The sequence below is a fragment of the Garra rufa genome, chromosome 19 (genome assembly GCF_049309525.1).
Source record: "Garra rufa chromosome 19, GarRuf1.0, whole genome shotgun sequence".
Lineage (NCBI taxonomy): Eukaryota > Metazoa > Chordata > Actinopteri > Cypriniformes > Cyprinidae > Garra > Garra rufa.
In genome coordinates this window covers 32,780,832-32,850,797 of record NC_133379.1, presented here as the reverse complement: position 1 = coordinate 32,850,797, position 69,966 = coordinate 32,780,832, and the positions used below count along the sequence as shown (strand labels likewise).

At 36.1% G+C, this 69,966-nt stretch overlaps 4 protein-coding genes across 8 annotated transcripts in view; all 4 read left to right on the top strand.

Annotated features, from left to right (window-relative positions):
- Positions 1–9,347: 9,347 nt before the first annotated feature.
- On the top strand, positions 9,348–41,353 carry LOC141292915 (glutamate receptor ionotropic, NMDA 1-like). 5 transcript variants are annotated; one of them, XM_073824964.1, is made up of 23 exons: positions 9,348–9,985; positions 12,620–12,754; positions 15,178–15,354; positions 19,355–19,417; positions 20,164–20,261; positions 22,362–22,483; positions 23,516–23,690; positions 25,100–25,244; positions 26,304–26,390; positions 26,480–26,615; positions 27,323–27,450; positions 28,702–28,866; positions 28,980–29,098; positions 29,505–29,617; positions 30,148–30,296; positions 30,374–30,531; positions 30,978–31,139; positions 31,403–31,512; positions 31,844–31,989; positions 32,241–32,297; positions 34,256–34,282; positions 34,719–34,829; positions 39,427–41,353. In XM_073824964.1, the coding sequence occupies exons 1-23, from the start codon at positions 9,737–9,739 to the stop codon at positions 39,493–39,495; spliced, it is 2,901 nt and encodes a 966-aa protein (XP_073681065.1). In that variant the 5' UTR covers positions 9,348–9,736; the 3' UTR covers positions 39,496–41,353. The 5 variants fall into 5 exon arrangements, with proteins under 5 accessions (XP_073681065.1, XP_073681067.1, XP_073681066.1 ...); XM_073824966.1 differs by lacking the exon at positions 19,355–19,417; XM_073824965.1 differs by lacking the exon at positions 32,241–32,297.
- A 4,827-nt stretch (positions 41,354–46,180) lies between these two features.
- LOC141292425 (ectonucleoside triphosphate diphosphohydrolase 2-like) lies at positions 46,181–52,800 on the top strand. Its single transcript, XM_073824441.1, has 9 exons — positions 46,181–46,330; positions 47,139–47,256; positions 47,465–47,615; positions 49,029–49,188; positions 49,364–49,591; positions 50,095–50,364; positions 50,443–50,562; positions 50,639–50,773; positions 50,912–52,800. Exons 1-9 carry the CDS (start codon positions 46,214–46,216, stop codon positions 51,119–51,121), a joined length of 1,509 nt encoding a protein of 502 aa, XP_073680542.1. The 5' UTR covers positions 46,181–46,213; the 3' UTR covers positions 51,122–52,800.
- A 259-nt stretch (positions 52,801–53,059) lies between these two features.
- On the top strand, positions 53,060–59,656 carry LOC141292611 (uncharacterized). The gene is made up of 7 exons (XM_073824645.1): positions 53,060–53,275; positions 54,670–54,776; positions 54,853–54,942; positions 55,013–55,145; positions 55,233–55,496; positions 55,702–55,792; positions 56,976–59,656. Exons 1-7 carry the CDS (start codon positions 53,146–53,148, stop codon positions 57,928–57,930), a joined length of 1,770 nt encoding a protein of 589 aa, XP_073680746.1. The 5' UTR covers positions 53,060–53,145; the 3' UTR covers positions 57,931–59,656.
- Positions 59,657–65,826: 6,170 nt separating this feature from the next.
- The window catches only part of LOC141293139 (uncharacterized), a 4,505-nt gene continuing 365 nt past the window's right edge, over positions 65,827–69,966 (top strand). The window contains exons 1-6 of the mRNA XM_073825190.1: positions 65,827–65,925; positions 67,054–67,404; positions 68,289–68,375; positions 68,458–68,544; positions 69,196–69,229; positions 69,594–69,643. Coding sequence (XP_073681291.1) covers positions 65,880–65,925; positions 67,054–67,404; positions 68,289–68,375; positions 68,458–68,544; positions 69,196–69,229; positions 69,594–69,612 — 624 coding nt within the window. The 5' untranslated portion in view covers positions 65,827–65,879 and the 3' untranslated portion in view covers positions 69,613–69,643. The remainder of the gene's footprint in view (positions 65,926–67,053; positions 67,405–68,288; positions 68,376–68,457; positions 68,545–69,195; positions 69,230–69,593; positions 69,644–69,966) is intronic.

Below are 69,966 nucleotides of genomic sequence, written 5' to 3'. Positions count from 1 at the left end.
AGATCAAAGACTGTCTGTTAGATTTATCTAAAACTAATTATATCTCATGTTCAACCACTATAGACACATCAGCCAGCTGCAAATTCCAGAAGAACTAGCCGAGTTAAGTCTGCTCTCAGCGGTGAATGGCCGCTAATGCCCTGGAGCTCACATCTCCGAAAATTTTCAAATAGACGTTATCTTTATTAACAAACCAGTCCAAGTCTAAACAAGTACATTTTCGTCTAAAACTTCTTCGTTTTAAAAGTACATTCCATGAAACAAAAACATTATTATTTATAAAATTATAGTTGATTTGGTTGTCCGCTCTGACACTATGAGAGTGATACAAACGGTGAAACGGTTGTTGGAGTTCTGTTATCACTCTAATATCGCACTTATATCAGCCAATCAGATTCGAGAACCAGAAAGAACTGTTGTATAAATATGCTTATTGCATTGCCAATGCCTTTAAGTTCGCATTATGTGTCTGACCATGTGAAACAATGCATATTATTATATGCATATGCAATTAAGTTCTTGAATGTGAATGAATAAAATGCATATTGTATTATAAAATAACACCATGTTGGACAACACCAAAATTGAAACTGACAATTTGGTTTCAGTGGAGAATCCATAGCAGTTAAACTGATGTATCATTTAGACCAATAAAATGTAAATTAGACAAGATGTGACATGTGTTTCAGGAGAACCGATCATGCATATTATTTTTATCATTTTATTAGCTAGAGATGTAATATTCATAGATTTTAAACTGGACTGCACAGCTCATAGAGTTTTCACATAAAGCAGAGCAGCAGTAATACAATTTCACTCTTTGTTTCGTTATAGTCTACATGAGGATATCTCAGGTGCATTGCACAACTTAAGTGGTTTTTAACTTCAGGCAGTGTCTGTGATGTTGCTTCGAATCACATACACTTTAGAAGTGGGACAAGTTTTTTAGAGCACCTCTGACGTGAGTGCAGCTTCTGACCTTGAGACTGCTGATCTGGCAATAAAGAAGCTAAAGATACACTCACCTAACATCTAATTTAATATCACCTTTATCTATGGTCCAAACACTGGCAGATGGTCCTGATGGGGATTCTGAAAGAATGACAAAATAATTCTGTTACCTCTAAATAACCTTCACAATAAAGCAAAAGATAAAAAGAACACTAAAGAGTTTGATGGCGAATCTCCAGTGATCTTGAACACAGGTGCAATGGAGGTTTGATGTAATCAGATTTCAACTTCTTTTATTGAACATTTTAATGAACAGATTCCACAGGGAATTCCGTGCATGGAGCCAGAACCAATTCCAACAGATGGAACGATCAGCATGACATATAGAGGAATGAGCCAGGATTCTGATAACTCGAGACCACCATGTGTGGACAGTATGGCCAGCCTAGGCTCCAACTCCATGGATTGCCCAATTTGCAATCGTACAGCTCTACGGGCGAGCAGAGCGTGGAATTCCTGAACTGCGACCATATAAGTGCCAACTCTGTTTGATCAACATGCTGAGACTCCAGCCGTGTCAAATGCCTCCTATGTCGCCAGAAAACCCCTTTTTTTTCTCTGGGAGACACGGAGATAACTTTTATTTTTTAATCTCATCACAGACGGTGCAGTTGTTTCGGAGTCCCTTGCAAGCGTGTGCAAACTGCCGAATGAGATTCAGCAATGCTAAATAATGCAATTTAACATAGCTGTTGTCCTGGCCGTTCTGGCATTCGCTCTGCTGTTTGCTCTGCAAACTAGCCGCAGGCCGAGAACTCCAACGGTGAACTAATTTATTGAACTTGACAACAGATGCCACTAAAAATTTTTTGAAAGAAATGTGGACGATGCTTGCCCATCCAAAATCCACTGCCAAAATGCTAGGGTGTTCTGGGTAGTTTCCAGGGATCAATATCAGTCCATATTATTTTATTGTATTTTATTAAACACATTAGAAATAAACTAAACATGTAATATAATATAATACATATAACATACACTACCAGTCAAACGTTTTTGAACAGTAATAAGTCTCTTCTGCTCACCAAGCCTGAATTTATTTGATTCAACGTACAGCAAAAACAGTAAAATTTTGAAATATTTTTACTTTTTAAAATAAATATTTTTTATTTGAATATGTTTTAAAATGTATTTTATTCCTTTGATCAAAGCTAAATTTTCAGCATCATTGCTCCAGTCTTCAGTGTGACATGATCGTCTAGAAATCATTTTAATATTCTGATTTGCTGTTCAAGAAACATATATTATTATTAATATTAATAAGTATATTATATAATAAGTATATAAATAAGATTATACACTATACAATTTAAAAGCTTGGTCCGTTTGAAATGCTAGAAATTAATACTTTTATTTAACAAGGATGCTTTAAATTGATCAAAAGTGATGATAAAGACGTTTAAATTTTACAAAAGATTTCAATTTCAGATAAATGCTGTTCTTCCGAACTTTCTATTCATCAAAGAAATCCGAAAAAAAACTACTCTGCTGTTTTCAACATACTGTAATAATAATAATAATAAATGTTTTTTGAGCAGCAAATCAGAATGTTAGAATGATTTCTAAAGGATCATGTGACTGGAGTAATGATGCTAAAAATTCAACTTTGAAATCACAGGAATAAATCACATTTCAAAATACATTCAAATAGAAACTGTTATTTTAAACAGTAAAAATATTTTACAATATTACAGTTTTTTGCAGGCTTGACTCTATCTATATAATCTATATAATACATAACATTTTCAGAGTAAATAAAGATAGACTAAGCTGTCATACATTACTGTGCACAGCCTTGAAACACCATAAAATGTTCCCTATTTGCTGTCATCAATAATTAGGACACGCATGCATACAGAAAATGGGTTTAAAGTAATAAAAAGTCTAAAATTCACTGACGAAGCCACATATATCACTGTCTAGATCCTGACAGAATTCTTCTGATGTGGATTAAACAGCAAAAATAGAGCAGCTATACTGTGCGTCAGTTTAGGAACAGACAGTCCTCTTTTTCGTTTTAAATAGCATATTTTTGGTGCAACATTTGGCTGGTCTAAAGTTCTCTTCTTGGTCTGCGTCCTAGTTTTCTGAAGAAGAGATTGGACATCATTTATAACCATAGCAACCCTGTGAGGTTGGTGCAATGCCACAGTACTTCTGTTTGCATACTTTATCCTAAAATGTTTGTTGTCTTGGATTTTATTATTTTACCCAATCTGGCCTAAAAACATACAGTTTACAGGTTGTAGGCAGAGGTGGTCAATATCACCATGTTTTTAGACATTACTGCTATGTACACTCTATATTGATGTGAAATATTTATGTAAGGGACGTATTCTTGCATTTAGGCAGCGCGTACAATTTGCAGTGCTAGACCAAGTCACTATTTATGGTGATAGAAAAATGACAGAGATGGAAGGGTCAGTCATCAATTATAGATTGACTTACCACATACATAAGAAACACATCATGTAGGTCTGCACGGTCCTCGGGTGGCATCTAGGACAAGCAAGAACAGCGGTGAAACGTTTCTTCTTAACCCATTACCAGCCTGAAAACACACACAGATGATACAAGTTTTTAAAGCAATAAACTTAAAAAAAATGCAATGCTGTCATTATTAACTTTATCCAACACCTACATATATATCTGTTTATTAAACTGTACATTCAGCAAAGAATCCTGAAAGAAGTATCATGGTTTCCACAAATATATAAAGCAGCAAAAACACTGATAGTCATAAAAAAATTAATAATTGAGCACCATATTTAATACCATATATCAGCGGTGTGTGGTGGTGTTCTAAAAAGACAAAGGTTTTTTTTGTAAGGAATAATTGACGACGGGTCGTTGAATTCTTAGAAATTATTTTCGTAGAATTCAACGGACCGAAGTCAATTATTCCGCTTATACTATGGCTACACACCTCAAGACATCGATCAGATGAAATATTTCAAGACATTTGTCCGGTTTTTGTCCTTAAACCGCTATTGTAAGTAGGATTCATTTCCTACGCAGCTCATCCAATGCCTTCGTTGCTAGTTCCAAAACGTCATTTTAGACCTAGTAATGACACTTGAGCTGTTGATAGCAAACTAATGCAGATAATAATGAAGTTTAGACAGACCTCTCAAGTCTGTGCTTCTCTCAGAAGTGATTAGCAGCATCGTCTCTACTGATAGTAAAACTAAGTTCATTTTCTTCAAGACCACGCTGTTTTGTGAAAAATGTCACATAATTTTTAAGTTGTTAGTCGTCAGAGCAGCGCTAACAACATTAGCGCGTATGCTAACGTGTGTGCAAATGGTATGTGAGGGAGAGAGAGGGAGAAATAGAGTATGTGCTTTCCGTACATAATAAAACATAATATTGTGGCAAAAACATGGAAAAATCTGTCGTTTTTATCTTATTGTTTACTGTATTTATTTGTTTGGCCAGTGTGGTTGTGGGTTTTGGTTATTTTGCTGTTTTGGGCTGTAAGGACCTTTGAAATAACTGAAATCGTGCTGCGAAGTGATACAGACATGTAATGCGGTCAAGACCTGCCTGGAACTACATTCGCCGTGCGTTTCCCTCAAAATAATGCACACCATTAGAACGTTCATCAGCCAATCAGGTTCAAGCATTCAACAGCCCCATAGTATAATTATCATTATACTACAGGGCCATTGAATGCTTGAATCTGATTGGCTGACGAACGTTCTAATGTACAAAACAGCTGGTTTTGCTGCTTGATATTAAAAATTGGTCTGTTTTACCATATTATTTTAATGTATTATGTTAATTTTGAACACACTGGTTTGTAGTCCAAACAGTTTTACTGTTTACTGTTGTTATTCTTCTCGTTATTTCCCTATAGTACATAATCAACTATTCTTGCCCATAGGCTTATATCCGCGTCGAAGAAAAAGGTAGATAACCCCCCACCAAACTCATGGCACACTTGGCAGGTGTCTGTTAAAACATAATGGGCTCAGGGAAGGCGAGAGAGACCTAAATTTACCTGCTGGCGTCACTGTTGGACAGTTTTACTTTAGAAAAAGAATCTTTTGCTCTGTGTGACCCTGGACCACAAAACATTGCATAAGCAGTGTTGGTATCTGTGTTACTTTTTCAAATAAGTAACGCCAGTTACTCCTCCCCCCATTTATTGATTAAAAGCTCTCCTGCCCCCATGTTGAGAGAAATTGTGAGTAAGATGTTACTTTAGTTCTAGAATAAATGTGAACATGCATTAATTTATCTCACTCACTAAAAACATACAGTATTCCTCAAAATGAATAAAAACAGTGAAATTCAATGCAAACATGCAATAATTAAATATGTTAAATAATACAAATACCCTTTATGTATTTAATCCCATTTGATTAACCAATTTCTTTGCTGCCAACCTTCGATGATCCAATTCATCCATACTAATAAGCAAAAATTAGTGACTCTTGGTGTAAAAAGACTTTTACATTTGCCAAAAATAGAACTTTTTATATTAAAAACAAACAAGCAAGCCCTGACCAGATTAAGTAACGTAATTGTTTTCTTTTTTAAGGAGTAACTCAATATTGCAATGCAATACTTTTAAAAGTAACTTTCCCTAACACTGGGGAAAAGTTTATTATCTAAAAGCTTTCCATTGATGTATGGTTTGTTAGACAATATTTGGCCGAGATACAACTATTTGAAATTCTGGAATCTAAAAGTTGCAAAAAAAAAAATTAAGTATTGAGAGAAAGCCTTTAAAGTTGTCCAAATGAAGTTCTTAGCAATGCATTTTACTAATCGAACATTCAGTTTTGATATATTTACGGTAGGAAATTTACAAAAGATCTTCATGGAACATGAACACTTAATATCCTAATGATTTTTAGCATAAAAGAAATATCAATAATTTTGACCCATACAATGTATTGCTGGCTATTGCTACAAATATACCCATGCTACTTAAGACTGTTTTTTGTGTGTGTTGTGACCCTGGGTTGTGTGCCAATTAATATTTGTTTAATATCAATAACAAATCAATCATTTCTAAAGACATTAATATATCCCAACATACATTTAAAAAACATTCATTTGGCTTCAGTTGGCTCATCTCACACTTTAACACTTAAACATATTTTGTCATAGATATTCAAAATCTTACAAAACCCCCTTATCAAACCGGACCTCTTCTTATCTTCTTTCTGCTTCTACTGCCACACACACACATATTAGAGGTGTGTCATCTCTTAATTAGTCCTGACTATTCTTTCTATGAGCGTGCGTGTGTGTGTGTGTGTGTGTGTGTGTGTGTGTGTGTGTGTGTGTGTGTTGGCAGGAGCGTCATTATATAACGGCTGCAGTGCAGGCTAGCCCAGCTGTATTGATGTGCAGAGATGTGGGAGTTGGGGGGGGGGGGCTGAACACGACCGAGGCCAGTGAGAACCTTGTCGCTTGGTCAGCCTTTTGTGTGGCTCCCAGCAAGCGAGAGACATCTGAGTATTACAACACCTCAGACAGCGGTAGCACACGCCACTGCCAGTGCATTCACAACTAAACTCACTTATATGCCATGTAAAAACATAAACGGAATGCTTATAACTCATTTTTGAGATAATAGCATCCATAATTAAATCAGCTGATTCTTATGTGCAACAGACTATACTTAATATACTGACTTTATAATACAAATGCATAAAAGTAAATAAAACCCTGCAGCTATTTAAAGACGCCCCACTTGAGGCGTGTGATACATTATTTAAAGTCGACAGCATAACTAGATCAATAGTGACCTAATTTACAAATCCCCTCTTCATATCAGACCGTGACATTCACATGTAGAGGGATTATTTCCCACAGATAATGAAATATTAATAGGGCTTCGATTGCAGGTTCTCTAACACGGGGAAATTAAATCAAATCACAATGAGCAGAGTCTGACAAAATCAAAGCCAAATGCGTATGTCTGCAATCTGCATATTAACATGCCGACTTTAACCATTCAAGGGGTTTTGCGTGTTTTGTGGTCCGTGTTTATAAGACACGCTACTGTCACTTCGTCTCATTAACACCCTGCGTTGCCAGCGCATACAAAATGCCTACATGTGAATACTTTGAAACTTCACACTTCAGGAGAGAGGCTTGTTTCCTTGGTAACCATTTTTCCCCTTTTGTCCTTATGTGCCTACCAGTGCATAATGCTGCTCAGCACATGCACCTGCATAGAAAGCGCTACCCTTTTTTTCCTACAAGCGAGTGGTACACTTTTTTTTTTTCAAAGCACTGCTCTTGTCTAGAGCTTTGGCATGCATCTTTGAAAATAAAGCAAAAATGAATGGTTTTGCACAGCTGCCATTTGAACACACAGCCAAGGAGGAGATGCTCAGAGAAGCAGGAAAACCTCTCAGACGTGCCACTTTAAGTAATTACTTTTGAAGTCTAGGTTTGGAAAACGGAGCAAGTGATTTTATGATTGAAAATGCTGAAATATAGATATCATGCTTGAATAATTGAACATCAGTCCTTAAAATACAACTTTGAGCATTGGTGGTAACATCTAGCTGTCTTAAGTCAGTCTTTTTATATTTTATATTAGTTGTTTGACCTTGAATAACCTATATTTTTTATCTATACACTATCAGTCAAAAGTTTTTGAACAGTACGATTTTTATTTGTTTTTTAAAGAAGCCTTTTTTTCTCACCAAGCCAGCATTTATTTGATTCAAAATACAGCAAAAGCAGTAATATTGTGAAATATTTTTACTATTTAAAATAACTGCTTTCTATTTGGATATATTTTAAAATGTAATTTATTCCTGTGATCAAAGCTAAATTTTTAGCATCATTATTCCTGTCTTCAGTGTTGCATGAACCTTCAGAAATCATTCTAATATGCTGATTTGCTGTTTAAGAAACATTTGTTGTTATTATTATTATTGTCAATATTTAAAACAATTGAGTACATTTTTAGGATTTTTTGATGAATAGAAAGATCAGTGCTTATTTCAAGCTTTACATTATACACTACCACTCAAAAGCTTCTTTTTTGGGAATGAAATTACAGAAATTAATACTTTTATTTAGCAAGGATACTATGAATTGATCAAAACTGGTGATAAAGACATTTATAATGGTACAAAAAAATTATATTTCAGATAAATGTTGTTCTTCTTAACTTTCTATTCATCAAAGAAACCAGTTTTCAACATAATAATAATAATAATAATAATAATAATAATAAATGTGTTTTGAGAAGCAAATCATAATATTAGAATGATTTCTGAAGGATCATGTGACTGGAGTAATGCTGCTAAAAATTCAGCTTTGAAATCACAGGAATAAAAGAAATTTTAAAATATATTCAAATAGAAAGCAGTTATTTTAAATAGCTAAATTATTTCAGAATTTTAATGTTTGTGCTGTACTTTGGCACAAATAAATGCTGGTTTGGTGAGCAGAAGATAATTTAAAAAATCTTACTTTTTTTTCAAACACTTTTGACTGCTAGCGTACGTTATTTGCCTTAAACACTGAATTTGGAAAGAATTTAAGGAAATATCTCAATTTCACCATGCTTTAACCATTTATACATGTTTCTTCATGCATTTAATTACACAAAGCATTAAGCATTAAGAATTTTGAATGAATTTTACTTCTTGGAAAGAACAAAGATGTAAGTAATGATTCAAAGTAATGAAATTATGTGTTTTATTGAGGGTCAAAGTTGCTACTGATAGAAAACCCGAGGCAAAAATGCTCAATTATACCCAATAGGTTGCATAGTAACATAATATAATCCATTTTGTCTCATTTAATAGAGCACTTTGAGACCTACAGTTTTATAATGTGAATAAATCACTTATTCAAAATGGGCCTTTAATTCACAAATTTGATTAATGGCAGGCTTAGCTACATTGGGACCAATTTTACCATTTTGTGTAATTTTACTATATTGATAATAGACCCTTTAAATAGGACCAAATATCATCTCCAGCAGGGTAAAACAACTCTGTTCGTGTAAAAATATTTAGGCTACACGAATTCAATCATTTACAGTTGAAAACTATCTGTACATTAGCTCTCACAAGACTAAAACAAAATTAATAAAATGGGATTAAATGCGTTTGAAACACTGGAATGTGTCGACAAATTGTCGACACCTGACTGTCAAAACCGTAAGCTTTTTTCTACCCCTTTATATAAAAAAAATCTCTGCAAATGGAAAAACAATTCTAGCTTTTTTTAATTTCACGCTTGGATTGTTTGTGACATCGGAGCGTTTTAATTCTAGCGGAACGCCAACGCGAAAAACTGGAGGAGGAGCGGGGGCGCGCGTAAAAGAGCGCGCACAGCTGTCAGCACCAAGGACAGCGCTCAGCCGCAGAACAACAGCCGACGCGCAGAGAGACGGACGATACAAGACGCATCACTGATTTCTGCTGCCAGGCTTCATGTAGTATGCGACTTTCTCGCTCTGCCTGTCTGCAGCCTGACTTAACAGGGGGAATTCGGAGAAAGACTGCAGTGAATGCCGGTTCTCTCAGATGCCATCGCCTAAATGAACCGGGAACCATGAACAACAGATCACCGCATTGTGTGTGAATTTCGCACCTGGGATTTTCCAAAGTCTAAAATCGCCACACTGGACATTGCTTTCATTCTTCACAAGCGAATAGCTCAAACACGAGGCTCCGGCAGCAATAAGAAGGGAGGACATTGGAGCTCTCCGTGCGCTCTACTGGCCCTCCACACGATGCGTCTGCTTCTGCTGGCCGCGTTATTCTCCTGCTCCTGCGTGCGGGGCGGCTGCGAGCCCAAGATTGTGAACATCGGAGCCGTCCTGAGCCAGAAAAGATACGAGCAGGTGTTCAAGGATGCGGTCACTCAGGCGAACCAGGTATACGGACGGGATAAATTCAAGTTGACCGCCATCTCTGTCACTCACAAAGCCAACGCGATTCAGATGGCGCTGTCTGTCTGTGAGGATCTCATTTCCAGTCAGGTGGGATTTTTGTATCAGCTTTGTGCCATGTGTCAAAAAATGCAGTATTAAATAACATGGCTTAAAAGTTGCCTGAGGGGTAAACATGTCCATGCAATATGCACCATTCAGATTGAATTAATTTTTTAGCTGTCATAAGACAGTGTTTTGAAATGCATGATATCCATTACAAGTACCATCGCAAAGTGTGGCATTAAATATGCACATATATTCATTAGAAAGAGCTACGAATGTACTGATGCAACCTAATAATTTTTAAACATTTACTGCATTGTAAAACTGCAAAAATTCTCTATATCTATCGTTTAAAATGACTTTTGTTTGCATATTCAGTTGATTTAGTCATATTAAATCGTATTTTTGACTTGAGTACAATTATTTGAAATGCATACAGACACACACACACACACACACACACACACACACACACACACACACACACACACACACACACACACACACATACATACACATACATACATACATACATACATACACTACCATTCAAAAGTTTTTGGACAGTAAGATTTTTTATGTTTTTTTAATAATCTGCTTACCAAGCCTGCATTTATTTGATTCAATACTGCAAATTGTGCAAAAGCAGTAATATGGTGAAATATTTTATTCTATTTAAAATAACTGCTTTCTATTTGAATATATTTTAAAATGTAATTTATTCCTGTGATCAAAGCTGACATTTTTAGCATCATTACTCCAGTCTTCACATCATCCTTCAGAAATCATTCTAATATGCTGATTTACTGTTCAAGAAACTTTTTTTTATTATTATTTTCAATATTTAAAACAGTTGAGTACATTTTGCTCAGGATTCTTTGATAAATAGAAAGATCCAAAGATCAGAATTGATCTGAAATAAAAACCTTTTGTAACATTAAAAGTGATAATAAAAACATTTAAAATTCAAAAGATTTAAATTTTAAATAAATGCTGTTCTTCTGAACTTCAAAGATTCATCAAAGAAACCTGAAAAAAATCTACTCAACAGTTTTCAACAATAATAATAATAAATGTTTTTTGGGCAGCAAATCAGAGTATTAGAATGATTTCTGAAGGATCATGTGACTGGAGTGATGATGCTAAAAATTCAGCTTTGAAATGATAGGAATAAATTACATTTTATTAACATATTCAAATAGAAACCAGTTATTTTAAATAGTAAAAATATTCACAATTTTGGATCAAATAAATGCAGGCTTGGTAAGCAGAAATGATTTCTTTTTAAAACATGCATTTATATTAATAGATCGGTTGATAAATAGATATTTAATAATATTCAATAATATTTTGGACTTAAATAAAACCTGTTACTCAGATGTTTCCACATGAAGTACGTTTTTCAAGTGTAGGCACTGACCTGTGGAGACGTACTTGGACAGCACAACTTGGTTTGGATTGTGGCAGTAGATTGAAGCTGCATAATTTGTTTAGATGTCTAAACTGGACAGCCTGTCAGTTGATGATCCAAGCAGGTCGATGGACTCACGGTGGGAGGAAAGGTTAACGTACTGTAGCTGACCCCACACAGCTTTGATGGCAGGAATGAGTGAGATGACGATGCTGGTCGAGGGCAGCAGCTGCAAAAACTAGGTGATGCATGAAAAATCAATGATTTTCAATGCAAGCAGTTTCTGCTTTCACAGAGTATTACTGATAAAAATAAAGATGGAGGTGGAGGGGTCAGCATGGCATCAGTATCTGCAAACTGCAAAATGTCTTTTAGAATGCTATTGAATTTGGAAAATGCTTGAAACATACAGCTAATAGATAGATAGATAGATAGATAGATAGGTATAGATCTGCAGTAGCAATGCCCTAAATGAAGTGTAAATGAGAGACATTTTCACTACTGTCATACTCGTGGGAGTAATTTTGCCTGATGCGTTGTTTCATTAAAAGCCCGCACACACAAAATCACATTAAGCGGTTCCGCTTTAAGTGCTCTCTGGGCCGGTGATGTCATTACAAAAGTGCTGAGGTAGGAGTCTATCTCAGTCCTGGATACTGCACTGAACAAAAACTAGGCTGAACATGAATCTCTCTCCTGTCCTGTTCATGGCACTTCTTTGTTTGTTCTCTCACTAACATTCACACCAACCTCTCTGGTCAACCTAATGGGTGTCTAGTGCTTAATCATGTGCATACCTTCAACAAATTTGGGCCGTAAGGTTGTGTTAATTGCTGAATTAATTTCTTGGTTATGTGAGATTCTTCCATGCAAAACTACTGTATCGCTCAGCTTTAGCGCCTTTGGCTCAGTGATGTCTCTGCCCACTCTGTAGACGCTCTGTGACAGATGGAGCCGATGCCGGAGGGTCTCTCTGGAAACACATAATGTTATTCTCCATTGTTGTTTTCTTCCTCAATACAGCATATTTTTTGAAAAACAAAAACATGTTTATATTTTATAGACAGATTCCTCTTTGTCTCTCTTGCTCCCTTGAGTCCAACCAATCATCATCAATCAATCAAACTGTCAGTCTGTCTGATTGTGATGTGATTTATAGATTTAGTCACAGAACGAGGCCACATTCATGAGTCACAGCAGTCCCTCTGCTGTGATCCAGTCTTGACCGTCAGTTTGTATTTAATCCAGTTCTGTGATCTCATTTGCAGGTGTATGCCATTCTGGTGAGCCATCCACCTCAGTCCAACGACCATCTGACGCCTACTCCGGTCTCCTACACTGCAGGGTTCTACCGCATACCTGTAGTCGGGCTCACCACCAGGATGTCCATTTACTCAGATAAGGTGGGCTGTGTTGAGAGAGAGAAATTTAAAGAGATAGTTTACCCAAAAATAAAAATTCTGTCATTAATTACTCACCATCATGTCGTTCCAAACTCGTAAGACCTTCGTTCATCTTTACAGGACAAATTAAGATATTTTTGATGAAATCCGAGAGCTTTTTGACCCTGCATAGACAGCTACGCAACTAACACGTTCAAGGCCCAGAAAGGTAGTAAGGACATCATTAAAATAATCCATGTGACATCAGTGGTTCCTCAATTTTATGAAGCTATATTTTATGAGAATACTTTTTGTGTGCAAAGAAAACAGAATTTTTTTTTTGTTGCACGGACTATTTCTATACATTTCTGATCCTTGAATATGTCAGCTGTGTTGCTGTCTATGTCTAAGCTCTCAGATTGAATCAAAAACATCTTTATTTGTATTCCAAAGATGAAAAAACGTCTTACGGGTTTGGAATGTTGAAAGTTGAGTAATTAATTACAGTATTTTCATTTTTGGGTGAACTGTCCTTTTAATTATTCAGTTTCAATAAGAATAATTTTGGGTATTATTGAGTGATTTTTAAACTATGGGGACTTTTGTTCCCTAAAGGCTTTTAGAAAATTAATGACCAGTTTAATTTGCCTGTTAATATAAAAATGACAGAAGTGCAGCTTGATTAAAATTGGGATTTTTAGTTACTTTATCTGCAGGTTCAGTTGTTATGCCAGTGGGTGGCAACAAGTGACTCTATTTATGACTGATTCAGTGAATCGTTAATTTAGCTGATTCGTTTAAAACATTGATTAATACAGGCATTACACTAGTGGCTGTCTTTATTAGTGAGTCACTGAATCATTCATTCAAATGATACAATTACATCTTTGATTCATTCAGGAATAAAATAAGTGTCTGTCTTCATGCAGCCAATTTGTTCAGAAGTGGTGATATTAATACATATATTTTATTTTTTGTTAATTTTCACATTGAAATAGATGATCTTAGTTGTGATCTTTTTATGATGCAATTTAATAAATACAAAACAATGAAATCTATAAAATAGAACTGAACAATCTTTTTTTAATAAATAACAGCAAAAAAAAGAAAAAACGGAAACGATGAAAGACATCGTTCTGACTTATTTTTCTTTTGAGAATGGCAAGATATTGCAGAGAATTGCAAAAAAATAAAAATAAATAAACATTTAACTTAACTTGCAGTTGTAAGTTCAGGAGTTTCTTGTGATTCTAATTTTATATCTTGCAATTCTTTTCTTTTTTTTTTGGCGACAAAAAGGTCTAAATTGTGAGATAAAGTGATACAACCTTTTTAATTTAATTACATTTTTTTATTTTTACCCTTTTATTATTGACTGAAATAAAATATTTTTAAAACGATGTGTCCCACCTTTCCTCTTTTTCTTTCTACCCTTCCACCAGTAGCCAAAAGACAATAAAAAAGATATAATAAAATAATATGAAAATAAGAAAAAAGTTAAATAACAAAGTGAAAATGGTAACACTTTACGAGCTTTCATTTGTTATCATTAGTTAATGTATTTAGTAACATGAACGAGCAATGAACAATACATTTGTTACACTATTCATTAATCTTTGTTAATGTTAAAAAATAGTTAATTGTTTGTTCATGTTAGTTCACAGTGCTTTAATTAATGTTAACTAAGATTGATAAATGCTGTAGAGGTATTGTTCATTTTTAGCTTATTTTAACTAAGGTACTCAACCAATGAACCTTATTGTGAAGTGTTACCATCTTTATAAAAAAAAATAAAATAAATAAATAATTCTAAAACTAACTATTGATTCTGCCACAGAGTAATTCATAGTTCAGATTTTTTTCTTTTGAGAAGTGCAAGATACAAACAAGATAAAAAAAATTGTGAGATGTGAACTTGCATTTGTTACAGTTTCTTCATTCTAAGTTTATATCTCAAAATTCAGATTTTTTTTCTGAAAATTGTGACAAAAAAGTCTAAATTGTATGGAAGCCCATTTCCATATTTTTTTGTTTATATCGTTTATATCTCACAATTCTGAGAAAAAAGTCAGAATTGAGAGTTTATATCACACAAGTGGGAGAAAAAATGTCAGAATTGTGAGAATAACCGTCGCAATAACCTTTTTTATTATTATTGAGTGGCGGAAACAGGCTTCCATAAAATTCTGAAATGAAGTGATGCAATTATCTTTTTATACTTTTATTATGTCACTAAAATAAAAAAGACTTTTTTCATTTTTAAACATTGTGTCCTACTTTTATTATTTTTATAAAATAAATAATTAATACAATAATGAGAAATAAATAAGAAAAGTTATTTTTAATATATATATATATATATTTTTTTTTTTTATTATTTAACAAAAATAAAAAGATTAAGTTTAAACATCTTCCTACCTTTTTTCTCTCTACCCTTCTTCCAGAGCATCCATCTCTCGTTCCTCCGCACAGTGCCTCCCTATTCCCACCAGGCACATGTGTGGTTTGACATGATGCGGGAGTTCCGCTGGAATCACATCATTCTAATTGTCAGCGACGACCACGAAGGCAGAGCGGCACAGAAAAGACTTGAAACTCTTCTGGAGGAGAGAGAGACCAAGGTAAGCCATTACCAGTTCCAGGATTCCCAGTGCGTGCTTGTATGCAAGCGTGTGTGTATCAATCGCAAAAGTCTTCTATGTACGTAACTGTTTTACTTTTTTGTCATGTGATCACATCTCTCACACCATGTTGTAAATGTTGGCTAACATTCTAAAACCAAAGGCGTCAGCCATGTCTAATGTGGTCTGATTTGACTTAACGTGCGTTATTTGCTCATTCCATGTTGCTTTCTACCATAGTCAAAAACTCCTGTGTCTTTCCACAACAGGAGCAAAATGAAAACCTTAACCTGGGGCCTTGCAAAGCATCAGTGACTTTTTGAAAACATTGTTTATACACTATATAAGCTGGTATTTTTGTAGCTTTGAGTGACAGTTATGAATCTTGCAATTGGCGAGTCCATCGTCAGTGTCTCATGAGGTGCTTTAGAGCTGTGATTGCTTCATAAATACAGTGGTGCATTGTGGGAATTTTGCTCTCGCAGAGGTTCTGCTCAGTTTCCTTGGGGATGAAAGCTAAATCACCAGCCCACATCCCCCCTGCTCAGCACTGAGGTAATTATTGTTGCCCTCATTGCTGCGAGAGATTATTAACAGTGAAACTATTTAGGTATGGTGCGAATTGAGCTACATACCCACAGAGACGTTTCCAGTGCTGGAAGACTGTTGAAATCCCAAATAGATGCTTCATTTTCATTTTTCATTTTCTTCTCCCTATTATTTTTGAAGAGGTCACCAGTTCTAGCTTCCTCTGTGTCCTATAGGAGATAAGACACGATTAAAGAAAAAGATACACTTATTTAAAGCATTCATTGAAACTGAGATTTATACATCATCAGAAAGTGGAATAAATAAGCTTTCCATTGATGTATGGTTTGTTAGGATAGAATTTGAAAATCTGGAATCTGAGGGTGCAAAAAAATCAAAATATTGAGAAAATTGGCTTTAAAGTTGTCCAAATGAAGTTCTTAGCAATGCATAGTATATGCATAAAAGAGAAATTAATTATAAGTTTGACCCATACACTGTATTTTTGGCTATTGCTACAAATATACCAGTGCAACTTAAGACTGTTTTTGTGGTCCAGGGTCACATATATGCATAACTTCTCTATTTACCTATGATAAAACCACATTTATGCATAAGTATTTGTATATATGTATTAAAAAAATTATCCGTGCAATGTGTGACTTATAGGACCATGTGAATATATGGTATAAATTCACATGGTCCTATGGGGTCACATATATATATATATGTGACCCTGGACCATAAAACCAGTCATAAGGTTAAATTTGACAAAACTGAGATATATACATCATATGAAAGCACAATAAATAAGCTTTCTACTGATATATGGTTTGTTAGGATAGGGCAATATTTGGCTTAGATACATCTATTTGAAAATCTAGAATCTGAGGGTGCAAAAAAATCAAAATACTGAGAAAATCACCTTTAAAGTAGTCTAAATTATGTTCTTAACAATGCATATTACTGATCAAAAATTACATTTTGATATATTTATAGTAGGAATTTTACAAAAAATCTTCATGGAACATGATCTTTACTTAATTTCCTAATGATTTTTGACATAAAAGAAAAATCAATAATTTTGACCCATGCAATGTATTTTTGGCTATTGCTACAAATATACCCCAGCACCTTAAGACTGGTTTTGTGGTCCAGGGTCACATATATATATAAAGGGATAGTTCCCCAAAAATGAAAATTCTCCTTCATTAATTACTCACCCTCATGTCGTTCCAAAACCGTAAGACCTGTGTTCATCTGCAGATCACAAATTAAGATATTTTTGATGAAATCCAAGAGCTTTCAGACCCTTTCTGGCGCATGCATTGTGGTATTCGACATGAGGGTGAGTAATTAAAGACAGAATTTTCATTTTTGAGTGAACTATCACTTTAAATGACTTTATTATGCCCATGTGCACTCTTAAAAAAAGGTTCTTCAAGCGATGCCATAGAAGAACCATTCAGTCAAAGGTTCTTTAAACGACCATCTCTTACCTTGTTATAATCTGAAGAACCTTCTTTTGCCACAAAGAACCTTTTGTGAAACAGAAAGGTTCTTCCTAAGTTAAAGGTTATTAATGGAACTATTTAGACAAAAAAGGTTCTTCTACGGGATCATGAAGCACCTTCATTTTTAAGAGTGTAAAGCACAGATGTGCTAAATAAATAAACGTTCCTTTTCTTGTCTAGGTCACGTTTTGTAGTTGAATCATTAGTACGAATGAGTCATTGCTATTTATTACGCATAACACTTGTGCTTTCTGATTTTGTGAATTTAAAATCTTAGTAAAATCACATAACATTTGTATTTTGTACATTTCTGTCATACTGACAAGCTTTAGTTAGTGGCTACAAGGGTGGCAGTACACACTGGAATGAATTAAAATTTTTAAAAGACTCAAAAAAGCCAACCCAGTGTTTCCAGGAAAACATTACTCGGAATTTTCAGAATTTCTCAGAATTGTTTGCACAAAACTATTTATTTACTTTTATGCTTCTGCAAGCAGAAAAAAGCTTTATTTGGCTTTTTATGCAGCGCTATTGAAGTTTTAAATTACCTCCTGAATTAATAGACCAGGCAGCCATTTTGTGGTGCGTGTGTAATATGCATTTCAATCAGGCTCTCTATTTTGTAATTTCAAGTGCAGCTATAATTTAGAAGTCAGAACATCATGCTCTGTACACTTTCAGACAAAAATGACCAAAAATTGGGGCAAAGCACTTTGTCACTGGGAACATACCCTAAAAGAAACATCTTTATACCTGGCACCTTTTTAAGAGAAAAAAAAGGCACAAAGGTGTATCTTTGATCCTAGAGACAGGCTAAAAGTGTACTTTTATCTTGTCTGATTATTTATAATTTGTTAGAAAATAGCTAGTATTTTGTTGACAATTTTTTTTCATTTGTTCTCGTAATCTTTATTGAAAATGTAATAACTTGTTCTGAAATGACTGCCGTTATGCTTTTGTCACTCACACAGCATGCGTTGCCGAATAACCAAATAGTAATCATATTTAATAGCAATAGAGAAATGAAAGCAAGATCAACATATCTTAAACGTCTGATATATAAATAATGCATATTTATAAATGCACATAACTAAGACAGGAAAGAAATGTCACATTATTTTATATTCCAATGCAGATCGGATTCACTGTCTATTTTTATGCACTATGCGCCAAGGATCATTTTCATATTCCTTCTACTATCAGTTTACAAGAGTGTCAGATATAATGAGCTATTTCCAGCGAATGCACAGCAGGGTTCATGGCGGCCGCATGAGTTGGGTTTAAGAGCTGCTCAGGAAAGGCCAGTGTGTATTCACCTTTTTAATTTCCTTTGAGGTGGCGTAATGAGCAAATGCCACGACACGCATATAGGTCACGCATAATTTCAGAAGCTCGTAACGAGATTCGTATGAAAGCGCGTCTAGTCTATCACAGTATTAGGGCAGTGTTGTGTGTCTATGCAGGGGAGGTTTATTTATATAACTGCAAAATGGCACCGTTTGAGCCGGGGTTTCCCCCCGAGGCCACTGCCCTCAAAAATACAGCAGAACTCAAGATGGTGCAGGAGAAAATGTCTTGTGCAATCATACAGCACTCAGCAATATCTGCATTATTATTGAGCGATTTGTTAACTTGGCAGCCCGTCACAGTAGTCTATCATTTTTATTGAATCTTAAGTAACGTTTCATCAATAATTTAGTAAGCGCTCATGCGCTGCTGCAGGTAGCTTATCTGGTTTGATGGAAAGCACCACTTGGTGTAATATTGTTGCGCAATAGCTTTGTTTAGGTGTGCGATTTAATGACAGTCTATGATGTTTTTTGCAAGTCCCAGTGTTAGGGATTCAGATTTGGAGCAGAAAAGTGAAATTTTGTTGGTTGCTTTACTGCCCACCATTTTCAAGTGTTTATAATATTCTTCTGTGTCTGCATATTTTCTCTGTGCACATTACTCATCAGAATAAAAAAAGGAACTATGAAAACCAAGACCAACTGTCCTTTGACAACAAGAGAGGACCTAAGGTATATTTGCATGGTCAGTGCACGCCGCCCTCCAAAATCTCTAAACGTAGCTACTAGAACCAGCCCAACCAATCACCGGCCAACCCAGAAATGCCCTTCTCTTGGTAGCACGTGTTTCTTGTTACGTTGAGACGTTACTTTTCCCTTTTTTTATGATTTAAATGAAGAATGGATTTCTTTTGAACGATTATTATTTCGGTTTCAGAAAGACTTAAAACGCTCCGCTTCTTTCATTGCCATTTTTTTCCTTTTTGATAAAGGATGATGCATGATTCAGAATTTTCCAAAAAAGCAAGCCCATTCCTTTGTGGAGATCCGATAGTTTGGGACACAACACTCAGATTCTACTTCCTATCGCAGCATCCCCTCGTTGCTCTTTTTTTCTCGACTCTTTTTCTTTGGGGAAATGACTTCCTCTCACCTGTCACTCCCCTTTCCACCTGGTTTTAGTTTCCGGTTGCATCGGTCTCACTCCCCGAAACCTCTAACATGCACGTCCTTCTCTGAAGCCTTGATAACCCTCAGTTTTGCATGCGAAAATGCCGAAGTTTTTTTGTTTTTCAAGCTTCTATTATTTTTCATTTTGAAGCAGTTTCCCTGGAACTCTATAATTTTCCCCCTTTTCAGTCCTAGAAAAGAAAAAAAAAACTGAAACAACCAAACCAACCAAAAGTTCTAGACGAGGCAGCATGGTTCAGTTATGGAAGTAAATAGCCTCTTTGACTGATTGTGTACCCCAATCTCAGGCCGAGAAAGTGCTTCAATTCAACCAAGAGACTAACTTAACTGCCCTGCTTCTGGAGGCCAAAGAGCTGGAGGCCCGAGTGATCATTCTCTCTGCCAGGTAAGAGGTTTAATGCATGATGTTATCCCTGATGTCCACCAAAATCTCTGCACTTCACTCTTCACTGTAAAATTGCCTGCAAAAGTGAAATGAATCGGAATGAGTCATCCGCATATTTATTATTGTCTTTACCCTGCTGAATAGACCAGCATAGGTTGTGGGTTGTGAATTTTTTACACTACCAGTCAAATGTTTTTGAACACTTTTAATGATTTTTAAAGAATACTCTTTTGCTCACCAAGCCTGCATTTAGTGAGCAGAAAAAGGAATATTGTGAAATATTTTACTATTTAAAATAACTACTTTCTATTTGAATATATTTTATTCATGTGATCAAAGCTACATTTTCATGATTCTTCAGAAATCATTCTAATATGCTGATTTGCTGTTCAAGAAGTTTTTATTATTATTATCAATATTTAAAACAGTTGAGTACTTTTTTCAGGATGCTTGGATGAATAGAACAATCCAAAGATCAGCATTTATCTGAAATATTTTTCTGAGAAAGAAATTATAGAAATGAATACTTTTATTTAGCAAGGATGCTTTAAATTGATCAAAAGTAATGATAAAGACATTTATAACGCTACAAACCATTGTCAGATAAATTATGTTCTTATGAACTTTCTAAGAACATAATTTATAATTTTATTAAAATATTAATTTAATTAAAATATTTGTTTATTTATTTATTTATTTATTGTGAAAATGTACATAACAAGAAAGGGAACAAAACATAAGGCACAACCATCATTAATATTATAAATAATAAACAAAAATATTATGCTTACAACATTATAGCAAGAATAAAGAGAAAGGGAAAAGAAAAGAAAAACACACACAAAGAGCAAGAATCAACAGAAAAATATAAAATAAAGTATATTACAATAATAAATATTTGGAGATAGAGAGGCAAAGCGTTTCAGACTTTCTATTTAGATTTTTAAAATACTTAAAACTCTGAAACATTTTTACAAACTCACAAATAATACATTAAAGGAGGACTTACATTTGTACCATTTACATACATGAATATGATATTTACCCAACGATAAAACAAAGTTGACAACATCTGAAAAAATAGAATTTAGATCACTCTTAAAAAAAAGATATCTTGCATGTCAAATGAAGATTTTTTTTTTCCATTTTTATTGATAACCAGCTATGAATATCAACCCAGAATTTAGAAGTAACCTCACAATTTAATTTATTCTTTATGTTGTTGTTTTTTTAAAATCACATGAATAAATAACATTTAAATAGAAATCAGTTATTTTTAATAGTATTTTTTTCTGTTTTAGCTGTACTTTGGATTAAATAAATGCATTTTTTTCTTAAAAAAACATAAATCTTACTGTTCAAAACCTTTTGACTGGTAGTGTAGGTTCAAGATAAGTTAAAATCAACAGCACTTGTGGATGCAATTAGCTTTTCTTTGTCAGGATTTATTACATTTATAGTTAACTAAACTAATACTGTTAAGAACATTTTGTTAATTGAAAAAAGTTGAAATTAAATATAAATATTGGATAAACAACTAAACAAAAATTAGCAGTGTTGTCTGAAATAAGTTGAAACATTAAAATTACTAGTCAGAAATTAATAAAAAAAAATGAACTAAAACTAATATAAATAACACATCTTTTATCCCAAAATAATGGGTAAAATCCTAAAATGGTCATAAAAAAGAATTTTATAGCTAAAATAAAACAATTACACAATTACACCACATTTTTGCTTTTTAATCATACAAATAAAAATTTCCATTTATTCCATTGCGATTCACTCTAACCATATTTCTTCTTTTGTGGTAATCAACATGGCATAAATGCTTTTGATTGAGCTTAACTTGTACCGAACCTGGAAAATAACTAGCTAAAATAGCAAGACTTGCCAACCAGCCTTTGCAGTATCTGCTATGCTGGTCCACCAGCACAAAACCAGTACGAACCAGTTGGTCTTTTCAGCAGGACAGACATTAGAACACATGAAATAAATAATACTGAAAAGTCAAAGCAATGGGTTAACAAAACAATTTCATACTTCAGTAAGCTTCTCGTATTTCTGTCAGCCGTTGTAAACCTGTCTATCTGCCTTTAGCGAGGAAGATGCAGCCGCCGTGTACAAAACAGCACGCTTCCTCAACATGACAGGCTCAGGCTATGTGTGGCTGGTCGGGGAGCGTGAGATGTCCGGTAAAGCTTTGAGCGAGGCCCCTGACGGTACGTACACCCACCTTAGTATAACTGAGACAGACAGAGGAAATGAAGCCATTTGTCTCAGTTTTTCTCTTCTAGCGAGGTTTTATTGATGAAGCGAGTAGTGGATGTTAGTCTGTGTATAAATTAACCGTTTAAACATTTAAGCACTTCATGTGTTTAAAGGTTTTAAACAAGTCACTTAGATTACACAATAATGGTTGCGTTCTCTGATTCACTGGCAAGATTAATTACAATAGTGAACTCAGTGTTTACTTCTAGAGGTTTGGTTTCATTCATTATGAAGTTACAGTACCAAGTATCATGAAGTAGACTTTCATTAAAAATGTTATGTGTGTTAACTCACAGAGTGTGATTTTATCGTATTATGTTTATTATGTCTGGCTTTTGTGAATTTAAAAAGGGTGTTTTTCAACCCTCCCTTTGACGTGTTTCTGGTATTGGTAAGCTATAAATGGCCTTTTATGTCCCAGGCACATCACAAGGCAGGTTTTTTTTTAAAGTGTACACTATTGTCATTGTCGCTCCCAATACACTTGCTCACCTTTTACCCTACGAGTGTTTTTCTTGTCTTTGTCCACACTTAAACTTTCAGAGATCTCTTACAGAACTGGATCTTTCAAACCCCGCTCCAACAACATGAAAAACTCAGCTGAAGTTGGATTTATACCTTATATCTGATATATTTCATCAGTTAGTGTGTGTTAGTGTCTCACCATTTAGACAGGACTTACCACAGTTTGGGTGTAGGTGGCGCTAGTGGGCTCAGGAAATCCAACATCAAGGGTCAAAGCTTGCATTCTGGGCAAAATGTCTCAAATAACATGTCTGTGAAGAACAAAACCATTAGTTTTACATGCTGATTCCAATTGGCAGTGGAAAAAAATGGACAAAACATGACTTGACATTTGATTTGAGAGTCATTTACCCATGTTGGCTCAAAGGGTGACCCTATGGGTTTTTCTGTGTTGGAAAGGGCTCCTAAATGTCAAGGGTGAACAGCTCACTGCTTTCTTTTTTAACGTCAACACATAGGGCTTATTGGCCTCCAGCTCATCAATGGCAAGAATGAGTCGGCACACATTAGTGATGCCGTTGCTGTTGTAGCCCAGTCCATCCAAGAGCTCTTTGAGAAAGAGAACATCACAGAACCTCCGAGGGGCTGCGTGGGCAATACCAACATTTGGAAGACAGGTCCACTCTTTAAAAGGTCAGTACTACTAAAGATCATGCATGCAGTTGACCCGTTTAATTTGATTTTGTGTGATTTGTTATTATTTTCCATGACATTGTGCTTGAGGGGGCATCCGAATCATACTTTGATGGATTTTGACAAGCACAGACAGATGTTCACTGTGATCTAATGCGCTGTCATAACACATGATATTTCATCTACAGTTGACGTCAAAAGTTTACATAAACCTTGCAGAATCTGCAAAATGTTAATTATTTTACCAAAATGTTTGTGATGATTGTTTAGTACTGACCTGAATAAGATATTCAACATAAAGGATGTTTACATATAGTCCACAAGAGAAATTAATAGTTGAATTTATAAAAATGACACTGTTCAAAAGTTTAAATACACTTGATTCTTAATACTGTGTTGTTACATGAATGATCCACAGATGTGTTTTCTGTTTAGTGATAGTTGTTCATAAGCCCCTTGTTTGTCCTGAACAGTTAAACTACCAACTGTTCTTCAGAAAAATTCTTTCAGGTCCCACAAAGTTCTTGTTTTATTTGAACCCTTTCCAACAACTGCGTGATTTTGAGATCCAGCTTTTCACATTGAGGACAACTGAGAGACTTGCATGCAACTATTACAGAAGGTTCAAATGCTCACTGATGCTTCAGAAAGAGAAATTATGCATTAAAAGCCGGGGGTGAAAACATTTGAACAGAATAAAGATGCATACATTTTTCTTATTTTGCCTAAATATATATTTTTTTCATTTAGTACTGCCCTTTAGAAGCTACTTACATGTTTACCAGATGACAAAATAAGTTACATTTACCCTGATCTTCAAATTAATGCATTGTGTTTCATTCTGGAGCATCAGTGAGCATTTGAACCTTCTGTAGTTGCATATGAGTCCCTCAGTTGTCTTCAGTGTTAAAAGATGGATCTCAAAATCATACAGTCATTGTTGGAAAGGGTTCAAATACACAAAAATGCTGAAAAAGCAAAAAAAAATTGTAGGACATGAAGAACAGCAGGCTGTTCAACTGTTCAGGACAAACAAGGGACTTAAGAACAACTATCACTAAACAAACTAAAAAAAAAAACCACACAGTTGTGGATCATTCAGTTAACAACACAGTATTAAAAATAAAGTGTATGTAAACTTTTGAACATGGTAATTTTTATAAATTCAACTAATATTTTCTCTTGTGGACTATATATAAACGCCTTTTATTTGAAACTCAGGTCAGTACTAAAAATAAAAACCATGCATTTTGTATGACTCCTCTTATTTTGGTAAAATATGTAATTAACATTTTGCAGATTCTGCAAGGTGTATGTAAACTTTTGACCTCAACTGTATGCATATTTTTCAAGCATCACATTTACATACAAAAAGTTACTCACAGGTCAATACTGGCTGTGCTCCACAGGGTATTGATGTCTTCCAAGTATCCAGAAGGCCTAACAGGACGTGTGGAGTTCAATGACGACGGTGACAGAAAATACGCTCATTACAGCATTCTCAACTACCAGAAGAGCAGACTGATTCAAGTCGGCATTTACAACGGAACACAAGTACTAGTCTTTTCTTTCACAATGTTTAATTTATAATTTCATGACATGGGTCCTGAATCTTGCATTAGTTCCTGTGAGGAATATAAAAATAAACATAGCGTTTCACATGGAAGCCCGATTCCACCACTGAATAAAAAAAAAGGTAATTGTGACTTTTTAACTCACAATGCATCATACAAACTCACAATTCTACATTTTAACATATTATAAAGTACATATCAGTCTTTTTCCTCCTCAAAATTGGACTTTATAACTCGCAATGTCACAATTCAGAGGGAAAAAAATCTGAATTGTGAGATACAAACTCGCAATTGCAAGAAAAAAAAGACAGAATTGACAGTTTTTATCTCACAATTCTGACTTTATAAATCACAATTTTAATTTTTTAACTCACAATCCTGACTTTATAACACACAATTGTGAGTTTATATTTCACAATACCAAGAAAAAAAGTCATACAACTCGCAATTCTGACTTATTTCCCAGAATTGTGATTGCAATTGCAAGATATAAACTCACAAATTCTGAGAAATGAAGTCAGATTTGTTAGATTTACACTTACAGTTCTGACTTTTTCTCAGAAATTGTGACCTTTCCTCAGAATTATTATTAAGTCAGAGAAATTATTATTAATAACAGAGTTAAGTCAGAATTGTGAGATATAAACTCGCAATTATAAGAACAGTCTTTTTCCCCTCAAAATTAGGCTTTATAACTCAATGTGTCTTAACTGCAATGTCACATTTCTGCGAAAAAAATAAGAATTGAGATACAAACTTGCAATTGTGAGAAAAAAAGTCAGAATTGTGACTTTATATCTTGGAATTCTGAGGAAAAAAGTCAGAATTGTGAAATAGAACGGTGAAATTACCTTTTTATTTTTTTTATTCAGTGCTGGAAACAGGCTTTCATAGTTTCAAGCCAACACTAGTATTTCCATAATTGTATTCAAAGCCAAAACTGTAATGGCACATTTGGAATCTAGGCTAGGGTTGAACAAAGATTATGATTATGACTATAAGTCTGTTAATTATCTGCTATAATTACCTGCATCATCAGGTGGTGATGAATAAACAGAGGAAGATTATTTGGCCTGGAGGAGAAACAGAAAGACCGAGAGGATTTCAAATGTCTACTCGATTAAAGGTACAGGGTTCACTTCCCTAAAATTTTTGAAATTACCTAAATGCATGTCACTTGGCAAAGCTGATCAAAATCCCATCCATCTTTTGCAGATAGTGACCATTCATCAGGAACCCTTTGTGTATGTGAAGCCAACTATGCTGGACGGGACCTGCAAGGAAGAGTACACACCTAATGGTGTCTTAATTAAAAAGGTGATCTGCACTGGACCAAATGAGACCATCCCAGGTAACCTATCAGGGACGTTTATGTCACTGTGCTATTCTACATCCGCCGTCTGGAGATACATACATACATATATAAGCATCAGGTAGTTATATATGTATGAATGTAGCAAGGGTGCAAGTGTCTGTGGCTGTGAGCATGCGTGTTTGTATGGAAGTATGTTTGTTTACATTGTAAGTATGTGAGTATTTCTGCTTAATTTAAAACGTATGCATGTTCTGTGTCGCTTGGGCTTCCGTCGCAGCCTTCTGGTTTGTGTGACAGCTCTGGGTGCACCTTTTGTTGCATCCTATATAATCTACAGGTAAAGTGTGAAAGTCAGTATCAATTGTACTTTTATATGTTGATGCTCTCATCTGCTCAATGTGTCTGAGATCAGAATAGCTGCAGCCACTTCAATTCAGCCAGGAGCATAGATGAATTGAAAATTAATTCACAAAGCTTGTTAATATTTTATTCCGTTATCATCTGCAAAAAATCTATGACTGGCTGAGTAGCAGAGCGAAAGCTGAATTTATAGTAATGGAATTGATCAGACCTCAATGCTGTCTAGCGGGTTGAGAGCACTGCCATCTAAAAGAGAAACACAATCTCTGAATGAGCGAGTGATTTTAGCAGTGGGGTGAATGATCTGAGATCAAAATATTGATCTTTCCATATGCAACTTTGTCAGATAGAATGAAATTTCACTCTTTCTGGTTTGGTTACAGGACGCCCAATTGTTCCTCAGTGTTGTTACGGATTTTGTGTTGACCTTCTGATCAAACTGGCGATGACCATGAACTTCACCTATGAAGTACACCTGGTGGCAGATGGGAAATTTGGAACACAAGAAAGAGTAAGTACAGTTTCACACTGTCAAGTATAGTTAAAATGATTATTGTAAAATTGCAAACTGATTTCATGATGAAAACGTACCTGTGGGAACATTCTCGCAAACCACAAAAAACATTACCGGCATGTACAGTGAAAAAAACTATTTGATCCCCTGCTGATTTTGTACGTTTGCCCACTGACAAAGAAATGATCAGTGTATAATTTTAATTGTAGGTTTGTTTGAAAAGTGAGAGACGGAATAACAACACAAAAATCCAGAAAAACACATTTCAAATTGATTTGCATTTTAATGAGTGAAATAAGTATTTGCAAAACATGACTTAGCCAAACCTTTGTTAACAATCTCAGAGGTCAGATGTTTCTTGTAGTTGGCCACCAGGTTTGCACCCATCTCGGAAGGGATTTTGTCCCACTCCTCTTTGCAGATCCTCTCCAAGTCATTAAGGTTTTGAGGCTGACATTTGGCAACTCAAACCTTCAGCTCCCTCCACAGATCTTCTATGGTATTAAGGTCTGGAGACTGGCTAGGCCATTCCAGGACCTTAATGTGCTTCTTCTTGAGCCACTTCTTTGTTGCCTTGGTTGTGTGCTTTGGATCATACCCATCCACGACCCATTTTCAATGCCCTAGCTGGATTCAATGCCCTGGCCCTGACAGTACATGGCCCAGTCCATCGTCCCTTTGATGCGGTGCAGTTGTCCTGTCCCCTTAGCAGAAAAACACCCCCAAACATAATGTTTCCACCTCCATGTTTGAGGGTGGGGATGGTGTTCTTGAGGGTCATAGGCAGCATTCCTCCTGTTCCAAACACGGCAAGTTGATGCCAAAGAGCTTAATTTTGGTCTCAACTGACCACAACACTTTCACCCAGTTCTCCTTTGAATCATTCAGATGTTCACTGGCAAACTTCAGACGGGCCTGTACATGTGCTTTCTTGAGCAGGGGGCACTGCAGGATTTCAGTCCTTTACGGCGTAGTGTGTTACCAATTGTTTTCTTGGTCCCAGCTGCCTTGAGATCATTGACAAAATCCTTGGTAGTTCTGGGCTGATTCCTCACCGTTCTCATGATCATTGAAACTCTACAAGGTGAGATCTTCCATGGAGCTCCAGATTGAGGGACAGTTATTTTGTGTTTCTTTCATTTGCGATTAATCGTACCAGCTGTTCTGTGTACGTATTTTGCTAAAAAGTTCCCACAGGTACGATTTCGTCATGAGATCAGGTAGTAAGATTGCTTTACACTTATATAGGTAAATAACAGCAACAAGAAGGAATGGAACGGCATGATGGGCGAGCTCCTGGGTGGCCTTGCAGATATGATCGTAGCGCCCTTGACAATCAACAACGAACGAGCCCAGTACATAGAATTCTCCAAGCCTTTTAAATACCAGGGACTGACTATTCTTGTGAAAAAGGTATGATTTTACTACTCAAACTACCGCACCACTTGCTATTGTAACCTCATTGAACAGCAGCTGGTATTCAAATGTGCTAAATTTATGTAAGTGACCAAGTAATCTGTTTTCAGGAAATTCCTCGCAGTACACTGGATTCATTCATGCAGCCATTCCAAAGCACACTGTGGCTACTGGTGGGTCTATCGGTGCATGTGGTGGCGGTGATGCTTTACCTACTAGACCGGTTCAGGTACAACAAGACGTTGGGTTGAGAGCATTGCTAACTGTTTTATGTATGTCCATGGGGTGGCTGTGTGCACATGTTGTTTGTTCCTTTAGGTAGTTTGTTTCACTCATTGGGGTCATGTAGCACCTTTGTTTCAGGATGTCTCAACAGTACATGAGAGTGCTGAACATGTTTTATTGTCAGTGTCACCATGAGGTGGGGGAGGTTGGGTGGCTGTACTCAGTGAGCCTGTTTTCTTTTCCCTCTCGTCCTGTCTTTTCCTGTCTGCTCTCTGCCTCTTTGTCTTGCTCTCTCTATGGTCTCTGCAATCTGGCCAATGCTGTGACTTGGGATACCGGAGCATTTACTTATAGGGGTTCTTGCGTATTCTCTTTCTGATCATTTTCTCTGTTTGACCTGGTTTTCCCAGCCCATTTGGAAGGTTTAAAGTAAACAGTGAAGAAGAAGAAGAGGATGCCCTCACCTTATCTTCAGCTATGTGGTTTTCCTGGGGCGTCTTGTTGAACTCTGGAATTGGAGAAGGTGTTGTGAAAGTCAAACTTTGTTTTTATGAAACGTTTTATTTGACATATGTGACCCTGGACCACAAAACCAGTCATAAGGTTAAATTTGACAAAACTGAGATTTATACATATGCTCAATAAATAAGCTCAATAAATAAGCTTTCTATTGATGTATGGTTTGTTAGGATAGGACAATATTTGGCTGAGATACATCTATTTGAAATCAGAAATCTGAGGATGCAAAAAAATCAAAAAGACTGAGAAAATCACCTTTAAAGTTGTCCAAATTAGGTTCTTAACAATGCATATTACAAACCAAAAATTACATTTTGATATGTTTACAGTTGGAATTTTATAAAAAATCTTCATGGAACATGAACTTTACTTAATTTCTTAATGATTGTTGGCATAAAAGAAAAATCTAAAATTTTGACCCATGCAATGTATTTTTGGCTATTGCTACAAATATACCCCAGCGACTTAAGACTGGTTTTGTGGTCCAGGGTCACATATGTTTGACTACTGCTGTACTTAACACGTGTTATCCAGGTGCCCCACGTAGCTTTTCAGCAAGAATCTTGGGAATGGTGTGGGCTGGCTTTGCTATGATTATAGTAGCATCCTATACTGCCAACCTGGCTGCCTTCCTGGTGTTGGACCGGCCTGAGGAGCGCATCACCGGCATCAATGACCCAAGGGTAAGATTCTCTAAGCACTTGAACTACCAAAGTAAAGCTTTCCAAGATGTATACAGTAAGTTTGTGTTTTTTTCCAGCTACGGAACCCATCAGACAAGTTCATCTATGCCACAGTGAAGCAAAGTTCGGTGGATATTTACTTCCGGCGACAAGTTGAGCTGAGCACCATGTACCGCCACATGGAGAAGCACAACTACGAAAGCGCCGCTGAAGCCATCCAGGCTGTTCGGGACAAGTGAGTCCCTGCTGGGTAGACACCAGCAGGTCTGGCCTCATGGTCAGTCAATCAGTTAGTTAGTCTTAAGGGTCCTGGGCCTGCAGGTCTCAGGTATATAAATCAGTGCCAGCACTTACTGCACTAACCTGTGACCCTGGTCCATAACCCCACACAGGAGAGGCCCAGCTATGTGCCACACATAACATATATTAACAATAAGCTAAAGAACCTTTTTCAGGTTTTCAGCAAAAACGTCATTGCGGGAATCCAATGGGGGACAAAGCTCCACTGGTCCGGCATTGGATTTCATTTGCCTATGAGGTGGCATTCTAGATTTCTGGTAACACAAGTCGCACAAGAGGGGTGGGTGGGGGCGGGTGCCACGAGTGTGTTGTTTCTCACTGTACTGTTGCACCGTAACCCCCCACCCTTCCCGTCCTCCTCCCTTCCCCCTGCCCCAACAGCAAGCTGCATGCTTTCATCTGGGACTCTGCGGTGCTGGAGTTTGAAGCCTCGCAGAAGTGCGACCTGGTGACCACGGGAGAGCTGTTTTTCCGTTCGGGCTTTGGCATAGGCATGCGCAAGGACAGCCCCTGGAAACAGAATGTGTCCCTGGCTATTCTCAGGTCTGTCCCAGCCGAAGCAGCATATTGTACGCTTCTGTATAGTTTTCTGTTGTATAAAATCTCACCATTGGACACTTACTCATCTCTCTCTGTGTATTTCCCCTCTTTCATACCTGCTCTGTTGTCTGTGTGCTTGAACATATATGTGTTTGTGTGTATGTGCTAGTGGTTGTGGTGACTTTGTGGGATTTATCGGTGCTTTCTACCAAAAACACCTTATTAACATTAGAACTTCTCTTCCTGCTCTCCACCACCCCTTGCAGTTCCCATGAGAATGGCTTCATGGAAGACCTAGATAAAACCTGGGTGAGATACCAGGAGTGTGACTCAAGGAGCAATGCCCCAGCCACACTCACCTTTGAGAATATGGCAGGTATGGTCGATTTCAGGTACAGAGAAACCTAAAAGAGATTGGACAAAAAAGGTACAGTAGGTAAGGTATTGGGGCCTTCTTTTGTCCAATGCTTTTAGCTGTTGTTTTATGCTCACCTGTGTTGGTGTTCACATTTGTAACAAACTCATTAATCTTTAACATCCATCCATTTTGCATGCTTTTCAGCAGCAGACCACAAATATATGGGCAATACATGTAGGATTCCATCACACCAAGGCTCCACCCCCTCCAGTTCCTCAGTGGGTTGTTTCGAAGAATATTGTGTCTTCGTTAACCGTCTAACAGTTTCATTCATTCTTCTCATTCACAGGTGTCTTCATGCTTGTCGCTGGAGGCATTGCAGCAGGGATCTTCCTCATCTTTATCGAGATTGCATATAAGCGCCATAAAGACGCCCGCAGGAAGCAGATGCAGCTAGCCTTTGCGGCCGTCAACGTTTGGAGGAAGAACCTACAGGTAAGGTAGCTCTCTCCTACAACACAAGAGGTAAAAAGAAGGGTGATCATGAGGGAACGACCTCCCAACAGACAAAACCACTTTTTGTACTAGGGCTTCAGTTCAAGTTTTCCATTCATACCATTGCTAAAAACAAACCCTTGGTGTAGTGACTAGAGGTGGACGATCTCCATTGCGTGTTCTTAAGCTTCTAAAAGGGCCTGGGGTTTTCTAGGCTGCTTCAGCCTCCTTCTTCTTGTCTGTCCCAACAGGACAATAAGGAGAGCTCAGGGAGTCAAGCTGTGGGTGCGGCTGGGACTCCATCTTTAGTATGTAAAACAAGTTGATCCATCTTGTTGCCACGCCATCCTTGCTACGCGAATCAGTATATTTAAAATAGCTGATATGCTTAGTTATTCATCAAAATATAAAGCTGCTTTCATGGCATGAACCACTTAAATGCTTTAAACCACTTAGCGTATTAAGGTTATATAAAATAGAAATGGCTAAAAATGCTGTAGACCACCCAAATAATGTTTGCAGTATAAAAAGTTAACATTGATTAGGTACTGCTAGTATACATCAGCAAGCTGTGCTGAATTAAACATGAAGCTACTAACAAAAAGCTAATTAATAACATGACATTGAGCATATTTCAAAAGCCCTATCCAGCACATCCATGCTATAGTCCAACACAGTCCAATTGAAATGTCTGCTACAAACTCTTGCTTACCTGTGTGTCCTTTAAGACCAATGTTTTCTAGTGAGAAGTCCTGGGAGGTCTTCCCAGTGGGACTGTGATGTTTGGTGGGGGGTGGGCCAGTGGGGTGGGAGCTGGGTAGAACTACAGTGAGGCTGTGACAGCCTCAAGCTGCTTCTTTATTCAAAATGACAAAAGGTCAGAACTGCTGCAATAGAATAAAGAGCAGTAACAGTGAAAGGTAAGATCACAGTCGCTTGTCTTTGTGAGCAGGTCAATTTACTGTCACATCTGTCATCTATCGTCTTTTATGCATATGCATGTAGGCTCTTATGCAGAAAGGTCAAGCAAACAAACTAGGGTGGACAAAAACACTTTAAATTTGGAGTCTGAAGGGTTTATTTAAATATAAATCTATCACTAGCATTAGTTTGTATGGATCGTTCACTGTGTCACTTCATGTTTTTTGTCAGCTCTTCCTTTCTGTATAGGAATTTACACAACTTTCTGACGGCGATACCTTTGCAAGCTTGGGTGTGAATATAAATGTTTTGTGTGTGTGTGTAATTCTATATGGATGTCCATATTTAAATACCCATTTGCACTTGTGTGTACTGCACCTTCATACAAGGAACTGCGTGTAACACACATACATTGCACTTCTGAATAACCTGCCCAATTTGCAATTTTGTCCATTGGGCTGTTTCGTGGCCGTCTTAAAAGCAGAGATGTCAAAAACATGCTGCCCACATTACAATGGTTAATGGTTGTCTCTTGGAGCAGAGCCCATTCAGAAGTGCACTGCCTTCAGGAAAATGAGAAAACAAAAGGGAAACATTGAAAAAAAGGAACTAAGCGAAGCGTGAATGTGCTCTCATGAGATACTTTGTCAAAGCTTGCAGCCAGTTATGTGTCTCACTGTGCCGGTGGTCTACGTTGGTCCAGCATGCTAATGCACAGTTCTCTGACCACAGCCAAATAGGGCTTTTTTTTTACTTTGTAAAAAAAGTATAAAGTTTATGTGTTTAGCGAAGTTGTTCTTAGACTGTGGTAAGTTTTAATTGGTAGTAGGGGTCAAATGATATTCAGAATCTTTTCAAGGACCGCAACAAATGTGAAGATAATCCTGAAAGTCTTCCATCATCCTAAATTAACTGTATGCTTGTTCACATTTTGCTTACTTTATCCACACCCTCGCTCCTACTGCCCTCTGCATGAGTCTAAATGAAATTCACACCACATTTAACCCAACTCCCTGAGTATATGCCTTACTGTATGTGTGGTGTGGATTTCCGTTATACCCTTCAAAAAGTATAACGCTCAAAGAAGATTCTTATAAGTATTCATGTATTAATCAGTATTATTTCATATCCTGTGCTCTTTTGGCATTTTATTGGTTGCTCTATTTCCCTATAAGAGTGTTGTTTTGTTTTTGTGATATTACAGAGTGCTTGGCTTTGATGTCATTATTTCCTCAGCAAACCCATTTGCTGCCTTCTGCTTTTGCTTATGGATCTTTAAGTCATATGATCTTTAAAGCAAGTGGATAAATATTCATTTATTTTTCTTTTTTCCTCCCCAATGCAGCCCTCTTCCTCTGTAGAGACTCAGGATGTAAGAATACCTTAATTCGACCTTTCCTTACACAAACACACCCAGTCTTGTGCTATACCTTCGTACCATTTGTAGAGGCCAGAGAGTAGCCGTGTGGGGCACCTTTATTGGACAGTGGGAGGGAATGGGGGCAAAAAGGTCCCAGTCTTCTTCTGTGCCTAAAAAGTGTTAAACGCAAGTATTTATGAAACAGCACAAAACAGATGCCAAGGAAGATCATTTGGGAATTCGAAAGTGCTGCCAATTCATGCAACCAAATCTGTTGCATCTGTTACCAATTCGTAGTCTCTTCATGTCAAATTAGTTTGACTTCCATTCATATTTATAGATCGCTGGGTTTAAGATAGCTTATCAACGGGAAACGAGGGGATGTGGTTTTGGCAGGTGAAACCCAGCCGGAGAACATAAATAATTGTTCTACGTATATTTATTTTAGGATAGGAAAAGTGGTAGAGCAGACAGCGACCCAAAAAAGAAACCCTCTTTTAGGTCCATCAGTACCACCCTGGCCTCCAGCATCAAGAGACGTAGGTCCTCCAAAGACACGGTAAGGAGGTTAAGGAATGGCATCTCTTTTTACTCGGCCGGTCTCTCTTCCTCTTTCTGCGTCTGTCTTTCTCTCGTCCTATTCTTCCGCTCCTCTCTCTGTATCTACTTTCTTCTGTCTTAAACGACATGTCATGTCTGAAACCAAGAGAGCCGCATTTCTCTCTGGTTACTCCTCCATTCCTGGCATCTCGGCCACGGCCACGTGTCTGTCAGTCAGTCATCGAGTCACCATCCAGACCCCATCTGTCAGTTAGAGTTAAGCTGAAAGGTTTTAGGACCCCAGTGATCAGGGAAAAGGTTCTAACCTAAGAGCTGTTCCAAGAGGAGGGGGCGCTGCACAATGCCTGATGTTTCTGGGCTGCTTCTCTCCCTATCGCAACCTCTGGATGTGGAGTGTGTGTTTGTGAGGGTGGACGTGTGTGCCTTTTTTTGGTGGGATGTGTTGTGCATATTTGTGCGTTTTTCTCGTCCCCTAACCTGCCTGACGTTATTGATATGAACAGTCAAATCTAGCGATGTTTGTTTTTCCCGACGGCATGCTTTGGTGTTGTGGTGTTTAATCAGAGCAACCGATACCATGCGGACTAACTTTTTTTTTGTTTGAACAGCGGAACTTCCATTGGAATCATCAATTAACAATGATTTTCTTTTGTGCAACTGTTTCATTTAAGGTCCTAACGAAGTTTATTTCAAGGAATGTGAATTTAAAATGAAAATTCTGTCACTTACTCACCCTCATGTTGATTTTCTTTCTGCCGTGGAACACAAAAGAAGATAGTGGAACGTCCAAGCTGCTCTCAAGGGCTCTAAAAAACATAATAAAAGTACAATAATAGTAGCAATTTAAGTGCTATATTCAAAGTCCTACTAATAAGTCATAAAACAAGACATGACACACCAAGTTTGAATGTGTGAATTTGAGAGCTTTTAAAATTGCCTGCAAACGGCTCAAATTTCAATCTGATCCTGCTACAAATGTGTATGGCTTTAAAAGACTTGGAATATAGCGTTAACAGCTAAAATCTTAAAATATAATTAATAATTACATAATTATTCTTTTTTGTTATTATTCCAAATAAAATGACTGCTGCCATAGCAAAACCTTCCCTACGAAAAAACGGAAAAGCTCTGTCACTATGTACTAGTACTTATACTATGTACTTGTATTTAACATAATATAAACACTTCAATAATCAATTCTACAAATTTCATAGGTGTTGTTTTTGATTAACATTAATATGATTTGCTATGGCAGCAACAGTTATTAAATAGGGCTTGTTAGATTTTTTTTCTTCCATTTTCAGCTCTCTTTTTGCTCTCTCTTGAATTTTATCACATTTCTTTCCTTTTAAAATGTTTAAGAAAATGGGGAAAGTGGGTTGGGTTGGTGAATGGTGAATGGAAAAGGCACAACAATCCAGGTGAAAAGCGAAAAACAATATTAGCCATCCACAGTGTTTAACCATCCTTTTATTTCTTGATATCAGTGTCGCCTCTCTTTCTATATAAGTGGATGTATATGGATTTATAACTGTCGACGTCCCCCACATGATGTACATGCTACACAGCCTCTCTCTTCCTCTGCAAGCATGCGATATATCTGTCGTAGAAGTAGAGACTGTGTTTTGGTTGCCTTAGTAGAAGTAGTTGCATTTTTTGTGGTAGTGATGACACAGACTTTTTGTCTCTTTTGCTGACTCACTCTCTCTCACCAGGGGGCACTGTGGGCTTGATTTGGAAGTGCCAACAGCAAGCCTTCTAAGTGAACATAACAAGAACTCTCTCATGCTCTCTAAGGCCTGCTAAGGGCATTCTTGATGCAACACCAAGGAAGACACAAAAAAAGCCTTCCGGTGTCATCAGAAGTATTGCTGAATACATCTATTCTGCAATATGATGATGATCATCTTGACAATGAGAACTTTTGCCTTATGCTTTGGCTTTTAGAGTTGTTGCATCATATATTGAACTTATAGGCTTATTTATTGGCAATGGCATAGTAAAAAAAAAACAGTAAGCTATAAAAGAGGACACATGTTATAATTAGTTAGGTAAATATAAAATTTATAATGTGTACACTACCAGTCAAAAGTTTTTGAACAGTGCAATTTTAATTCATCCAAAATACAGCAAAATAGTGAAATACTTTTACTATTTAAATAACTGCTTTTTATTTGAATATATTTTAAAATGTAATTTATTCATTATTTGTTTATTCATAAAAATCATTCTAATATGCTGATTTGCTTTTCAAGAAACATTTATTATTATTATTATTATTATCAATATTTTAAACAGTTTAGTACATTTTTACAGGATTCTTTGATGAATAGAAAGATCCAAAGAATATTTTTATATAAGAATATATTAAAATATTTTTTAAATGTAATTTATTCCTGTGATTTCAAAGCTGATTTTTTAGCATCATTAGCATAAATTCTTTCAGAAATGTGGTGAAAAAGCTGAGTAGAATTATTTTTTAGGTATCTTTGATGAACAGAAAGTTCAGAAGAACATAATTTATCTGAAATAAAAAGCTTTTGTAACATTATACACTATACCATTCAAAAGTTTGGAGTTTGGAAAGAAAATTACAGAAATTACAGGAAAGAAATTACAGAAATGAATACTTTTATTTAGCAAGAATGCTTTAAATTGATCAAAAGTTACGCTAAAGACATTTATAATGTCACAAAAGATTTCTATTTCAGATAAATTCTCTTCCTCTGAACATTTTTGTTCAGAAACCTGAAAAAATCTACTCAGCTGTTTTCAACATAATAAAAATAATAAATGTTTTTTGAGCAGCAAATCAGAATATTAGAATATTCTCATATTATGTGACTGGAGTAATGATGCTAAAAATGCAGCTTTGAAATCACAGGAACAAATTACATTTTAAAATATATTCAAATAGAAAGCAGTTATTTTAAATAGTAAAATATGTCAAAATGTTACTGTTTTTGCTGTACTTTGAATCAAATAAATGCAGGCTTGGTTAGCAGAAGAGACTTCTTTAAAAAAACACATTAAAAGTCTAACTGTTCAAAAACTTTTGACTGGTAGTGTATAATTGTTTATAAAAACTATTATTTTCAAATTTTATTTTGAAATTAATCAAACATTGCATGTGTCCTTGGTGTGTGCAAAACAATTTAATCACTTCTAAAATGTAGAGCAATTGGAATCCCTCTGCTGCTGCTTTTCCATCAATATATGTATTTTGTTTTTTGAAAATGTATTCCTTAGGTATATGCACATCAGTCCGTCTTGATTAGCAGATTGCCATAAAAAAAGAAATGTGTCAGCTTTACCAAAAAAGCTCTCTGTGCCTCAATTTCACAGCTTGCCACAGCAAGGAACAGAATTTAAAATGATAATAATGAAATCAGTTCAAAGCACTTTGTTTTGATCAAAATGTCCTTGCCGTTGCAACACGGCAAACCTCACTGAGAGACATTTTATAGCTTACAAAACTGAAAAATGAAAGCAAAAAAAGATTTGTTGTGGTAATTGCCTTCTGACTGGGCACCTGCATGTCACTGAGTGTTTTGCCAACCCAGCACTGCAGATGCCCAAGTGAGAAAACAGCTTGTTGCCCTTCTAACACATCTAAGCTTGAGATGAGGAAACAGGAACTGCAACTGAATGAGAATCAAATATATATTACAAATATAAACATGCAAAAGTATTTGAACATTTGAGCCAAGTTTAAAAATGTATTAACGTCATTGCATTAGACAACAAAATGACAGGAAAACAAAAAATGAACGCAACTATTTGTGTTTATTAAGAAACCTTAGGTTAAATAAATATAATACTGTTCTAAATGAGTATTTCTATATGCTTTCCGATGGAAAGTTCTGGTTGAAAGTCCAAAATGGAACTAATGTCCCTAGTTGATGTTATGATCTACAACTATGTTTACTCTGCTTGGGCGCCAGTGTGAACGTGAGGGGTTTTGAGATCATATATCCACTAGAAACCACATTGAGCCAAGTGGGTAAAAGGCAACTGCAAAAATAGCCTGGAATAAAAGGTCACTGTTTACCATCGCTTGTTTGCAGATGCCAACTGGTTCATATTTCATTATATAATGCAATGACATTCATATATTTTTAAGTGTGTCGCAAGCGTCCAAATACATTTTGACTTTTGACACAATAATGCTGACATAAATAACTCATAGGTTACTAGGTGACCTAGAAACCATCTCACAGCAGAGAACCTGCTTCCTCTTCTTTGAATATTATTCTAAATACCACCCAAGGCAGCAAGATAGCTGGAAGAACATTGTATAAAATTTTCATAAACCTCCTTGGATGGAACAGAATTTTTAAGCATTGTGTTCAATTGTAAAATATAGATTTTTAAATGTTTCAGAGTCCTGCCCTGAAGGCAAAAATTAGTGCTGTGCATTATGCCGGCATCTGAAACATTCAACGGTTGAGGTCTTGTTTTGAATTTGCATGCTACGTGCTGCCTTGGGGGTAAAGAAGGAAATTCCGTTCTGGGCTTTTGGCGAAGCAGACAGGTAATAGTCGCACTAACGTTCTCTATCCTGTGTGTTTTCTACCTTCTCTTTCTATCTACAGCAATACCCACCCACAGACATTACGGGCCAACTCAACTTGTCCGACCCGTCTGTCAGCACGGTGGTGTGAGGCAGAGAAAGAGGGAGAGTTTAACATAAAGACATCCTCATTCTTTAGAGAAAAACAAGATGGAACTAGAGAGGAGCACTGTAGTACCGTTCCTCTAGGTTTTGCTCAATGGATCCATCACGGACGAGAAATACTGAGCCACTTCACCTTTATGAAGAGCCAAAGGGACCTGTTGGGACTTCATTGTGGACCGCACGGGATGGCATGACAATGCAATGCACTGGAGCACTGCGAACACACAGACCATATAGACACATAAACATCCACTGATGCTAAAATTAGTATATCACTATCATCTCATCCATCGGAACTTCTTCTCTATAAATTCTTTATGATTATGTAGAAATGCTTCTTATTAGTATTAGTGATTATTCTTATGTTGATTAAGTGGTTTAAGTATTGTACAGTATAATTTAGAACAAAGAACTCTTCACGTTTAGAACAAAGAACTTGGTCACAGGGCCAATTCTAAGGCTGCTATTTAGCGAATTAACTAGTTGTAGTATGTATAAGATTAATTATATTCATCATTTACATATGATATTTATCTTTTTTTTATTGTTTTACTTCCTTTCTGTTCAATGGTTTTCAGTATATAAAGGAAAATGTCATCCAGTCTTATTATCTACGCTGTTTCATATCATTGTCTTTCATATTCTACCATCTCTTTGCATGTAACATGCATGCAAATGTCCCTTAAAGGATTACGGACAAGAAAAATACACAGTATTCCCCCCCGTCCACACATGACAGAAAAGCTATTCAATTAAAAGATTTAAGAAGTGGCCTAACTGCAAACTCTCCTTCAAACTCAACCGTTCTTCCTCACGCAGTCGTTCTCAACTTCAGTCTGGAGGGTGCATCAAGGGGCCGAGTTTTTTCATCCAACTAGCACTTGGCATCTCATGCAAAACCATCTCTGTGTGTCATCCCCACAGATGACCTCAGAGATCTTTTACATGAGAAAAACCCCAAGTGTGCCCATTTAGTCTCGATGCTGGTGCTGTAGTTTTGTATACACCTATTAGTTAGATGGCAAAACTGGCCCGTTCCCAAGTTCTGGGGTTGAGAAACATCAACAAACGCTGTACAAATAAAGACTGCTTACTGTAAATGTTCATTTATACGATCCATGGAAACCCCCCTATATAAGAGATCACCTATCTAGCACTTTAATGTGAATTTGTCGGAAGCTAAATGCATATGGAAATTATGCAATTTGCCAAATGTTGATTGTAATACTCATACTTGATACGGAAATGCACATTTGAGAATGCGACGTATGTTATGTGTAACTGTCAGCCGTTTGATTTGAACAAAACATTCCTTTTCTAGTTTTCATATATCGAGATTTAGACAGATTTGTTTCTGATATCAAAGTGTCACATTAGTGCATATCGCATATATCTTCTGTTAACTACTACTTTAGGTTTTAGTCTTTTCAAACTGACAGGTGTTTGTACAGTTTTTCAATTGCTTGGGTCCATGAATGTGGTTTGTACTACAGAAGACTGATGTATTATACCTGATTTCAGGGCATGTGAACGCTGAATTCAGTTTATGTTGCCTGGACTGCTAGACTGCAGATGATTTTAAGAAAATGTTGAAAAAGGAAGTGTTTTTATGACAAACTGTCACACTGTAAATGACACACAAACACATTCAGAGGAATTACATCATATACAAAACACACATATCCTAAGCATAAGTCTTATTTAAATAAGTGCTACATTTATGTTTCAGTTTATTTTCAAATTAAATTCTTCAAATGAACACATGTTTGCATTTTGACCAAAATATATAGAAATAACATTTCTGTGTGCCAATAAATTTGTGCCATGTCAGTTGCAGACCACAACTAAGTGTCTTTTCAATTTTGTGAGCATGATATTATATTCATGATACAAATATCCATAAATTTGATGACAATTTTATATGTGTCTACTTATATCTACTTATACTTTAACATATTTTGAGAACAAATTTCTACCCAGCAAAAAGCAAAACCAGCACCTTGTAAAATATTAATTATATTGTTAGTCCTGATTCTGAACAATTAAACTGTCCGCTGTTCTTTATTAAAGTCCTTCAGGTCCCACAGATTCTTTTTCAGCATTTTTGTGTATTTGAACCCTTTCCAACAATGACTGTGATTTTGTGATCCATCTTTTCACCCTGAGGACAACTCATAGACTGCATAATTAAGGGACACATATGCAACTATTGCAGTTGGTTCAAATGCTCACTGATGCTTCAGAAGAAAACAGTGCATTAAGGGTGAAAACTTTTGAACAGAATGAAAATGTGTACCCTTTTCTTATTATGCCTAAATATCATGTTTTTTTTTTCATTTACTGATCTTCAGAAGCTCCAGAAGATACTTACATGTTTCACAGAAGACAAAATGCATTGTGTTTCCTTCTGAAGCATCAGTGAGCGATTGAACCATCTGTAATAGTTGCATATGAGTCCCTCAGTTGTCCTCAGCGTGAAATGATGGATCTCAAAATCAAACTGTCATGTTCACTGATGCTTCAGAAGGAAAAACAATGCATTAAGAGCCAAGGGTGTAAACTTTTGAAAGGAATGAGGATGTGTACATTTTTCTTATTTTGCTTAAATATCTTTTTTTTTTTTTTTATTGCTGCTCTTTAGAAGCGACAGAAGATACTTATATGTGCCCCAAGAAGAGAAAATAAGTTAAATTTACCCTGATCTTCATATTCAAAACGTTTTCACCCCCCAGCTCCTAATGCATAATTTTTCCTTCTGAAACATCAGTACACGTTTGAACTTTCTATAATAGTTGCATATGAGTCACTCAGTTGTCCCCAGTGAAAAAAAGATAGATCTCAAAATCAAAGTCATTGTTGGAAAGGGTTCAAATACACAAAAATGCTGAAAAACCAAAGAATCTGTGGGACCTGAAGGACATTTTTGAAGAACAGCAGGCAGTTTAACTGTTCAGGACAAACAAAGAACTCATTAACAACTATCACTAAAGTAACATAACATTGATTTTATATGATCCCTTTTATTTTGGTAAAATAAATAACATTTTGATGATTCTGCAAGGTGTATGTATACTTTTGACTTCAACTAGATCATTCCTCGTGTAAAATCCCAATGCATGAAGACATGCACAGAGACATACTGCAGTAAATAAACACACCCTCCAATTTGACTATCCATTTTCCAGAAAGTTCAATATTAGCTACAGAGAGGTGGAGATGCATACATAGTCACGCGTCTACGTTATGGGGGTAGCGGTCAAAACAGTGACTTGTTAATCTAATTATGAATTTGAAAGTATGAGGGAAACGCCTGAGAGCGTATTTAAGAGGCGGTATCAACATCAGTGAGGACAAACTGTTCTTCTGCAAACACTGACGTCTGCAACAACAGGTGAGGTCGGTTTACTTTAGCATTTGCAGCGCAAAACTACATGATAGCTAATTACTAAAACGTATAAAGAACACTTTTTATACTGCAACGACACGACAAAAGGTTCCTTATCGTCAACACTGTGCACATTCGCGGTGTGGACAAAGTCGTGTCGTCTTACCTGTTCTTGCGGGATCTGTTTATTCTACTGACTGAACGCAGGTAAAGGGTACGGATCCCCGCGTCCAAAACAAGTATTTTTTTTTTCATTCAACGTTGTAGTTCTCCTCGGTAAATCATAAAAGTGAAAGTGGACAGAACAACAGTAGTAGGAAAACAACATTTTTTTTTAGCTTTGTTTACAGTTAGCTTTCACTCTCAACAATATGAAATTCGCCAAAATATGCTGCCATAGTTACAGTTCTGACATAAAACGGACACCGCTGTCGTTACATTTTTAAAAGAAAAATAATTTTAACCACTACATAGATTTTTAAGGCGTTTTACGACGTTTAAAAAAACGTTATTTTGTCCAGAATAATGACAAGATTTTTCTGAAGGAAATGCGAGTAGTGCTGGTTTGTGAAAAAAAAAAAAAATAAGTTGCTAGGGGATGCTACAAAAATATTTTTTCAGGGTTTTTTTTTTTTTTGGTGGAAAATATTTAATTAGTTGTTGTTGCTATAACTTGTACTAGACTGCTGAGTCCATATGACCATTGTATGTTTCTTTTTTCAGACACTGGCTGCCAGGTGGTGGTGACAGTTGCTCATTGGCCAAGAAGCTGCATCTTTCTGCAATGATGGGGGAGAGAGAGGCTTGCTTGTTTTCCCCTGTTGTTCCTGCTGGGACCTGGATTAAACACTGCCTGTCCGGTCACTTCAGGCCTAAACACTCACTGGAGGAAGGTTGCCAAAGTGACCACTGCTCATCACACCCATTTTGCACTAGAAAGAGACTTGCAGTGGCCCTTCTGGTCATTTTGGCTTTGGTTGTAATGATGCTGCTGCTACTGTTGAATTATTATTGTATTATGGTCTGGCACCTGTGTCGAAATGAAGATTTTGTCCCCCCAATATTTCAGAACACCACGCCAGAGATGGACTGGCAGGACTGAGAGACATTTGATTGCTTTTGTTCTTAATATTTGGTGCGTCCATCTAGGACACATTTATGTGTTATATGTGTTATGCTGCTGTGTTTTGTTTGATGAGCTAAAATAACACTGAACATTTCCAGTGTGAGATTTTTCCATGTTTGGAAATTATTCACGCTGTCAGGTTACTCAGTTCCTGAACTTTTAGTTTTGTATTTATTTGAATGACTTCCTAGGTTTGCCATTACATTGAAAATTATGTGTATTTTAATTTGCAGAATCACTGTATTATCCATCTATGTTAATCTTTATCTCGTGAAGCTTGAAAGAGTTAAATACTGTTCATATAAATAGTTCTTGTTTGAACTTTGCGTGCTTGTGAATCTTTAAACTTGAATGTTTCATGAGAAATGTTTTTCATTCTGCTTTCAAGCGAATGCAAACATACACAGATCTAATATCACTTAATACATGCTTTTATTGAACAGACTGTATTGTAAACAGTAAATCAAAAACATAACCTTTGCCGTATTTTTTGAGATCTGGATTTGTAGTCATTCTGTTTTCTCATAAGCATAACTGCTCATTCATTCGAGTGGACATTCATTTTCTCCAAAATGCAGATTATGTCACACATTTTCCTCCACAGAGTTCTCCTTTTGAATACCAAACAGGAAATTCTTACCACATGAAGAGGAGTGCATTGTGGATACAAAGTAGGCTTGTTAATGCAGTGGGCCTCTGCTCTTGGCAGGAATTATCCTATTCAGAGGCAGTGGACATTGAAAGAAGAGAAACCTTGTAAAAAAAAAACTTTAGGAGTCACATTTTAAACAGATGATGGAAGACGATTTAGGAATGTTTGGACCACTCCCTCATTTTACAAAAAGGTCATAATTAGTGCAGAACATTGTGTTTCAACAACAGCTATTCTATCAGTTATCAGTTAGTATCATCTATCTACAGTTGAAGTCATAAGTTTACATGCACCTTGCAGAATCTACAGAATGTTAATTATTTTACCAAAATAAGAGGGATCACACAAAATGTTTTTTTTTTTTTTTTTTAGTACTGACCTGATAGATATTTCACATAAAAGTAGTACAAAAAGTAGTCAACAAGAGAAAACAATTGTTTAATTTATAAAAATTACACGGTTCAAAAGTTTACACACACTTGACTCTTAATACTGTGTTGTAACCTGAATGATCCACAGCTGTTTTTTGTTTTTTTAGCGATGATTGTTCATGAGTCCCTTGTTTGTCCTGAACAGTTAAAACTGCCTGCTGTGCTTCAGAAAAATCCGTCAGGTCCCACAAATTCTTTAGCTTTTTAGCACAACTGAGGGACTCATATGCAACTATTACAGATGGTTGAATTGCTCACTGATGCAGGAAACATGATGCATTTTGTCTTCTGGGAAACATGTAAGTATTTTCTGGAGCTTCTGAAGGGCAGTACTAAATGAAAAAAAAAAGATATTTAGGCAAAATAAGAAAAATGTACACATCTTCTTTCTGTTCAAAAGTTTTCACCCCATGGCTCTTAATGCATTGTGTTTCCTTCTGAAGCATGAGTGAGCTTTTGAACCTTCTGTAATAGTTGCATTTGAGTCCCTTAGTTGTCCTCAGTGTGAAAAGATGGCTCTCAAAATCATACAGTCATTGTTGGAAAGGGTTCAAATACACAAAAATGCTGAAAAACCAAAGTATTTGTAGGACCTGAAGGATTTTTCTGAAGAACAGCAGACAGAACACTTATGAACAACTATGACTAAACAAACAAAAACACAGCTTTTGGACTATATGTAAATGTCTTTCATGTGAAATATCTTATTCAGGTCAGTACTAAATAAAAAAAAATAACATGCATCTTGTATGATCCCTCTTATTTTGGTCAAATAATTAACATTCTGCAGATTCTGCAAGGTGTATGTAAACTTTTGGCTTCAACTGTATATTTGCAAATAGTCTTTATAACAATGAAACATGTACAACTGAAAAATTGGTATTTCTTAATATACTACAGAAACTCCTTAAGCAGTTGAAGCAGTAAATTCTTGTAGACTCTATTATCATTATTTAGACCCTAAAAGAAATGGTTCTAATGTTACTGTTTCTATCAGAGGGGCTTCTTTGCACAAGAGAAGTCTGTTCTCTTGTGAAGGAGCAGGATGGGCGGAGGGGTTTCCCTTGGTTCTTCACAATCAATTACATCAGGCAAACCCCAACTTCACTGATGGATAAACTCTTTGTTAAGTTTCTTGTCTCAGCGGCGATCTTTCTGTTTGGAATTGTGTCTATTCTACTTCTTACAGTATCTATACATGAAATGAGAGAGCCACCAGAGTTCATGGTAAGAATGATTACGTCTATGTTCTTTTGTGTTCTCTCTCTCTTTCTCTCACTCACTCTGTCTATCTTTCTTTCTTCTTATTGCATTTTACACAGTGCACGGTTTTGGCAAATCATACAAAGAGGAATTGTGCTGTTTTTGTGGACAAATAAAAAGCCTGAAATGTTGTGCGCAGCTAGTAGAGTAATGTTTAATAAATCTCTCTTAGTTTGGAATAGTGAATTTATTGTGCTTTTATATTCAGCTCTGCCTCAGGTACTTAAGAATCCATATCTAATCACTTGATTACAGACAGCAACATTAAAGCTAAAGATCATATTGTGAACCACCAGTAATAATTAGTCTCTAAAATTACATTATAACCAGGTACAGTGTATTTAAGGAGTTTTTGAGCTGTGTGGATGTTAGCCTTCACAAGGTAAACATACAGAAAGGTCATTTTGTTCCTATTGGGAACCCTGGAACAAATGAAGACGCAGACTCAGGATAGTTTGTTATGCCAGAAACGTCTGGGAATTGCATCTCCAGGAGTGTGTCATCAGGCAACAGGTACGTGTTAACCCTTGGGAGCCGTGGGTAAATAACTGTGTAACAGGTCACAGAAACACACAGTATGTACAAAATATTAGAAGTAACTGTAGTGAAAATATGATGGTTATCTCAAAATATGTGGTTGCAGTGGTTTCTGCGAATAAATCAATTCAAAACATCTGTTAAGTTTTACTTTTGTTTGAGATAAAAAAAAAAAAAAAAAAACAAGGACAAGGACAATGTATGCTGATCACATTCTAAAAAAAATCTCTTGCAGTATGGGGTTGTGCTGGATGCTGGCTCCTCACACACTGCCTTGTACATCTACAGATGGCCTGCGGACAAGTTAAATGGCACAGGCGTGGTCACCCAGCATAGCGAGTGTCATGTCAAAGGTCAAAGGACTTGCTGAAATATCTAACATTTTTAGCTAGATTAATGTTAGAGATATTTCCCATATAGATAAACATCTAAAGCAACAACAAAGCATCGATATGCATGGTATGATACAAAATATATACATAGTTAAGATTAGGTAAGATTTCTGCAAAGTAGTAATAAAAATAAATCAAATAGCATAATATTAATTTTTAAAAAATGCAGGAGGAGGAATCTCTAGTTATGCTGGGCAGCGGGGTGAAGCGGGCCGCAGCCTTGAGGAGTGCTTGAAGCAGGCCATGCGGGACATTCCCCCAGACAGACATCACCGCACCCCTGTGTATTTAGGAGCTACTGCTGGCATGAGACTTCTGAAGTGAGTGTGTTTTTTCCTGATATGTTGCTACATGTAGTTTGGAATTGTTTTATGCATACAATGGCCACATAAAAAAAGAAAGATATACAGTCGTTGCCAAAAGTTTTGAGAATTACATAAATATTGGAAATTGGAAAAGTTGCTGCTTAAGTTTTTATAACAGCAATTTACATATACTCTAGAATGTTATGGAGAGTGATCAGATGAATTGCATAGTCCTTCTTTGCCATGAAAATTAACTTAATCCCGAAAAAAACTTTCCACTGCATTTCATTGCTGTCATTAAAGGACCTGCTGAGATCATTTCAGTAATCGTCTTGTTAACTCAGGTGAGAATGTTGTCGAGCACAAGGCTGGAGATCATTATGTCAGGCTGATTGGGTTGGAATGGCAGACTTGACATGTTAAAAGGAGGAAAGAAACGTGTGCAGCCATCGTTGCGTTGCATAAAAATGGCTTCACAGGCAAGGATATTGTGGCTACTAAGATTGCGCCTAAATCAACAATTTATAGGATCATCAAGAACTTCAAGGAAAGAGGATCAATTCTTGTTAAGAAGGCTTCAGGGCGTCCAAGAAAGTCCAGCAAGCGGCAGGATCGTCTCCTAAAGAGGATTCAGCTGCGGGATCGGAGTGCCACCAGTGCAGAGCTTGCTCAGGAATGGCAGCAGGCAGGTGTGAGCGCATCTGCACGCACAATGAGGCCAAGACTTTTGGAAGATGGCCTGGTGTCAAGAAGGGCAGCAAAGAAGCCACTTCTCTCCAAAAAAAAAACATCAGGGACAGAATGATCTTCAGCAAAAAGTTTGGCGAATGAACTGCTGAGGACTGGGGCAAAGTCATATTCTCAGATGAAGCCTCTTTCCGATTGTTTTGGGCATCTGGAAAAAGGCTTGTCCGGAGAAGAAAAGGTGAGCGCTACCATCTGTCCTGTGTCATGCCAACAGTAAAGCATCCTGAGACCATTAATGTGTGGGGTTGCTTCTCATCCAAGGGAGTGGGCTCACTCACAATTTTGCCCAAAAACACAGCCATGAATAAAGAATGGTACCAAAACACCCTCCAACAGCAACTTCTTCCAACAATCCAACAACAGTTTGGTGAAGAACAATGCATTTTCCAGCACGATGGAGCACCGTGCCATAAGGCAAAAGTGATAAGTGGCTCGGGGACCAAAACGTTGAAATTTTGGGTCCATGACCTGGAAACTCCCCAGATCTTAATCCCATTGAGAACTTGTGGTCAATCCTCAAGAGGCGGGTGGACAAACAGAAACCCACTAATTCTGACAAACTCCAAGAAGTGATTATGAAAGAATGGGTTGCTATCAGTCAGGATTTGGCCCAGAAGTTGATTGAGAGAATGCTTTTTTCATTAACCTCCAAATACCTAATTTCTCCATATTTTTTTCCAGAATTGCCAATCCTGACAAAGCATCTCAGATTCTTCAAGAAGTAAAACAAAAAATCAAATCCTTTCCTTTCAACTTTCGAGGAGCAGTAATTTTGAGTGGTCAGGAAGAGGGGGTTTACGGTTGGGTCACTGTCAACTACCTCCTTGAAAACTTCATAAAGGTACTTTCCTGTCAAAAAACTGTCCATAAATTAATTATACTTAAGCTTGGTCGTTTATTATCATCATAGACATTTAAGTATTAAGCCAATGTTGTGGTTTATGGTAGTTTCTCAACTGCTTGGGCCATCTAGTGGCCATTTTCTTTCTTTCTTTGCTCATTTCCACACTTTATAGTATGGCTATGTAGGCCGCTGGCTTAACTCTGGCAGAAAAACAGTCGGAGCGTTGGATTTAGGTGGGGCGTCCACACAGATCACCTTTGAGACCCCAGAGACTGTTGAGAACGAGTTGAACCGTATGACCTTGCGGCTCTATGGCCAGGAGTATTCCCTCTACACACATAGTTATCTGTGTTATGGTAAAGAAGAGGCTCTCCGTCAGATCCTGGCCTACCTGATTGAAGTATGATATTTTGCATCACAATTCGATAATACCTCAATGTATATATGTGACCCTGGATCACAAAACCAGTCTTAAGTAGCACGGATATATTTGTAGCAATAGCCAAAAATACACTGTATGGGTCAAAATGATCGATTTTTCTTTAAAGCCAAAAATCATTAGGATATTAAGTAAAGATCGTGTTCCGTGAAGATATTTTGTAAATTTTCTACTTGGAGAACATTTTCTCAATATTTAGATTTTTTACACCCTCAGATTCCAGACTTTCAAAATAGTTGTATCTCGACCAAATATTGTCTTATCCTAACAAACCATACATGAGTGAAATTATCTTATTCTAATAATCTTATTTATTATGTTTTAGATGATGTATAAATCTCAATTGCAAAAAATTGACCCTTATGACTGGTTTGTCATCCAGGGTCACATATATACTGTATGTAAACTATATTTTTAGTTTTTTTTGTTCTGTCACAGTTTACACTCATCAATTATGTTTTTAGTCCCAGGGTAATGCTAGCAAAGTGTACAATCCCTGTTACCCATCTGACTTCAGGGATGACTTCAAGCTGGAGAAAGTGTTTGACTCGCCTTGTACAGCGTCTAAGAGACCCAAACCTTACAACCCTCATTCCTGGATCAGGGTTCAAGGCACCGGGGACTACCAAAGCTGCCTTGGCAACACTTCTAATATATTTTCCTTCCAGTTATGCCGCTTTTCTCAGTGTTCTTTTAATGGAGTTTTCCAGCCCAACATCAGCGGGGGCTTCATGGTGAGAGGCTCAGATATGGACAAAGTGGAACATATGAGTTGAATAGAATACAATCTCATGCATTTCTCTTTCTTTCAGGCCTTCTCAGCCTATTTCTTCACTCACAGTTATCTCCAGCAAAGTACAGGGATGAAGATCACCACCTCTGCCCAGCTAGAGGAGGCTACCCAAGCTGTGTGCAATATGACCATAGAAGAGGTATAATTGTTGAGTGTGTGTGCATGTGTGAGTTTTTCTACAATCTGCCAATAAATTAATCTTCTGTTCATTATAGATGACAAAGAAAGCTCCAGACTTGAAAAAATACCTGAAGGATTATTGTGCTGTCGCAGTGTATATACAAGTCCTTATGCTTAGGGGTTATAACTTTGATGAGCGTTCTTTCCAAAATGTTGCTTTTCAGAAAAAGGTGAGTTTACTTGACAGAAACACTATAACTGATAAATAATTTTTAAAGTTCCTGCTGAATAAAATGCAAATTGTGTGAATGTGAAGTATGCAAAAACACAAAACCACGCTTTCAATCTCTACTACATGTATTTTACAGGCAGGTGAGGCGTCTGTGGGCTGGGCTCTGGGTTATATTCTTAGCGTGAGCAGCCTTCTTCCAGAGGAACCTGCGGGCTTCAGAAAGGGACTGAGTCCTGCAGCATGGACTGGCTTGTTGATTCTCTTAACTGTCCTCCTCACTGCCACCTTCTGTTACATGGCTGTCCAAGTGATTCGGAGGAAAAAGAGTAATGAAGGTGTCTCATAGCTCACTGCTATGCTGACAGATGTTCTATGTCTCTTTCTAAAAGACACTCCACAAAAATGAAATGTTTACATGTTTAATGCATTCGTACTATAATGTCTGTGCTAATATTGTGTGTAATTTAACAAAAAATAACATTTGTTTGTTTTGTCACTGACAACAAACTATATGAAAATTAGGAAATTAAAATAATGAGGCACAAAATGGTATACTATGGTACAGTTGAGGTCAAAAGTTTACATACACCTTGCAGAATCTGCAAAATGTTAATTATTTTACCAAAATAAGAGGGATCATACAAAATGCATGTTATTTTATTATTTAGTACTGACCTGAATAAGACATTTCACATAAAAGTCATTTACATATAGTCCACAAGAAAAAAATAATAGTTACATTTTAAAAAATGACCCTGTTCAAAAGTTTACATACGCTTGATTCTTAATACTGTGTTGTTACCTGAATGATCCGCAGCTGTTTTGTTGTTTTTGTTTAGTGATAGTTGTTCATGAGTCGCTTGTTTGTCCTGAACAGTTAAACTGCCTGATATTCTTAAGAAAAATCGTTTAGGTCCCACAAATTCTTTGGTTTTTCAGCATTATTGTGTATCTTTCCAACAATGACTGTCTGATTTTGAGATCCATCTTGGATCCATCCATATGCAACTATTACAGAAGGGTTAAACACTCACTGATGCTCTAGAAAGAAAAAAGCATTGCATTAAGAGCCAGGGGTGACAACTTTTGAACAGAAGACACTTGCATGTTTCCCAAAGGACAAAATAAGTTACATTTACCCTGATCTTCAAATTCAAAAGTTTTCACCCCCTGGCTCTTAATGCATTGTGTTAACTTCTGAAGCATCAGCGAGTTTTTGAATTTTCTGTAATAGTTGCAAATCCCTCAGTGTGAAAAGATAGATCTCAAAATTAGACAATCATTGTTTGACTGTTCAGGACAAACAAGGGACTCACAAACAGCTATCACTAAACCAAAAAAAAAAAAAAAAAAAACACAGCTGTGGATCATTCTGGTAACAACACAATATTAAGAATGAAGTGCATGTAAACTTTTTAACAGGGCCATTTTTATAAATTCACCTATTATTTTCTCTTGTTGACTATATGTAAATGTCTTTTAAATAACAATAACATGCATTTAGTATGATCCCTCCTATTTTGATAAATAATGACCATTTTGCAGATTCTGCAAGGTATATGTAAACTTTTGACCTCAACTGTATATCTGATACCAGCACTGTACTATGGTACCTTCACAGCAAGATTGTAACTATTTTAACAGATTTCAGCAGATTTCATCTGTTTCTCTTGTGTGATTTCAACTGTATTCAAGGAATTATATGTCTTTTTCATGAGGACTGACTGTCTCTAAGTGTCTTCAGTGAGCCAGAAGTTATGTATCTCTATTTTTGGCCAGTTCAGATTTGTCTTCAGTTAATGTACAAAAAGAAATTCATGACATTTTATCTGTTTCTCAGACTGAAGGAATAAAACCATTATGTTAATAATTCACTGACCTAAATTCATTTCAGTTTCAGGTATAAATTAAACTATACTTCATTTACAATTTAACATAAATTTAGGCTATAGTTAAACTTTTCTGAAATGACAGGAAAATTAATGATTGCATGCACTGTTTAAATGAGGTCCTATTTTATTTCATTATGATTCAATGGTAATAAAATCTTCTTTTTTGGCAGAAAAGGCTTGCCATTGCATTTATAAATACAGACTTTGTGATTTAATGGTAAAGCACATGACATAACCGCTTCATACAATAACAAAGATATTTATTAATTATTTTTAGATTCTTAATTTACTAGGACAGTAACATGAAAACACCAGATGGTGGCAGTAAGCATCTCTTTAATTCAGTGACTGGCAAGTAAAGAAACGTGATTCTACTGCGCATATCACCTCCCTTCATATCGTAGCCATTGCCATGTAGAGCTCTTTGGCATTTTAGCGTAATCTGTTACAGTTTTGATTAATTTCCAGGTTTAAAAAAATGTCCGAGCTCGAAGGTCGTGTATCGTGTTCTCCGCAGTGTGCGGAAACCGACAAAATCAAAAATACAGACGATATCAATCCAGAAACAGTACAAAACACTAACACCAATATTTCTCAGGTTGAAGAAGGTGAGTCTTATCAGTTGAAACCCTTCAAAAACTTCAGAAATGCAGTCATGTGGAGATAATTTGCATCGAATGCTTGTGTTTGAGTTGTTTGAGATGGATTCATGGGTGGTAATAAAACTTAGTGAGCCAACTAACAAGCTAGGCTAGGCTAAATATTAGTACCCATCGTTCACCTTAAACAACCACCACAAAAAATCCCTTTTTTTTAAATCTGGTGTGTTTTTAGGTCAATTATCATAGTGGATCGATTGAAAATACATGATGAGACATAAAACGTGGATTTAATGAATCATGCCATCGTGTAAAGCGATTTATTCGTCGACTAAGCAACAATCTAGTTAACCAGGCAACATTAGCGAATGCGTTTTAGCCTCATAATAATCTTACATCGCCATTGTTATGAAAAGTAACACCTCGTTTGTGATATTTCAAATCGTTTTAGTGCGTTTTAAGGTGTTTATTTTTTATTTCTAACTAGTTCATGTGATTTCATTTAAAAATGATAATAAAAACTAGTACATTCGTATCATATTATATGAGATGTATATGTTCTTTTAGACCGCAGTACAAAAAAGATTAATAAACGTTAATTAATTGACGCTTTTATACAATTTTAGTGTCCACAAACTTATTGGTGACTAAATAGTTTGAGCTGAAGAAACAGTTTTACTGAATTTGTACTTTTTATGCAAATAATAGTTGTGCAAGTCAAGTAAGTTTTACAATAACTTGAGTATCACTCTTTCTTTTAGAACTATGTATATTGCAGCATTGCATTCATTAAAATAATGGCAAAAGAATTTACAGCATGCACAAACATAGATATGCACAATTTATTGGGCTAATTGGTGATTTTTTTTTTTTGTTTAAATCAGTTGTAATCATTTTGATTTTACATTTTAATGTACTGCTGCTCAGATTCAAACGATTGCTCTTTAATTGTATTTGTGTGTTTTTATAACAGCATTTTTAAATATTTTCAGGCATAGCATGTAAATATTTGCAAGTTTTTTTTACTAGTTATAGTAGTCTTGAACCACAACAACCTGATATTTTATTACTAGTATGCTTTTGTATGCACAAGTTGGGCCTCATTCATGGAAATATAAGCAGAAAAAATGTCTTTGATCACCTGTAAAACCATTTTTATGTAAACTGTCACATTTAGTTCAGTCCAATGATTTATGCAAGTATGAAAATGCAGATACAGTACAGTGGTGTCTTTTTATGTTGACTAGTGTTACCAAAAGCCTCACATTGTATCTACAATCTATTTCTAGTCATAAATGGCATGCTCTATGAAACTCTTATTTGTACAAACATGATCCCTTACACAAATTTATGATTTCAAATATGATTTTACAATTTCAATTTTATGGTCTGATTTTCTGCAGGGTCTCAGAGTGACAGCGATCTTCTCAAAGGCCTCTTGACAGATAACTTCTGTCACATCTGTGAAGCAACCCTGCTTTATGAGTCCCAGAGAGTTTCTCATTATGAGGTTTGTGAAATCAAGGGTTTTTTCACGCAACCTTAAAAAAGCAGTCATATTTCTAACACTCGTTTCTCTTTACCAGGGGAAAAAGCATGCACAAAAAGTCAGGATTTACCTGCAGAACAAGAAAGCTAAAATAAATAATCCGAGCCAAGATTGTGGAGGCCTTTTGGTATGTAACAGATCATACAGAATATTGCTTATATGTTTGATAGTATTTAATACATCATATTTTGTTACAGAGAGGTCTGTCTGCAGAGAAGTTCTGCGAGCTGTGCAACATGGTATTCAGCTCTCCAACTGTGGCCAAGTCGCATTATGAGGGCAAAGTTCATGCTAAGAACATGAGAAAAACAAATCCCCTGCCACCTGTAGGTGAGTAAAATCAAACTAGGGACTGTGACTTTTCATCACTGTGAGCCAAACCTGTCATAACCTTCTTTTGTTATATTCAACTTTCAGCACCCGTCCTAGAAATACACACAGCTCCTGTTGTCCTCCCATCAGAGCCTGCTGTGCAGAATCCGATCAGTCAGGAGCAGAAGGACACTGCTGGCTTGGGCGATCAAGAGGTTGATCTTAGTGACCCCAACAAGTACTGTACACTATGCAGCGCTTCCTTTAACAACCCTCTGGTCGCCCAGCAGCACTACAGCGGACGGAAGCATCAGCGTAACCAGGCCCGACAAGACATGCTGGACCAGATGGGAGAACAGTCAGAACATGGTATATGTTAATATACATCTACATTTGCCAACTTAAATCATATTAAAAAAACTCAATAATATTCATAAGAATATTAATTATTTTTAATTTAATTTATTAATCATGTAATGAAAGTGTATAAAATATAAAAATACTTTTAGAATGTCACTGATTCATGTTATACCCTCTCTGTTCTACTATTTTGTTTTTCTCTCATGCACTAAAGTAAGCTCCCTGACTTGCCCGATTTGCTGTTTGACGCTCAGTTCGATAGAGATGTACCAGGCACACATGCAGGGAAACAAACACTTTGTCAAGTGAGTGACGTCACTCTTATTGGTTATTTTGTCTGATGCCTTTTTTGTTGCAGCCACTAGGATTTGGATATTTGTTTTATGAGATTGAACTTTATTTTACATTAGCATCAGGTTGATACAAAAGCCAAGCTACTTAGTCAGCAAATATTTGACATTTTTTGATGATCAATATTGGCCAATAACCAATGTTGGCTGCTTTTAAATATTTCATAGTCAGTATGAAATTAGAATGAATCTTTTTTTTTTAAATACCTGTTTATAGACAAAATCTCACCATAGGTTTTTCTTTTTCATTTTTTTTCTATTTAATATAAAATATTCTGTCTATGCAAATTTTTGACCCTGGATCTCAGAACCAGTCATAAGGATTTTTTAAATTTGAGATTTATACATCATTTAAAAGCCGAATAAATAAGCTTTCCATTGATGCATGGTTTGTTAGGATAGGACAATCTTTGGATAGAACTATTTAAAAATATGGAATCTGAGGGTGCAAAATATCTAAATATTGAGAAAAGCGACTTTAAAATTGTCTAAATTAAGTTCTTAGCCATGCATATTACTAATCAAAAATACGTTTTGATATATTTGCGGTAGATGATGTACTAAATACCTTCACGGAACGTGATCTTTATTTAATATTTTAATGATTTTTGGCATAATTAAAAGAAAAATCAATAATTTTGACCCATACAATGTATTTTTGGCTATTGCTACAAATATACCCATGCTACGTAAGACTGGTTTTGTGGTCCAGTGAAATATGAGTTAATTTTCTTTAAAATAAATGTTCATACAAATTGTAGTTATTTTTGCAGTTTACATTTTGTGTACGGTGTACAAAAATATTGGAGTACATTTGATTTTTTCTTCAAAAAAGTTTTTACTTCAAAATTTCACTTTCATTTTTAGTTCATTTGACAGATACTGTGCCACACTATAATGGCCCAAAAGACAACTTTAAAGACCTTTTATGTTAGAATAAGAAGGTTAAATGTATTTTAAAAATCTACACTTTTTGCCTGGAAGACCTATAGTTTCATATCGTCATATAATATTGCGATACCACAATATTAATAATACATTACATTCCTAATGTTCTTAATCTGTAATCTTAATCTGCTTGTTACTGTATCAACCATCTGAATCTGAGAAATGTACTCTCATTAATCTTTGCACTTAGAGAGAAGAAAGTTATGGACCTGTGCAAATCTCAGAAGAAAGTGTACGACTCCTTCCAGGATGAGCTTGCTGATTACATCCAGGTGCAGAAGGCCCGGGGACTGGAGCCCAAAGCAGGGCCAGCCACCGTGGGACAAGCAAGCAAGGGTCTGGATGAGAGTGCAAATGAAGGTCCACAGATAACAGAAGACATACCTCATCCTGCCCAGCTGGTACCACGGTTGCCACCTCCTGGTTTCCCTCAACCTCACTGGCAACCTCAATTCCAGCCTCAGGTCAATCAGTTTGGCTTTGGGATGCAAGGCCCTGTCCCACACTGTCGGCTGGGATATATACCCCATGCCCGTCCTCCTTTCACACCTGGTCACCTGTATAAAAGAGGGCGGAGCCCTGAATCATTGAGCTCCTCCTCTTTCTCAGACTCCTCCTCCTACACTAGCAGCAGTACTGACAGCAGCAGCAGCTACGACAGCAGAGAGAGGAGGAGACGGAAGAGGAAGGTGAAAAAGCGAGGGAAGAGCAGAAGAGACCAGGATGAAGGGTCTGATATAGAACGAGGTGAACGGAAAAAGAGCCGGAAAGGAGACAGGAGAGGAAGTGTAGAAGGAGAAGAGGATAGAAAGAAATGGAAGGAGAGAAGAAAAAGAGAAAGAAGCTCTGGTGAAGACGAGGAAGCCAGAAGTAAAAGAAGAGCAAGCAAGAAAAGTAAGAGGCACGGGGATGGACAGCATGCAAAAAGACAAAAAGAAGAAGAACTCTTGGAGAAACAAGAGGTTGAGGTGCGCAAGGAACCACAGGGAAAGATGGAGGAACACGTAGAGGTCAGAACAGAAATGAAAGATGGCAAACACAAACACAAAAAAGAGAAGAAAAAAGGCAAAGAGAAGATGAATCAAGAAGACAACCGGACAGAAGAGGAACGGCTCTGGGATGAGACGATTCTTGGTGTTTTTTAGATTATTCTTTGAATGATTGTGTGACAGTATTGTACTAATAAACTGCACGGGACCTCAGAAAAGCATTTTGCTGAAATCATCTGGATCCTTCTCACTATTTATGCTCTCTGAATAACTCTATAGGCCTTTCTTTCATACAGAAACTCATATGCTCTAATTTTTTTTCCTTTTTAAGGAATCAAAAGTGAACATTTTAGCATCATTTATTCACCCTCATTTCATTTCAAACCCATATGACTTCAGTGGAACACAAAAGTAGATGTTTTTAATAATGTCCATGCAACTTTTTTCCAGTTCAGTAAATGTGAATGGAAGCTGTCAATCTCTAAAAATGACATGTGGACTATGTTTTCTAAATTTGGTGAGGTACAGACCAAAATTGATCAAAAATGTTGGCTGAAAGTATTGCTGCCTACATTTCCACATGTTCAGTCTCGCCATGTCTGAGCAGAAAGGTGATGTGCAAGACACTACAGTGTTTGTCAAACACACAGCTATCAAACGGCTTCCAAATACTCTATATTGCACGAGTTGTATGAACAAGCTGTTACTTTAAAAGAAGTTCACTTCCAGAATGAAAGTTTCCTGATAATTTACTCAACCCCATGTCATTCGAGATGTTCATGTCTTTCTTCAGTCGCAAATAAATTAAGGTTTTTGAGGAAAACATTTGAGGATTTTTCTCCACATAATGGACTTTAATGTTGGCGAATGGTGAAAGGTCAGAAGTGCCATTTTAATGCTGCTTTAAAGGGCTCTGCATGATTGGTCATTTAAAAAATAATAATAATTTGTGTATTTTTTAACCACAAATGCACAAATTCTAGCACTAGCTTTGCGATGTGCGTCTTCACGCGTTACGTACATGCATTCGAAAAAATTGCCACGCCGTTAGTTCTTCATCTGTACTTTAAAAAATTGGCCGACATTGCTTTACCTTTTTTTGTAAAGAGCATTTTACTTCTTTGCACATTTGCTTTGTAAACACTGGGTTGGTACTTTTACCTACGTCACACGTATATGATTACATAATGTTTGAGGTCGAGCTTGTGCAAGATGAGCATTTGTGGTTAAAAAGTTTATGAATTTGTGTTTTTCTTAGAAAATGACCATTCGTTTCGCAATTTTGTAGAGCAATTTAAAGCTGCATTGCAACAGCAATTTGAACTTTCAACCCATCGATTCCCATTGAAGTCCACTATATAGAGAAAAATCCTGGAATGTTTTACTCAAAAACCTTAATTTCTTTTTGACTGGAGAAAGAAAGAAGAGGAGGCATGAATATCTTGGATGACATGGTGGTGAGTAAATTATCAGGAAATTTTCATTCTGGAAGTTTCATTCTTTTATTCTCAAGTTCTTTAAGGTTCTTTTGTTGTTTTTTTTAGAGCTCAGCAAAATTCACTTTCACTGTGTGGAAAAGAGCAGCATGAACATTATGCTAAATCTCTCCTTTTGTCTTCCACAAAAGAAAGTGAGTCATACAGGTTTGAAATGACATGAGGGTGAGTAAACAATGTGAAAATGCTCATTTTTTGAAATGCTCAGGACTACAGACTTTAGGACGTCTTTAGACCTGCACTTTTCTCTTGGAGAAATCACTAACTTTTTATACCTTGTGGTGTGATGCAAAAACACTATATGAGCCTCCACCATGTCCATGTGGATGTATCCTTCAACTTGCTTCATGCTTTAATGAAATAAACCCCTCCCACTGTTTATGTCAGCATAGATTTAGTATTTATTGTTGAACTTTTCTTAAAAAAAACTTTTTATTCTTTCTAAACTAGAAAACTTTCTAGTTTTATTCTCAAGGGGGCGCTGATTGCAAACATGTATGGTTCTTGCTCTATGTGGATCTGATAGAAACATCTTTCAGACTTAATCTGACTTTGTTCGAGAAAACTTGACAACAGGAATGAATTCCCGAGAATGAAATGAAGAGTCTGAATAGTGGTCAGATCAGCATATGGTAATCATTTCCCTAAATCTGAATTAGATCTTATAGGCTGCAGTCCTGGTTTATCTTGCAATTCTGTTTTAATGGCAGGCTCATTTGATGCAGCATACACAGGATTTTTTTAGTTTGCAGGTCTAACAGGTGCAGGAGTTGAATGAGGACACGGATGCTACTCTGTTGACCTCTTTCTTGCATAGAGCTGCATTTCCTTTTTTGATAGTTATCACAATCATGCAATCAAACGTTTATTTAATGACGGCTGCTAAGTTGATTTCCAACATCTCCCTTAAACAATCCCTAACTTTTGGAGCACTTTCTGACCGCTCAGGGAACACATTGATCATGGGAAGATAAATGTGGATGTTTTTCAGAAGGAAATTATTCTTGAAAATTCATTAGTTAGGTTTTCTTATTCACATTTACATTTAAAATTGGAGCCAGAAATGACAATTTTGTAATTTACTAACCCCCATTTGTTCCAAACTCATATGAGAATAGGGATGTTGGCTGGTTAGCTTCAAAATGACAAAAAGGCATCATTAAAGGATTTGTATTCCAAGTCTTTCGACTCATAAATAGACCAAAAATTCTACTTAAACTTAGAGGTTGGACATCAGTGAAATCGATCCACTGTATGACTCTTTCTGATTTTTGATTTCAAGCCAGTTCAAGCACAAATTATTTTTGACTATAATAATTTAATGATACATTCCTAGTGCCTTTTTTATTTTTAAAGACATGCCAGATCCCCCTTCCCTTTAAATATATAAAATAGAGTAGAGTAGACTAGTTTAAAATTTCTACTTTTGTGTCTGACAGAAAAGGTCAGTTATACACTACCAGTCAAAAAGTCATTTTTTCCCCAAATATTTTTGAATTAAATCTCTTATGCTTACCAAGGCTGCATTTGGTTGATCAAAATATAGTAAAACAGTAATATTGTGAAATATAGATTTTTCTTGTATGCCAAAAATCATTAGGATATTAAGTAAAGATCATGTTCAATGGAGATGTTTTATAAATTTCCTACCGTAAACATATTAAAACATAATTTTTGATTAGTAATATGCATTGCTAAGAACTTAATTTGGACAACTTTTTTAATATATGCACCCTCAGTTTCCAGAATTTCAATTAGCATCTTGACCAAATTGTCTCGGTCACATTTAAAAAATAATTATAATGTTATTTATTTCCGTGATGCAAAGCTGAAGCTTCAGCAGCTAGGGATTACTTCAGTTTTCAGTCATGATCCTTCAGAAATCATTCTAATATGTTAATTTGCTTCATTTTAAAAATCTAAGTAATATAGTGTACCTGTAACAACATGATGGTGAGTTAATGATGACAGAATTTTTTATTTTTGTGTCGACTAATCCTTTAATTTGCATGCAGGATGAATTCTAGTGTTTTTAAATTCTAACCATGTTTTCGTCTTCAAATGCACTTGTATTAAATTGTGGATCTAACACCTGTTGCTTCAAACACAGCTTTTGTACCTCAGAACTATATGAACTTGTTTTCCAAGTCTTTGTAACCGCAAAGTTGAAAGCCCTCCATAGACATAAGCTCGTCGACAGTCGCACTAAAGCGTTCTCTCGAGCCCCCTGAGATCTCCTGTTTTCAAAGAATCGTGTGGTTCGACTCCGTGTCTTTGTCGTACCCTCGACCTCCAAGGCGTGTGCGTCTCCCACATCCTCCCCTCTTCACGACCCCTCCATGGGCCCGTAAGCCCCTCCAGCCCTCCTCGAGAGACGAAGGCCAATGAACGAGATCTTAGACGCTTTAGCTTAAAACTCCCACACAAGCCCCTCTGAGCTTCAGGCTTTAGAGTCCCACTCACTCAAAAACTTCATTAGTGCAGTTTATCTCGAAAATTGGAGTGGAAAACTAGCACGTTGGTTTTGCGTTGAGAAATGTTGGGCTTCTGAATAAAAAAACAATTTGACTTCTTTGGTGCAGAACAGGTCTGCAGTTTTTATGGCTCTATGAAATCCATTTTATTCTTTTTTAAGTTTATTTTTCCCTGTTAACTTTTGTAGACTGTTTTAATGGTTAAATTTAATCAACTCAAAAAGCATGTCTGATTAATCAAAATCATAAGACTTAAGATAACAACAATTTATTAAAAGTTTATAAAAAATGTCAATTTTAAGGCCCAATGAAATACATTTATTTTATTATCAAATTCAGTTTTATTTTGACCAAATTCTGTTTTCCATTAATTTCTGTATTTCATTTGAATGGTTTCATTTATTAAATTTGAATAAATCAAAAGTGTCTCTAATTAATTAATTAAAAATTAATTAATTAATTTTATGTAAGGGGTGCTTTTGAAAAGTTTTTTCAATCAACAAATACATTTTATAGAAAAAAAAGCAAAGAACGCAGTATCAACAGAGCTTTTTGAAACTCTAAAATGAATCAATTAAACCATTGCATTGCAAAATCATACATTGTGTCGAAGCGATCCAATTAAATTGTGTATTGCAAATCATTTGATTCAGAATGTGACTTAAGAGCGTGTATCACGAATCATTTGATTCAGATCGGGACTTGAAAGTGTGTATCACAAACTATTTGATTTAGAATCGGACTTCAAATCATGTATCGTGAATCATTTGTTTCAGATTGAGACTTCAAAGTGCGTATCACAATTCATTTGATTCAGATTGGGACTTCAAAGAGCGGAACGTGAATCATTAAATTCAGATCAGGAATTCAAAGAGCGGAACGTCAATCATTCGATTCAGATCAGAACTTCAAAGTGCGGAACGTGAATCATTTGATTCAGATCGGAACTTCAAAGTGCATTTCGCAAATCATTTGATTTAGATTGGGACTACAAAGCGTGTATCGTGAATCATTTGATTTAGATCAGGATTTTAAAGCACTTATCACAAATAATTAGATTCAGATCGGGACTTCAATGCGCATAACATGAATCATTTGATTCAGAATGGGACTTGAAAGTGTGTATCACAAACGATTTGATTTAGAATCGGACTTCAAATCATGTATCATGAATCATTTGATTCAGATTGAGACTTCAAAGTGCGTATCACAATTCATTTGATTCAGATCGGGACTTCAACGAGCGGAACGTGAATCATTCGATTCAGATCAGGAATTCAAAGAGCGGAACGTGAATCATTCGATTCAGATCAGGACTTTAAAGAGCGTAACGTCAATCATTCGATTCAGATCAGAACTTCAAAGTGCGGAACGTGAATCATTTGATTCAGATCGGAACTTCAAAGTGCGGAACGTGAATCATTTGATTCAGATCAGGACTTTAAAGAGTGTAACGTCAATCATTCGATTCAGATCAGAACTTCAAAGTGCGGAACGTGAATCATTTGATTCAGATCGGAACTTCAAAGTGCGGAACGTGAATCATTTGATTCAGAACAGGACTTTAAAGAGTGTAACGTCAATCATTCGATTCAGATCAGAACTTCAAAGTGCGGAACGTGAATCATTTGATTCAGATCAGAACTTCAAAGTGCGGAACGTAAATCATTTGATTCAGATCAGAACTTCAAAGTGCGGAACGTGAATCATTTGATTCAGATCGGAACTTCAAAGTGCGGAAAGTGAATCATTTGATTCAGATCGGAACTTCAAAGTGCGGAACGTGAATCATTTGATTCAGATCGGAACTTCAAAGTGCGGAACGTAAATCATTTGATTCAGATTAGGACTTTAAAGAGTGTAACGTCAATCATTCGATTCAGATCAGAACTTCAAAGTGCGGAACGTGAATCATTTGATTCAGATCAGAACTTCAAAGTGCGGAACGTAAATCATTTGATTCAGATCGGAACTTCAAAGTGCGGAACGTGAATCATTTGATTCAGATTAGGACTTTAAAGAGTGTAACGTCAATCATTCGATTCAGATCAGAACTTCAAAGTGCGGAACGTGAATCATTTGATTCAGATCAGAACTTCAAAGTGCGGAACGTAAATCATTTGATTCAGATCGGAACTTCAAAGTGCGGAACGTGAATCATTTCATTCAGATCGGAACTTCAAAGTGCGGAAAGTGAATCATTTGATTCAGATCAGGACTTTAAAGAGTGTAACGTCAATCATTCGATTCAGATCAGAACTTCAAAGTGCGGAACGTGAATCATTTGATTCAGATCAGAACTTCAAAGTGCGGAACGTGAATCATTTGATTCAGATCGGGACTTCAAAGCGCATATTGCAAATCATTAGGGAAGTATATTTCATTACACTTAAGTATATTTAAACGAAACCATTCACACAGAGACACAAAGAACATGCTGGATTCATATTTAAATTGTATTTTTGCAGCTTAATATTTACAGATACTAGTCTATATCGCGATTAGATTTAAGTGTACTACTTTTGGTATACTTATACTTTTGGTATACAGTATACTTACAGTATACTGGACTGGATTCCGAGATTCCATCCACGTTTTCGAGTTATTCAGGGTTGCTGTCATGATGCTAGGAAGTAAATTTCAGTGCATGTTAATGAACAAACCTTACTTACTTAATTATTATGAACAAGATGTTTATGTCCAACCAAGAGGCCTTGGAATAAACTTATTGTGATCTGCTCTGTCGATATGTGATTGCAGTGTAAACGGTTTTACACTGTGAAAAAAAAAAAAAATCTATTCATGTGAAGTCTGAGTGCTTTGTTCTTTCTTTAGTGTAAAGTAAATATTAATTCAGCCAAAATTAAATATGATAGATACAACTGTATACCTACAATGTACTGATTTTTTAAAATATTTGTAAATAATTTTTTTTATTATAATTTTATGTAGATTTTATGGTCTTTATTTTAATTGAATATTTTTTTATTAATACTTTTATCCTTTTTCAGTTTTCTTAATCAGTAATTAAGTTCAAAGTGGTTGTAACTTATTTCAGCTGTGCTTTGATGTAAATATTCAAAGCAGCATTTAAACTTAAAACATTGGGCATTCATGCATTTATACAGAATATATCTGTGAGAGCCATATGGCACACATTTTGGGGGCATAATGTGACGTGATAAAAATCAACACTTTAAGATGAAACATATTTTGTTTTTCCACAGCGCAATGTTGCTGATTATATGCCACCACCAGTACTTTGTCAGTATTAATGAATTGGTTAATTCAATAATTTTATAGGTATTTTCTTTACAGAGATGAATGTGTGATTTTTCATGTGTCTTATTTTTAAAGGCTTATTTTTTTAGTCGTATTTGATATTTGTCACAAGTGTTTTTATATTATGTGTTTGTGTTTAATTTGATGCAGTGCCAGCTGTCATGCTCTGCGGACAGATGCAGGTGTTTCTTAGGTCAAACACCTGCATTTGGGTTAAAGTCAGGAAAGACGTTTAGGGTTTAGTAAACCTGTGCGCTTGGTTTCAGATTAAAGAGAAGAACAAATTACTTTAACAATCAGTAACTATAAAAATAATATAATGACCAGTGTTAAGTTCTAGCTGTTGATTTTGATTCTCAGATGGTTTAGATCTCAGTTGTGAGTTCATATTTTAACTACGTCATTTTACGATTTTAACTCCGTCTGACTTCCCTTGCAATGGGTTGGTTATAACATATCTTGAGGTCTTTAAAATGTCTATTATATCAACTCATTCTCTGAATATGACTTTAAAATGTCATAGAAAAGCTAAGAAAACAGTCCATTGCAAAATCAGCCTAAATGTTGTCGATTTGCATGCTCAAAGATGACTTTGTACTTCTGAGGGTTTTTTTTTAATAATGTGCAATGCTCAGTAGCTGCTATTTACTTGGTAACGAAACTTGAAATGCATGTTTTCCGAAAAGTCTCCTGAATTTTCCTTGATGTTTCTTGCGTGTTTCATCTCTGATAGGCTGTCAGTAATTGGTTCATTGGGCCCACACACTGCAGGCCCTCCTTTCTGCGTGACACATGAAGAACAGAAAGGAAAACACAGACACACAGTTGACAGCTCACACACAGACGCCCAAGGATGACCCTCTCTTGCATCTGCTTTTGTTTGTTCGTATGGGTGCCAGGTAAGAACTTTTCATTTAAATGCATATTATTTAAGAGATGTTAAACTTTTAATGCGATCAGACTTGAAACATAAGTACTACAGTAATAAGAGCTCAGCTTGAGGAAGTCTGATTAAGTCAAAGTAAATTGACGACTGTTGTTATATCATTTGTTTAAAAACTGTCATAAATGTGAGAAGATGACATTTTTCAAGAGTTTTTTTAAATAATGTTTTGTGATAGTATCGATGCTGTGCTAAAGGCCTAGAAATGCGTGCATCCTTAGGCAATTACAAGATTTTTTGCGCTTTAAAATATTTGAAGCAACTGTTTGTGTATTTTGCAAACACAATACTTACACATTTGGTATTAAATAAAAGTTTCTGAAAAGAAACAGTATATTTATCAAAAGTGTGTTATAATGTATTTCAAGCCACGTAAGTTCATGTAGCATAACATTCATTTGCGTAATATGTTCTGATGTAAAAAAATATTCACATGTATTAATATATATACATATATTCTTAAAATGCTGACTGTTTATATTTTTTATTTAAACATTTTCGCTCTGGTTTGTTTGTTTCGTCTGGATTGTTGCTGGTTTTCCAGAAAGATCTACTCTGTCGAAGTCAGTGTTAAACACAACTCTGATTCGCTAAAGACTGACTGTTTCAGATTCTAAACCAAACTGAATATTGTATTTTGTGTGAATGGATTTTTTTCCGTTCTCTGACATATGAGCTATAATGTTTGTCTTCTCGTATGAATCTATGCCCACATAAGCAAAGTGTGAAGACAGAAAGGTGCTTTTTCCTGTAGGCAATGATAAGAGAGGAAAACTATTTTGCAAGAGGATATTGCCTTTAAGTGTTTTGTCTATACAGGTTTCCATTCTCACATAGCAAAGAAATTACTGACTTGTGTGTATTTAGTTCTGTATGGTCTATTGTGAAAGGGACTCTCAGCCTTTTCTGTTCTGTTTTTTTTTTTTTTCAGTTCCTAAATCTATTTTAAACCTGTCTTCTTTTAACTGTTGTAAAATATCTGATTTAATATTGTTTAGAGCCTATCGATGCCCTTTAAATATCATTCAGATGATATTGAAAATCTCAATCAAATCTCACAACTTTCTCTTTGTTTCTCCTAAAGCGGCTGCGATCCCCACCTTCCAGGCTACATCGTCTGTTCTTTTCGCCAAAATCAATGGCTCGGAAAGTCTGACCTGCGAATGTCCAGACCACTCCTGCCAGGAGGTTTTTTGGTACCGATACCTTGAGAGGACAAAGACACTTCAGTTCCTCTTGTATGTCAACAGCGCTGGCAGAGAGCAACATGGAGAAAACCTGGACGCCACTCGCTTTAAGGGCTCCACGTCCTCTGGACAGAGGGTGGTCTACACCCTGCGTATAACAGGACTACAGAAGGATGAAATCGGCCTCTATTCCTGCATGTTTAAAACTAAAAATGATATGCCTGTCGGATATTACATAATGCCTGGAGGTATAGCAGCGCTCGCTTTCTATGTCTCGGTCCCCTAGCCTGTTTTTTTTTTTTCAATTTCCTTCTTTAAAGGTGTTAATGGTGGCTAGTGAATGAAAAGACTAAAGCAATGAAACTGAGACACCGAATACTGGTTTACAGAGTCAAATGTGATGCAGGACCACAAAACCAGTCATAAGGGTCAATTTTTTTAAATTGAGATTTATACATCATATGAAAGCTGATTAAATAAGCTTCCCATTGATGTATGCTTTGGCTTGGCCGAGATGCAACTATTTGAAAATCTGGAATCTGAGGGTGCAAAAAATCAAAAAATTGAGAAAATCGCCCTTTAAAGTTGTCTAAATGAAGTTCTTAATGCATATGACTACTCAAAAATTGTTATATTTTCAGTAGGAAATTTACTAAATATTTGAATGGAACATGATCTTTACTTAATTTCCTAATAATTTTACGCATAAAAGAAAAATTGATAATTTTGACCCGTGCAATGTATTTTTGGCTATTGCTGCAAATATTCCGATTGCTGCTTAAGACTGGTTTTGTGGTCCAGAGTCACATACTAAAATCACACTAGCACTGAGGTTCCTATCTCTATGTCCTAAAGTAAGATGATCTTTACCTGGTGTGAAGTTGGAGATGTTTCCAAATATTCATGTTTTCCTCTTTCATGGTGCTCTAGAACATCTCAAGATCTTATAATAATTGACTAAACAGAGAAAGAGAGAATCAGAAGTGAATTCATTGGAGATGCCGATGATATTTGGTCTCAGAATCCTTATGTTTTGTTAGTTAAAGCAATGTTTATCTGTCTAGGATCTTCTAGTCTGGAAAGTTCATGTTAATTGACTTGGTTTTTATATGTTTTTGTCTTTTTTCTCTAGTGAATCCTCCAACAGTTCAACCGCCAACGGTCAAGACGGTGAAACCCAAAAAGACCTGTTATTGCAAACCCTCCAGCCCTCTTAAAGGTGCGGAACTGAGACGTGCTATTTGATGTTGCTGTTGATGTTTACTGTTTTGTTTCAGTGGTTTGTTTGTGTTGTGTTGCAGGCTGTGAACAAACGGTGCTTTGGCCAGCGATAGGTGCTCTTCTGCTTTTGGCCATTACACTTGCGGGCACACTCTACTACTTCAGTCGTAAGTATATATACACACACACACACACACACACACACACATAGATAGAGCTTGCACATTTTGTAACACAGTGGTCAATAAAAGAGCTTTAAAACTTCAGTTTTGCCATGTGACATGTTTACTCTCACAAATTGTTTTAGATGTTCAGATACCCTGTAAAAAAACAATTGTGAGTTACTGAAATACTTAGAGTATAGTTCATTGTAAACAGTTTACCATATAATAAGTGTAGCAGAATTAACTTAAATGTGACCCTGGACCACAAAGTCATGAGGGTACATTTTTTGAAACATCATCTGAAAGCTAAATAAACAAGCTTTCCATTAATGTGTGGTTAGTTAGGATATGGCTGAAATACTATTTGAATATCTGGAATCTCAGGGTGTTCAAATGAAGTTCTTAGCAATGCATATTACTAATAAAAAATTAAGTTTTAATATATTTACGGTAGGAAATGTACAAATATCTTCATGGAACATGATCTTATTATCCTAATGATTTTTGGCATAAAAGAAAAATCAATAATCCTGACCCGTACGATGTATTGTTGGCTATTGCTACAAATATACCCGTGCTACTTAAGACTGGTTTTGTGGTCCAGGGTCGATTTATTTTATAATAAATTCATTTTTTTTTACATTGGGACAACAGGTCTACCTAAGAAGTGCAGACATCGATTTGCCAAGTAAGTTGAAAAACCAGCAGCTACATGCTGAAATTTATGTTTTTTTATAAATTAAATAATTAAATGAATATTATTTCTATGTCTAAAATGTCTCTTCGATGATCTGTATGCTTTTCAAACATTAAAGTTAGCAACTAAACAGAAAGTTTATTGCTGAGTTAACGTTCACTTGTGACACTGGGATCTCGCATCAAAACCCTTTACATATGTGTCTGCATTGGCTCTGTGTTCGCAGTTAGACTTCTAAGACTCAGTGAAACTTTGATAAACACTTAAATCATTTGATAGCCTATTTCTGCCAGTATCATGAGATTTAAGAGATTTTGTAACTTCTTAAATAGTTACTGTGTCATTTTCTTCATAGGACGAATGCGTTGCGATGAGGTGGAAGAACAGACTCTTCATCAAACAAATGTAAGTATCTACATTTGGATAAAAATAAAATTTTTCAGACACCTTCAACATTTTCTCTACAGTTTAGAATATGGTAATAAAATATGACTAGAACTCAAGATAAGTTAAACTATCAGACCAAATTCCTCTTCATAATGTCAGATAACCTTGATAGAAATGTACGTAAAAAAACATGGTCAGGTCAAAGTGTCAAAGTTTTTGGTCCCAAATTTGTATTAGTTTTACTGGTAGTCGACTGTTTTAAGAATTTATGGGTATAATATGTCACAGTTCACTTTATTTTGCTATCCCCACTTACATAAATGAACTATAGTGTCCTGTAC

Bases quoted from the DNA above. Each gene is read 5' to 3' on its own strand.
- LOC141292915 (XM_073824964.1), top strand. From the start codon at position 9,737: ATGCGTCTGCTTCTGCTGGCCGCGTTATTCTCCTGCTCCTGCGTGCGG. The intron at 25,245-26,303 runs GTACTAGTCTTT...CTGCATCATCAG, and splicing joins GCATTTACAACGGAACACAA to GTGGTGATGAATAAACAGAG. The intron at 27,451-28,701 runs GTAAGTACAGTT...ACACTTATATAG, and splicing joins AATTTGGAACACAAGAAAGA to GTAAATAACAGCAACAAGAA.
- LOC141292425 (XM_073824441.1), top strand. From the start codon at position 46,214: ATGGATAAACTCTTTGTTAAGTTTCTTGTCTCAGCGGCGATCTTTCTG. The intron at 46,331-47,138 runs GTAAGAATGATT...AATCTCTTGCAG, and splicing joins GAGAGCCACCAGAGTTCATG to TATGGGGTTGTGCTGGATGC. The intron at 49,592-50,094 runs GTATGATATTTT...TTATGTTTTTAG, and splicing joins TCCTGGCCTACCTGATTGAA to TCCCAGGGTAATGCTAGCAA.
- LOC141292611 (XM_073824645.1), top strand. From the start codon at position 53,146: ATGTCCGAGCTCGAAGGTCGTGTATCGTGTTCTCCGCAGTGTGCGGAA. The intron at 54,777-54,852 runs GTTTGTGAAATC...TCTCTTTACCAG, and splicing joins AGAGAGTTTCTCATTATGAG to GGGAAAAAGCATGCACAAAA. The intron at 55,793-56,975 runs GTGAGTGACGTC...CTTTGCACTTAG, and splicing joins GGAAACAAACACTTTGTCAA to AGAGAAGAAAGTTATGGACC.